Here is a 72,089-nt window from a genome sequence, read left to right on the forward strand (position 1 = left end):
CTTTAGAAAGCAAAAGGAATCAATTTTAATGCATTTTAACTTTGGTTACAATTATTTATGAAAAGATATAATGCATTTATGAATGCCCTAATAATACATGAAGGCTTTAAGTAAAGTGTTACCAAAAACATTCTCATTACTTTAAATTAAATCAACTTTTAGGCTATATAAAACCCTAAATTCAATTAACTTCAGCTCCCAATGCAACATTGTGTTGAAGTTGATGTTCTAAAATAACTAAAACTGTTATGATAGAGGTCCTACGTGAGCATTTTATTCAGCTGGCAAAATAATAATAATCATATTTCTATTGCGTTTTGCATCATAATAGTCCTATTGGGAAATTATTTTTGTTTTGTGTTGTGTTCTATTGGAATAATGTAAAATAACAGACATTCCATCAGTAACAGAATAACACAACCAACATTCCAATTGGAATTCTGTACAATTTATTTTTTAAATAATTGTTTCACTGTTTATTTAATCACCAGTTTGGGTTTAAGTGTTGTCGGAAACCTCTAATGATACAGAGGATAACCGTACAACTCCAGCGACTCACAAGCTTTCAGCTGAACATGTTCTCCTCTGGAACATCATGATTCAGAAACACTAATCGTGTCCCCCGATGTTCTGTCTGATGGGTAACGCCTGTCATTTCACTGTCGCCAACAGCTTTCTGTCTGAAACACCGGATCAAGAGGTCATAAACAATCATGAGACGTCTCATTTTAGACTTTCAGAATAAATCTTCAACTTCATTTTATCCTGTTGGGAATCATAATGGTCTGGTTCTAAATCATAACACAAATTACACACACACACACACACACACTTCTCATATGATATTTTTACTCAGTTCGTCACTTCTTTTCGTTTTGTGCCCTGCTGGAATACTGTAAAACAGATCCTAGGGTCATTCGCTTCCCAATTGCAACACAAATCCCAGCAGAATCCTGTACACAAACCTTTTTGACTAGAGATGAACTGGGAATACAATCAATCAGGAAGGTCAAAAACAAAACAAAACTTACATGATGCATACGTCTATCACGTTTACCTTCTCATATGTTCTTTTTGCTCAGTTGGCAGCTTCTTTTTGTTTTGTGCCCTGCTGGAATACTGTAAGAAAACCAGGATCCTTTAGGACAGATTCCAAACTATGACAAAAATTCCAATGGGAATCCTGTACACACAAACCTTTGGGATTTTGACATGGGATGAACCGAGAATACAATCAGTCAGTCAGAGAGGTCAAAAACAAAACAAAAACAAATGTTGCACATAATCCTTTCAGCACGTACACCTTCTCATAGGTTTGTCCTGTAGTTTATGCACAACTAAAGAGTGTCGGCTGTAAAAAGTACATTAGGCAACTATAAATAAACGTGCTAATTCCAAGTTCAGCGTGATTGTCAGTGCAAAACGGTTCCTCGTGTATAGCTCTCCTCTGTTATTTGCTGCTCTCTTCTCCAGGGAATATGTCATCGTATGCTGGAGGCATCTCGCTGTGAAGCGGGTACGAAAACGGGTACGAGTGATTAAGCTCCGGATTGGTGGGCGAAAAGCCCGGTAACTCCATGCACGGGTGACCCCTGCTCTGCACCTCTCCGTCCGCCTCGTCCAACGCGTGAAACACCCCCAGGTTGATGTAGGACACCGGCTGAAACTCCGTTACCGTGAAGTCTCGCTCCTCGTTGAGGATAATGCGCGCGCTCCGACGCTGCGTCCTGCGTCTCCGGCGAAACCGCGCCGCGTGGTAACGCTTAATAATAATCAGGTTCATCAGCCCTAGTAGGCACTCCAGAGTGTTAAGTACAGTGGAGACCACCAGACCCCGCTGGTACACCTTGAGCCCATCGCACGCCGGGTTTACATCCACAGAGTCCGCGCAATAGTGCGCGTATTTCCTCTCCACCAGGGACACCGTATCGCCATCCACCACCGCGCCCGAAAACGCAGTGAGAACCCCTAGAAGAAACACTAAAATCCCAAAGAGGAAAAAATTCGCACATCTGGGCTTCCCCCTGCAAAAGACCAGCGCAACTCCCATCAGAACCTGCCCGACAGCCACTAAAATGCCCGAGTAAAACGCGCCGGCCGCGGTGCCCAGATGGAAGTGCGCTCGCACCCTGGAGCCCAACGCGATGCATTTGAATCCCACGATCACCGCGCTCACGGCACACACGAAAAGCACACAGCTGGAGACGATAGTGCACAGTCCTTTGCCACTCAGCTTCATTATAATCCTCCTCTGCCTCCTTCATCCTCCTTTGTCCTCCTCGTCAGCTCCTCTGGAAGCGCTGTCGGTTGGTGACATGACTCGCCGGTGTTTGCGCTTCGCTTCTAGGATCTCCGACTCGCGCTTATTAATTATGGATATGCTCCTTCTGCGGTAATGGCCCCCTAAATCCAACCCAGAGGTGGTGGTCACCTTCATGACCCTGTCGCTCCATCCATCGAGACCCCGAAGGAGATGAAGCGCATCCCTCGCGTCTGATGCTGGAGAGAGAAGAGTCCTCCCTCTCCCTCTCTCCCTCTCCCTCTCTCTCTCCCTCTCTCTCTCTCCCTCTCTCTCTCTCCCTCTCTCTCATGCAGCACTGAGACTGAACATGTGCCGGAGGCTGGAGATCAGGGGAACGCGATCCGACCCCTACTGGTCTCACTTACCAACTACTGAATGTGTCACCCAGTGTTCTTCGTGTTGTCACGCTTATAAATTACCGTCTCAGTTTAAAAATAACAACAATAACCGCGTGTCATCATCATGAGGCGCTCTAAATATACAGTCAAACCAAAAATTATTCAGACACCAGATATCTTTTTTTTCTTCTTTTTTTTTCACTATAGTTCATTTATGTAAGTGACGATAGAAAAATAAAGTAAACTCTTGACATATTGTACGCAGAACTTCTTCATACACTGGACTTCCAGTAAAATGTATAAAAATTTGGGACCAAAAATTATTCAGACACTTTGAGCTGATCATGTTTTGCTAAAGTGTTTTTTCTTTAATTGCTAATGCACATTTTTAGTTGAAGGTGTTGAAGGTGTCTCAATAAATTTTGGTTTGACTGTATACTCATTGAAAATCTAGGATTTTTTTTCTTTTACATTTCAATTTCAATGTATTTACCTTCGCTTTGGATAAAAGCGTCTGCCAAATGCATAAATACAAAAGTAAATCGAGTTAAAAAGTTATGAACATTCTCAAATCAAACACGTACATTTTTCAATTTAACATTTCACTCAAATTGTTAAAAAATAATGTCAAATAAAAATGTTTAAAGGGTTTTGGACCGTAGTTAATGCACAAATCAGAATCAAAATTTTAAAATGCATAAAAGAAAAGTGTATATTTGAAGTGAGTTTATGCTTAAAACAAGAGGAAAACTTCTGCCAATGGGGTCAGGAAAATGATCTTAATTCAAAGAGAAACAAGTTTTTTTTTCGGACCCAATTGGCCACCCAATATAGTTTCAAGCATAAAAGTCATGATAATTATAATAATGATATCTAAAGTTATTTTGCTTCTCCAGTAAAACGTTTTATTTGTACTGGAAAACAAGACAGAAATACTGAGGAAGAAACACTTTTTTTTTTTTTTTTCAAGTTTAGATGGTTCAGCATCATAAGTTTGTCTTATTTTTAATCACCAGCTCAATAGTCCTGCAGTGTGATGGGGGATCTCACAACATGGGGAATTAGAACAATATCAATCTAGTCTTTCAAATCATTAGAGCTACATGCAAAATGATGATCAAATAATCAGCTAAATGCTGTTTAAACCAGTTTGAGAAGTTTTAGCACACCATGCAGTACATGTCTAATCGCTAAAAGTTTGCAAATAAAATGTGCACTTGATAAGAAATATCAAAAAATCTTTTTCATAATTCAGACATTTGAGTGTGTTTTCATGTGTGTTTCAATGACATCTCTAATGCACCTGTTTGCAAGATCGTCACAAATGCTGTGTTTTTCAGAGCAGGACCTTTTCGAATGGTTGTGTGTATCTTCAGCGTCAGTCACCTCTAAAAGAAAGTCTGATGTGCAGATGATTCATCTTTTACGGGCTCTTTAGAGCAGACGTGTCCCGCATGCGCAACCACACGCATCCTATTTTTGGGAGAGCCTTGTGTGTCGCAGCAAGTGATGTTGAAAGGTGTTTGATGGCAGTGGGTTTTCATCTGCACACACACACACACACACCCTAGAGACGGAGGCGCAGACGGAAAATTGACTCTTTGTCTCACAAATGAGCATGTTGCACCAAATCCGCATGAACACATCTAGAGTCATGCTTTTACATCATATGGAGCAGACAAACTCCTATCGGCACATGTCTCCACGAAGCCAAGAGTGAAATCAAATCACATTTATTTATATAGCACGTTTAAAAAGTGCTATACATGCAGCCCAGCACATATAATAAACATGTACAGTGCTGGAAAGTTTGGATTTTACAGCGGTTCGAGCACTTTGCAACTTGTTAAAATTGTAATGATGCTTTATGTAAATGAACGCAACCAGACAAATATAGTTATTCTTGGTTGCAGAAATCCGTCTGAATACGTATTAAAGGAATCCTTTTTTAAAGTCTTGATGTTGTTTTGGGGTCTAATAGGTTTTCTTGCTTGAATGTTAAAAAAACACCCTATTTTTTCACATATTCTCCATTGTTGCAGCTCCTTTCTTCCCAGTCTGTCAGTAACGCGTCCTGTACACCATCATAACTCACTGGGAAACTACACTCTAAAAAATGCTGGTTTGTTTCAACCCAAATTTGGGTCAAATATGGACAAACCCAAATGTTGGGTTAAAAAAATTACAGTTGAAAGTGGGTTAAAAATTTTTAAATTACATTTTTAACCCAACATTTGGGTTTGTCCATATTTGACCCAAATTTTGGGTTAAAACCACCCAGCGTTGTTTAGAGTGTACAATAGTGTGATACATTGTTGATTAAATCAAACGTCTAGTCTCGACTGTTCCCCAAAACTGCATTATTGCAAATCTGTTGTTCAACTATTAATGACGTCACGCAGCTGGTGGAGTAATAATACTTTTAATGAATCTGTTTGAGATCGAATTAATGCTAGATGTCTTGCTATAAATTATGGAAATGGCATCTGAGGACTAATTCTCATATTTCTCAGTTATTTCGCGTTATTTCCAGATTTAATCAGGCTCGTTCTTACACGTGCGCTTTAAATCTTTCGACAAACTAAAAGACGTGAATGAAAATTGCATATATTTGAAATAAAAGATATAGATTGTACTGAATTGCTAGGATTTATCTTGAGCAAAATAATTACCTGTAATGCCAGTCATAAATTAAAAACGGGGGAAACGCACCCCCGTTTAGTTCCTGTCTCTATGAAGCCCCTCCTTCTGAAAGCACACTGTGCTCTGATTGGTCGGCTGGATCAGTGTGCTGTGATTGGTCGAGCGCTTCGAGTGTGTTTGGAAAATGTCCCGCCCCTTCCCATAACCGCCAGTTTAACACACTACTAACTAACTCAACCAGGCCCCGCCCCTTTATTCTGCGCATGAATTATTATAATGAGGAATATTGTGACGTGTTCGTTCCCGGGAGAAACTCAAGACTACAATGGAGGCGTTTCAGGAGTTCAGAAACACTGACACTGATATAGAGAAGGACTCCCGCTGGAAGGATGAACATGGAAAAAAGCACAATATCTCCTCTTTAAAGAAAACTATGGTGTTGATAGTCGGAGCTAAAAGTTCTTACGAAGTGACGTGAAGTTGAGAAGTGAAATTAGCTCTGGTAATTTCAGGACTGGCTGATTCCCTCAAGCTCCCCGCCGAGAGGAGGGCTGTTTCTCGTTCCCTGGAGAAACCAGTTTATCAAGCCAATACATACACATTAGAACAGTGCAAATTATCCCCAAAAGCTCCAATCTAAACCATAGAACCGAACAATTATCTCTGTAGTGCTGGTAATCACCACAATTAAATGCTGTTCATGGGTGAGAGGCGTTCTCATGATTTCTGCACCTCATGCCGAGACCAAACACCACATTCAAGACTGTGAGGGATCATGAAAACGCTCCCGGTGCGATTCCCAAGACTCTGTATGTCGATGGTCTTTTAAACTAAAAAGAAAACACTGTTTTTATAGCAACTGCTCTGGATTTTTTTGTGTATGTTTCGTACACATCAGAAATAGATTGAATTTTGAAAAGCCAGACCTGAATGCGAGTTCACGGTGGATTATATGGCCATTGCAATATTTTATCTTTCAGATGTTTTTCAAAATATCTTTCATCAGTGTTTCACTGGTTGAGTTAGTTAGTAGTGTGTTAAATTGGCGGTTATGGTAAGGGGTGGGACACTCGAAGCGCTCGACCAATCACAGCACACTGATCCAGCCGACCAATCAGAGCACAGTGTGCTTTCAGAAGGAGGGGCTTCATAGAGACAGGAACTAAACAGAGCGTTACTGACAGACTGGGAAGAGAGGAGCCGCAACAATGGAGAATATGAGGAGAATAATCAACATTCAAGCAGGAAAACCTGTTCTAGTGGAGCCTGAAACTACATTTAGAGTTTATAAAAGGTCATAATTTGCCTCTTTAAAACTTTCCTGCAGGGTTTCTGAACATTAGTATTAAATTTACACAGGTGAATATTTGTACTGCTTTTTCATCAGTACCTTATTTCATTAAAAAAAGAGTGCACATTTTCTCAGAGATGCAAATATATATGCAAAAGAGGGAGAAGAGACATGAAAAGTGTCCAAACACTGAAAATATTTCCCTTATTTTTCATTTAATTTGAAATGAAAAACGCCCTAGTGGCATTTATATTAACTCCAATATTTAGCCAGTATTTAATATTGAACATAATGAAACATGCAGTAATCAGAAGTTGCCTTTTCAAATGCAATATCTGAACAATTTGTGGGATATTTTAATAGTTATTTTTGGTGAGCATGCACTTAACATCTGTGTAACACACACATGTGTAACACACAAATGATCAATATTCAAGCATGAAAACCTGTTCTAGCAGACATCAAGACTTTGTAAAAGTCTTTCAGAGAGTTGAAAGATTATGAATAAACTTTTTATTATCATTTTGCACATTGAAATGATTGACATGGCTCGCTACTAACCACTACCATCCCATCCGAGTAAAGCTTCAAAGGGCTGAAAGTTAAGAACAGGGTTATGTGTAAAGTACACTTCAAGCTTTTGGACAACTTGTGAGCAATATCAAAAAATATCTTATAGAATCAGTAAGCCATGGCTTTGTCAACATATTTCCTCTTCCCTTTGCCTGCCAATTGGCCTAAACAACAGACAAACCGGCTCAAACAAGTAGTTTTATCAGTTCTAACTTTTGTTTTCAAACATCATCAAACTCTTGTCAGTCTGACAAATACAACCCAAGGCCAAACAAAACAGAAAGAGACAATTAAATATAATACATCTTCAAAAGACTATAAAAGAAATGGAAATTATGAAATGCACCAATTGGCTACATTTTAAAATATATCAGTTGTTTTGTCTCAAGATGCACACCAGTACTGTCTGTTAGTAATTTACGTCTAAAGCACGTTTATAAAAGCTACTTAAATGTCCTAATTGAACTATAAATCTGAATCTTGGTTTAATCCAAGCCCTGTCTGTGAAACTATACCCTCATGTCATTCCAAACTATGAATTTTGTGCAACATAAAATGACTAATTTTGAAGAATTGTATTGTGGCATTGCACTGAGCTCTTCCACATTACAATGAAAGTGCACTGAGGCTTTCAGGCTTCAAAACAACTGCAAAAACACCACAAACACACCATAAAACCCTCATGACTAAGTCATCTGAAGTCAACAGGGTTGCGTAAAAAGCAGACCGAAATTTTAGGAATGCACAATATATATCGGCCACCAAATCGGTATCGGCCGATATATATTCACTTTTAATGTTATCGTTATCGGCCCGATAAGAAAATTTGGCCGATATCGTAAAGCCGATAATTAATGTGTTATTTCCTTCAGCTGAGACACTTCAGATGCGCACTGTTCGCCATGATGATTTTAAATTGCTTAAAATATGATTTAAATCCCTTGAAAAGGAAAAAAATATGTGCAGTCCGTAAACTAGGCTACATAATAGTATAATGAGAACATAATTGTGTGTTTGGGACAAGGCTTTTAATGGTGTGACTTTTTTTTTTGTAATCAGGCTCTCAAAAATTATTTAAAAATTTGGATTTAGATTTATCGGCCAAAATATCGGTTATCGGCTTTCAACTAAAGAATTATCGGTATCGGCCAACATTTTCACATCAGTGCTCAAGTTCAACCCTACAATGACCCGGTCACAGCAGCCAATGGTTCAATGGCTCAAAATTTCACCAAGCTATTATACAACTTGATAAGATTTGGAATATAACAGATGAGACATTTGCAAACTATTTTTATCACATCTGAATGGTGCTTTTTGCGTCAATTTTAAGCTGGATCACGTCAGTACCCATTTATTATAATTGCATGGGAAAGAGTGAACAGAACAATTCAAGTGTGCACTTCTCTTCTCCGGCACAGACGCTCACTGGCACATGGCAGAACCGGCAGATCTAAGAAATCCCAGGAGAAACAAACAGGAAGCCGGAGACACAGAAGTGCCAAATAACTAAACAACAACAGCGATCGCGCACTATTCAAAATCAGGATGAACCGGAACAGGACTCAAACTGGATGCATGCCTTAAAAGCAGAATTAAATGAAAAGACTACAGTGTCTGGTGGCGTGAGCACATAAGATGTTTTAGACATATTTAGGTTATGAAATACTGCACTAAAATATAAAAAAAGTTGATTTGCAAATACAAAAGTCTGCAGTAATGTTTCCCGAGCACTGCTAGGTGGATGCTAAAATCCTCAAAGTGGTTTTTACATTATATTTAATAATAATATAGCAGATGCTCCATCCAAATGAGGATCATCAAAAGCAATTTATCACATAAAGAGCCAAAAATTCTCACAGTACTTGCAACTTTTATAGCATGTTTTGATTTTGACCCGGCAAAAATGTTATAAGAATGTTCTAAAAAGTTATATTTCTGAATGTTCTCTGAACGTTCAAAACTTCATAAATTGTTTTTTCTTGGTTATGTGAACGATAAGGGGAAACGTCCATTTCATCATTTTGCAAACATAATGGGATTTTTACTTTTGAATATTCTCTGAATGTTCTGAAACAAGTAGTATCATTTAAAAAATAGTTAGGCAAACGTTTCAGTTAAAACCGTAGCATGATTTTTTTTGTGCTAACTTTTTTGACAACACTATTAAAGGGATACTCCACTTTTTTTGGAAATAGGCTCATTTTACAACTCCCCCAGAGTTAAACTGTTGAGTTTTACCGTTTTTGAATCCATTCAGCCGATCTCCGGTTCTGGCGGTACCACTTTTAGCATAGCTTAGCATACATCATTGAAGTGGACAAGACCATTAGCATTTCAAAAAAGAAAAATGACCAAAGAGTTTCGATATTTTTCCTATTTAAAACTTGACTCTTCTGTAGTTACATCGTGAATATCGATTCGTAAATATCGAAACTCTTTGGTCATTTTTTTTTTTAGAAATGCTAATGGTCTTGTCCACTTCAATGATGTATGCTAAGCTATGCTAAAAGTGGTACCGCCAGAACCGGAGATCGGCTGAATGGATTCAAAAACGGTAAAACTCAACAGTTTAACTCTGGGGGAGTTGTAAAATGAGCCTATTTCCAAAAAAAGTGGAGTATCCCTTTAAAGACCAGATAACAACAAACGTCACTGGAAGAATGTTTGTTCATAACTTTGTGAGAACTTTCCACAACGTTATAGCTAAAGTTGGAAGAGCGTTCGCTGGTAGATGATCAATTGTAAAATAACACAAACTCATAATTTGGAGATTCTTTCAAGATGAATTACAAACATGCAGGATGAATTACATGCCAATGTTTAATACTGTAAGAATCACTTACCCGAAGTATGATCAATAAAAACAGCAATGCTTTACTTAGCAAACACTCCTAATACTAGACGTAATCTTGTTTCTTACCATGACTCATCCAAAGCAATTATGTGCAGTTTATTAATAACAAATTCACTCTCTCAAAAGGAGCAGCAAAGACTCATTCCCTCCTTGATCTGACAGCGACAAGTCAACCAGAAGGTCAAGCCACAATGAAGGCAGAATGTGTTTTATATTGATTAACTGTTCGGACTAATTATATTACAGTGAATCGTGACAGAACTCACACAGGAGGAGGAGAAGAGACAACTCCACTTCCACATTAAACACGAATCAGAGATATTATATTCTGAATGCAAGACTTCGACTCTCCTCCAGGGTACGTGTTATGCGCCACTACCAGTAACAAACAGAAAATCAAAAATAATGACTGTTTTCAAACACTCAGACGAATCCTCCCACCCAAACTCAGGCCATTGTATGACCCAATGTTGGGCCACTCACACAAGGACATCTCTACTCCGTTTGAGGCAACGTGGCACAGATATTTGGATGAAAACACAAGTCACAAACGTATAGTTAGTTTGGCTTCTCAATATGGTCTATAATTTTAAATGACAGCGTGAAGGAGGGAGAAAAGGACTCACCAACACAGTCTTCAAAGTATAGGCCTAAGTATTATATAATCTGAACTTTTGAAAGTATTTCTTCAGACTATCATGGACAGGTGCAAAGATTTAAAAACCGCGACACTGATCGGAAGAAGTAACGCAACTTTTTAATAACACAAAACCAACTCATGAACCATTTTACACCCAAAGTGGTGATCTTAAAATCCATACAAAAATGAAAACTACTCACACTTTTGTTGTTCCAAACCCGAATGACTTTCTTTCTTTCTTTCTTTCTTTCTTTCTTTCTTTCTTTCTTTCTTTCTTTCTTTCTTTCTTTCTTTCTTTCTTTCTTTCTTTCTTTCTTTCTTTCTTTCTTTCTTTCTTTCTTCTGCGGAGCACAAAAGAAGACATCTTGAAGACTGTTGGGAATCAAACATTTGCGCCCATTGACTTCCATTTTAATATCTTCTTTAACATATCGTCATAAGAAGAGACATTTTAAGCAAGTTATTGTCTATTTCATGCACATTGGTGCCCATTAACTTCCAATGTATGGAAGTGGAAAAGCATCTTCCACTGGAGCATTACATTTTTTTAAACCAAAAGACTGATCTAAAGAAAATACCCTACGATGCAACATCAAGAACTTTTTAATGTCATAAAACATATAAAACCAACCCAAGGATCCTATACACTCAAAGCAGCAATCTTAAAGGGATGGTCCATGCAAAAATGGTGTTTGTTCCAAATCTATATGACTTTCTTTTTGTTTTTTGCAACACAATGATATTTTGAAGAACGTCAACAGTGGAGGCCATGACTTGCATTGCATGGACAAAAACATTTCTTAAAATATCTTCTTTACTGTTCCACAAAAGACAACAGGGTGAGTAAAAGACAGAATATTCATTTTAATGTGCTAGCCCTCACAAACACATTTTACATATGAGTTTACATGTGTTTCACGTGATCTCATTGGTTTCACATGGGAATTTTTCATGTTTCAGATGTGAGTTTACATTCACATGTTATCTCATGGGTTTCAAATGGAAAATTACATGTGTTCCACATTTGATCTCATGGGTTACACATGGAAATTTGACACGTTTCTCATGTGATCTCGTGTTTCACATGGGAATTTTACATGTGTTTCACATGTTCCAGAAGCACACATTTCCACACGTTTCACATGGGATCTTCCTATTTCACATGTGCAAAATCACATGTACATGTGGTCACGTTTGTTTTTGCACATGTGAAATTCGTGTGGATTGTCTTAAGGGCTTCACAGCTCAATCCTTAAACACATATTCATGTCACACCAACAATGTGGCCTCACGTCCTCCCATTTCAAACTAACTTTCATCTCCATCAGCAGGGCTTTAGATTCTATTAGTATTCTTTCCCTGAGCTGAACAACAGATAAAGGTTTACCTGCCCACCAACAGCTGCATTTGATGCTTGAGATCTCATTCATGCACACACAGACATGGCTTTATGATGAAGCAACTTTTACCCCAGTGTCGCTTAGCAACCATAATCTCCATTAAGTATCAAAGTTTAGCGTGAGGAGGACAAAGAAAAAACTGTGTAGTTGCTTGGTTTGCTTAGCACAAATATTTCATGGGGAGAAAAAGCAGATTTATGAAGCCTCGGAGTGTGTGAGGCTGGCATCAGGGCAGGTGATGAGATGTGTGACCTCTGGCGTCGATCTGTGTGTGTGTGTGTGTGTGTGTGTGTGTGTGTCGGGATTCAGGTCTCTAGCACAGGCTGCAATTAATAATGGATGGATGTTATTTACACACGGAAACGCACAAGGCATTTCCCCCAGACCTCCTCTGATGAGTTTCTGCCTCGTTTAGGATCATGTTCCTGCCGTTCCTTGCGGGAACTCTTTAAAGCTGGCTGAGATACGCCTCGCTTTCTCTCGTTCTCCATTCAGATGAATTCTGTTCTGCTGCAGTCTATTGCTGGATGGAGAGGTTATGGGCTTCACTTTATTTTGATGGTCCCTTTAACTCATTCTGTTGACCCTGCACCTATGTGAACTAACTCTCATTAGAGTATGAGTAGAGTATTAGTAGAGTATTCGTACAGTATGAGGTATTAGTAGAGTATGAGTAGAGTATGAGGTATTAGTAGAGTATTAGTAGAGAATGAGTAGAGTATGAGTAGAGTATTAGGTACTATGAGTAGAGTATTAGTAGAGTATGAGGTATTAGTAGAGTATGAGGTATTAGTAGAGTATAAGTAGAGTATGAGTAGAGTATGAGGTACTAGTAGAGTATTAGTAGAGTATGAGTAGAGTATGAGTAGAGTATTAGGTACTATGAGTAGAGTATGAGTAGAGTATGAGTAGAGTATTAGTAGAGTATGAGGTATTAGTAGAGTATTAGTAGAGAATGAGTAGAGTAGTAGGTACTATGAGTAGAGTATTAGTAGAGTATGAGGTATTAGTAGAGTATAAGTAGAGTATGAGTAGAGTATGAGGTATTAGTAGAGTATTAGTACAGTATGAGGTATTAGTAGAGTATGAGTAGAGTATTAGTAGAGTATGAGGTATTAGTAGAGTATTAGTAGAGAATGAGTAGAGTATGAGTAGAGTATTAGGTACTATGAGTAGAGTATTAGTAGAGTATGAGGTATTAGTAGAGTATTAGTAGAGTATGAGGTATTAGTAGAGTATAAGTAGAGTATGAGTAGAGTATGAGGTACTAGTAGAGTATTAGTAGACTATGAGTAGAGTATTAGTAGAGTATGAGGTATTAGTAGAGTATTCGTAGAGAATGAGTAGAGTAGTAGGTACTATGAGTAGAGTATTAGTAGAGTATGAGGTACTAGTAGAGTATGAGTAGAGTATGAGGTATTAGTAGAGTATGAGTAGAGTATGAGTAGAGTATGAGTAGAGTATTAGTAGAGTATGAGGTATTAGTAGAGTATGAGTAGAGTATGAGGTACTAGTAGAGTATTAGTAGAGTATGAGTAGAGTATGAGGTATTAGTAGAGTATGAGTAGAGTATGAGTAGAGTGTTAGTAGAGTATTAGTAGAGTATGAGGTATCAGTAGAGTATGAGGTACTAGTAGAGTATTAGTAGAGTATTAGTAGAGTATGAGGTACTAGTAGAGTATTAGTAGAGTATGAGGTATTAGTAGAGAATGAGGTATTAGTAGAGTATGAGTAGAGTATGAGTAGAATATGAGTAGAGTATTAGTAGCGTATGAATAGAGTATGATGTATTAGTAGAGTATGAGTAGAGATTTAGTAGAGTATGAGGTATTAGTAGAGTATGAATAGAGTATGAGTTGAGTATTAGTAGAGAATTAGGTTTGTGTTTGTTTGTGTGTCGTGACTGAGTTTCGCTGGCCAAATAGTTGGGCGTGGCCAAAGCCAGTTAAAGTACTTAATCTAGGCATTTGCTAATAGTTGTTAGAAGAACCATTAGAACAACAGGAGAGAACATCTGTCTGTGAGTGTTTACTTTCTCATTTTATTTTAGCGCGGCTCTTCGTTACTGTGTTTACCCTGGTAAAAACGCGGGTGTGTTTGTTTGTGTGTCGTGACTGAGTTTCGCTGGCCAAATAGTTGGGCGTGGTCTGCTGTATTCATTAACAGGGTATTAGGTGTGTATAAAACTGGTTAGTGCACCGCGGCAGCGGCTGCCCTCGTGTGAAGCCCTCATCGTGTGAAGACCAAAGAGTGTAAAGACCAGCGACTCTACCTGTGCGACTCCACCGAGCAAGGACACCGACAAAGCACTTGAGTATTAAATTCTTCTTGTTTATTTATTGTTGTTTCCTTTCTCTTCTACACACTTTTCTTTGAATCTTTCTGTTTGTAAGCTCCTTTTCACTATGTGTTTTCAAATCTCTACTATTACTAACATACGTAAATCAAACGTCACACGTCAGAGGCGGTGCAATCCTAACAATCTCCGTACCCTTCCGGTGTCTTCTAATACTTTATTCTCTTTTCCTATTGGTCTCTGGAACTGCCAGTCCGCTGTTAACAAAGCTGATTTCATTACATCTTTTTCAAGTCATTCAGGTCTCAGTCTATTGGCCCTCACTGAGACCTGGATCAGACCAGAGGACACTGTCACACCTGCTGCCCTCTCCACTAACTTCACTTTCTCACACACCCCCCGTCTGACCGGAAGGGGTGGTGGTACTGGTCTGCTCATCTCAAATGACTGGAAATTTTATCCTTTACCACCTCTATTTGACAACAGCTCATTTGAATCACATTCAATTACCATCACTAGTCCTATAAAAATCCATTTTGTAGTTGTATATCGTCCCCCAGGTCAACTTGGCAGTTTTTTGGAGGAGCTTGATCTGCTACTCTCATCCTTCCCTGAAGATGGTACTCCTCTTGTAATTCTTGGAGACTTCAACATCCACCTAGAAAAACCTCAGGCTGCTGATTTCCACACCCTGCTTGCATCATTCGACCTCAAACGAGTATCTACTGTGGCTACTCACAAATCAGGTAACCAATTGGACCTTATCTACACACGCTACTGCTCTACGGACAATACACTGGTCACTCCACTGCACACCTCAGATCACTTCCTCCTCACTCTCAACCTGCCTCAGAACACAACACACACTCCTCCACAGGTCACCTTTCGACGAAACCTACGCTCACTTTCACCCTCTCACCTATCCTCTTTGGTCTCATCCACACTTCCTCCACGTGATCAGCTCTCAACACTTGATACTAACAGTGCAACTGATACTCTTTTCTCCACTTTAACATCCTGCTTGGACAACTTCTGTCCCCTTTCTTCCAGGCCAGCCCGCGCCACACCCTCTGCCCCCTGGTTAACTGATATTCTTCGCGAACATCGTACTAAACTCAGGGGTGCAGAGAGGAAGTGGCGCAAATCGAAAGATTCGACAGACCTGGGTCTTTATCAATCCCTTCTCTGCTAATATCTCTACTGCTAAAATGGCTTACTATCACAACAAAATTTTCAATTCTTCTGACTCTCGCATGCTTTTCAAAACCTTCTCCTCTCTTCTTAACCCTCCTCCTCCTCCTCCTTCATCAACCCTAACAGCTGACAATTTTGCCACATTCTTCATAGAAAAAACAACCACCATCAGCGGCCAATTTACCAATCCACAAACTGACACACACATTTTACCAGCAAACGCACACATTCTACCCTCCTTCTCTCTACTTTCAGAGGCGGAAGTCTCTAAACTCCTACTTTCCAATCGCCCTACTACCTGTCCGCTTGATCCTATCCCCACTAATCTACTTCAAGCCATTTCTTCCTCAGTTGTACCCACACTCACGCACATCATAAACACCTCTCTTCACACTGGTACCTTTCCCACAGCTTTTAAGCAGGCTCGAGTAACCCCACTGCTTAAGAAACCCAATCTAAATCCAGCACATCTAACAAGTTACAGACCGGTATCTCTTCTTCCATTTGTCGCGAAAACACTTGAACGAGTTGTTTTCAACCAGATCTCCTCCTTTCTTACACAGAACAACCTCTTGGACGACAATCAGTCTGGTTTCAAAAGCGGACACTCAACTGAGACTGCCCTGCTCTCAGTAATTGAAGCTCTGAGACTGGCAAGAGCAGCTTCCAAATCCTCAGTCCTCATCCTGCTGGATCTGTCTGCTGCTTTTGACACAGTTAACCACCAGATCCTCCTGTCAATCCTAAAGATGAAGGGCATCTCGGGAACTGCACTCCAATGGTTCGAGTCTTACCTCTCAGTAGCAACTCTACCTCTCATTCCAGCCTGACGATCCGACGGTAGCTGCTCGTATCTCAGCCTGCCTGACAGACATTTCTGGCTGGATGAAGGACCACCACCTTCAACTAAACCTTGCGAAGACAGAGCTACTTGTGGTCCCGGCCAACCCAACACTTCATCACAACTTCTCCATTCAGCTAGGCTCGTCATCCATAACTCCATCAAGGTCAGCTAAGAACCTTGGGGTTGTAATTGATGATCAGTTGAAATTCACAGACCACATTGCTAGAACTGCCCGGTCCTGCAGATTTGCCTTGCACAACATTAGGAGGATCAGGCCCTTCCTTACAGAACATGCCACACAACTCCTTGTCCAAGCACTTGTTTTATCCAGACTGGACTATTGTAATGCTCTCCTGGCTGGTCTTCCAGCTTGCTCTGTCAAACCTCTACAATTGATCCAGAATGCTGCAGCCAGAGTAGTCTTCAATGAGCCGAAGAGAGCACACGTCACTCCTCTCCTCACACAATTGCACTGGTTGCCAGTTGCCGCTCGCATTAAATTCAAGGCACTGACGTTTGCCTACAGAACAACCACTGGCACTGCTCCCTCTTACCTAAACTCATTACTTCAGACTTATGTGCCATCCAGAAACCTGCGCTCTGCTAGCGAATGTCGTCTTGTGGTACCATCTCAAAGAGGCACAAAATCTCTTTCTCGGACCTTTACCATGGCTGTTCCCTGTTGGTGGAATGATCTGCCTACCTCAACCAGAGCTTCTGAGTCAGTAGTCACTTTCAAGAAACTGCTGAAGACATATCTTTTTCGGCAGCACTTGATTCAGTAGAATTAACACTTTCTCTTCTCTTCTATTCTATAAAAAAAAAAAAAAAAAACTGCACTAAAATTAAACTGAGAGGGGTTATAGCTAGGCATGTGCCGGTATCAAATTTTCATGCTGCGATTAATTGATTGAGCTTTTATCACGGTATACGGTATTATCACGATATTTTAATAGCACAAGAGAAACAGGTTAAAAAAATAAACAAACTTCAGTTTTGTCCACTTAGTAACTTTAATAACTTTTTAAATAACAAAAAGTACCTCAAACATTTAAATACAAATAAATATAAATAAAACAATACACAATACAAATGTATAAAGTTAGTAATTGTACTATCAAACAGAAAGTGCAAACTGCAAAATAACCACTTTTGTTATTTGTTTTTAAATAGAAAAAACACAACTATAAAGAATCAACAATAAACATTTTCAACCTGGTATCTCTTCTGGACTGGCATGTGTTAGTCCTCCAGATTGAAGTGCAAAAATGTGAGCATGTTCACTTTTTCTGGCTTGAGCTTTGAACGCTGAGGTGAGAGGATGTGTCCACTGGCACTAAATACCCTCTCTGAAGGAACACTTGTTGCAGGAATGCAGAGAAACTTCTCAGCCACGGTAGCAAGATGAGGTAGTTCTTCAGCATGCAAACTCCACCACTGCAATGGATCTGCCTCTGATTTTATTAGTGGCACAGAAACATACACTTTTATCTCAGCTTCAATCTTTGACTTAATGTTGCCTTCACCCTCCTGCTCCTCTGCTCTCTGCTGCCTTGTGGAGGTGATTTTGTTGAGCAGGGTGGCCAAGCTTTGTTGCTGTTTTTCAGGAGGGGGTGGGAGGTGGGGGGTGGGAGTTGTGCTGCTTTGCTCTGTCTGGGCAGCTCCCTCACTCAGTGTTGTCATCTCTGCCAGTTTTGAGGCTTCCTCAATGAAGCAGTTGACTGTGGCATCAAGGTCATCAGAAAAGCTTCCCTTAAACCGGGGATCAACAAAGCTTGTCAAGTCCATCACCTTCTTTGCATCGGCAGTGTACCTGGACTCAAGATCTGACTTCATTACCCTCTTCAGGTCTTTGGTGAGGGCACTGTCTTCATTTTTTACCTCAAGAATGTCTGAGATGATGTGACTTAGCACCGGCCTCAGGGCTGACAGACTTACTCTGCTCTCTGAAGCCAAAGCATCAGTAAAAGCACTGAGTGGTTGAAGGATTTGCAAGACTTGCTCAATGACTGCAATATCTGCATCCTTTGGCATCAAATGCCATGCCCCTCTCTCAGTTGCCAGTACAGCACAGACTGCCTGCTGTTGTTCAATAAACCTCTGCAGCATTTTCTGTGTCGATCCCCATCTAGTGACTACGTCATGGATGAGCGACCTCTGAGGGATGTTTAAGGCCTCTTGTTTATTTCTGAGCTCTCTTCTTCTCTTCCAACTTCTTGAAAATCCCTGCACCAAATGTCTACAGCTTCGGACAGCTGTGTCCACCCTCTGATTTTTCAGAGCTTTAGAAATGGCCAGATTCAAGTTGTGGCCAAAACACCCAAACCACTGACTGGGGAAGGTGGTGTCATTCTCGAATGCCTTTTTCATGTTTGTAGCATTATCAGTTGTAACACTGACAAGACGCTCTTTGTTGATGCCCCACTCCTGCAACATGTTATCAAAAAATTCCCTGATATTGTCAGCAGTGTGGTCTTCTGGAAAGAACTGCGTTTCCAGGCAGTTTGATTAAAGTTTCCATTTCTGTGAGGTAGTGGATGGTGAAGCTGATGTATGGATGTCCACTTCCTCCACTGCTGGTCCATAGGTCAGTTGTTGCTGCATACCATTTTCCCTGGGCTATACGCTTGCCAACATCCTCTTTTAGACTGTTGTACATTTTGGGTAATTCTGTCTTCGAGAAAAACTTCTGTGAGGGAACTTTGTAAAGTGGAACTGTCGTCTTCATCAGTTTCTGAAATCCTGGTTTTGCTACTGTGTAAATTGGTATCATGTCCTTAGCAATACAATATGCTATGGCATGGTTGATTTCCTTGGCCCGATGAGATGAGGGTCCATATGAAGCCTGACGCTGGAATGCCTCTTTGACTGTTGGCTGGACGATGGCTTCAGCTGAAGATGAACCAGCAGCACTGCTAGATGCATGGCCACTCTGTAAAATAGGGAAGAAAAATATTACTTCATACCTCTGAAAATGTCAATAAAAGATGCTGTTCAGACAGAGAATACAGGCAAAGTAATGCTAACTGAAAATTTGTTTTTTGTTTGTTAGATTAAATATATAATTTTAATTTTTGTAATTTTGTAATTAAATTAATATTAAATATTATAAACACATGATGATGAGCTTTCTTCCACTTTACAATAGTGTAATCAACACCATAATTACATAGCCAAATAACACATATAACATCTCTTGATATTTAAAGGGTCATACTGACAAATTACTAACCAACGACTTGTCAGTACGACAGTAGCACTGTAATTCAAGTTATTTTTTCTAAATAACAAAGCCAGTAGGTAAGCTAATATAGCTAGCTAAACATTTATAAACAAAAAGTTTAGTGCACTGTGTGGAAAATGTTTTTGTGTTGCGTTCCTTTTTAACTTTAATTTCAAATTAATTATTCTGCCAAACCTCCATTATTAATTACACAACTTACTTTTAGCTGATTATTGTATTTTTGTTGTTAATACAAGACGCAAACTTTAGCGTTGCTAGTGGAGTTCAGGCTAACTCTTAAACTACGTGGAAGCAAGCTACAAGCAGCAAATGGAAATAAGTTAACGTAATTTTGCCATCCTGTCTTTTCAAATAGTTTTTTTTTTTGTGGCATTCAACATGAGAAATAAAGTGTCTTACCTTTATCTCCCTGAATTGCACTGGATGGTTGTCGCGAAGATGAGCGAACATGTTAGACGTGTTCCCATGTTTCGCAGCCACTTTCCGTCCACACGTCTTACACAAAGGGAAACCGTCTTCGATCAGCAATCCCTCTGCATTTTTTTGGAACCCAAAATATTTCCAAACCTCTGACTTTACCCTTTTAGAAGGTGGATAAATCGTAGGCAGCATTCCCCCTTCCGCCATGCTTCTTCTCTATGTGAGAATTGTTTACATTAGACCTCAGTGCGCACTGCGCGCATGCACACAGTGCTTCTACACGTGGGCATTGTTTACAGAGTGCGTTCGCTCACGTGTTTTGCGCAGCATATACGCAGTGTTTTTTAAGCGGTTGATGGAAAATAAGCTGATGCGCGTTCTAGACATCTAAATTCGGATCTATTATTATTCACGGTATTTTGAAGTGCCCGCGATAACAATATCGTGCATATTCATTACTGCGATTTATCGCATTACCGAATACCGGCACATGTCTAGTTATAGCACTTACGTATTGTTGTCCTACTGTTAGTTTAACTGCTTCTATTGTTCTCATTTGTAAGTCGCTTTGGATAAAAGCGTCTGCTAAATGAATAAATGTAAATGTAATGAGTAGAGTATTAGTAGAGTATGAGGTATGAGTAGAGTATTAGTAGAGTATGAGGTATGAGTAGAGTATGAGGTATTAGTAGAGTATTAGTAGAGTATGAGTAGAGTATTAGTAGAGTATGAGTAGAATATGAGTAGAGTATTAGTAGAGTATGAGGTACTCTGAGTAGAGTATAAATAGAGTATTAGTAGAGTATGAGGTACTAGTAGAGTATTAGTAGAGTATGAGTAGAGTATGAGGTATTAGTAGAGTATGAGTAGAGTATTAGTAGAGTGTTAGGTATTAGTAGAGTATGAATAGAGTATGAGTAGAGTATTAGTAGAGTATTAGGTACTATGAGTAGAGTATTAGTAGAGTATGAGGTATGAGTAGAGTATTAGTAGAGTATGAGGTATGAGTAGAGTATTAGTAGAGTATGAGTAGAGTATGAGGTATTAGTAGAGTATTAGTAGAGTATGAGGTATGAGTAGAGTATTAGTAGAGTATGAGGTATGAGTAGAGTATTAGTAGAGTATGAGTAGAGTATGAGTAGAATATGAGTAGAGTATTAGTAGAGTATTAGGTACTATGAGTAGAGTATAAGTAGAGTATTAGTAGAGTATGAGGTACTAGTAGAGTATTAGTAGAGTTTGAGGTATGAGTAGAGTATGAGGTACTAGTAGAGTTTGAGGTATGAGTAGAGTATGAGTAGAGTATTAGTAGAGTATTAGGTACTATGAGTAGAGTATAAGTAGAGTGTTAGTAGAGTATGAGGTACTAGTAGAGTATTAGTAGAGTTTGAGGTATGAGTAGAGTATGAGTAGAGTATTAGTAGAGTATGGGGTATTAGTAGAGTATGAGTAGAGTAAAGTTTTAGTAGAGTATGGGGTATTAGTAGAACATGAGTAGAGTATTAGTAGAGTATGAGGTATTAGTAGAGTATTAGTCGACTGGTAGGGTTAGAATAAGTTGACATGTAGTTGCAAAGTTACTTATAGTCAGTATTTTCTATTGGAGGACCATCACAATAAAGAGTTAGCAGATATTAATCAGACCATCTATTAATACTCTAGTGAGAGTTAGTTGACATGTAGTTGCAAAGTTACTTATAGTCAACAGAAAGGTACCATCAACTTAAAGTGTTACCAGGTTATGAAACAGACCATTAAAAAATCCAGTTGTCACCTCACACAAATGGCTGTAAAATCCTGTCAATGCGTACTTGCAAATTGAGGATTTACAGTTTGGGATTGGTATTAGAACCACTGGGGTCTGAAGAGACACGATTAATGTGGATTTGTTCTTATTTAAAGTTCTGCGGTCGCGTGTCAGCTTCTCATAAAGGCTGTGTGGGAATTATAGGGTGATATATTTGATCTCATTCCATCCAGCTTTGTTGAAACAAGGTTTTCGTCTGCTGTAATGGACGCTTGTTTATCAGAAACAGCCAAATGACTGGAGTGAGAAGATACAATCTAGGTATTCATTTCTGTGCTTAACGGGTTAGTTCACTCAAAAATGAAAATTCATTAGTCATCAACTATGTTGTCCCAATCCTGTAAGACTGTCGTTCATCTTTGGAACACAAATAAAGATTTCATCAAATAGATCTGAGCGATTTCTGTCCCTCCATTGACAGTCAACGCAACTACCACTTTGCCACTTCAAAAAATTCAAAAAGAGATCGTAAAACCAATCTAAATGAACATTTTTCTGAAGAGACTTGATCGCTTTATATGATGAACAGATTTAATTTAGGCTTTTATTCACATATAAACATTGAAATAGAAGCTCAACCGAACCTGACGCGAGTGAACAAACTTCTTACTAAAGCTCAAACACGCTGAAGAAACAAGATAATAATTAAAGCTGCAAGTAGCATTTAGCGGGGTTCAAGCATTTAAGGACTTTAAGCACATACGCATTAAAGACATTACGTTTTATTTAGCAAGCATTTAACCACTGACATAATAGATGAAAAAGACCATTTACAGCCAATACAGGCAATTTATCATAGGAAATACACTCACCGGCCACTTTATTAGGTACCCCATGCTAGTAACGGGTTGGACCCCCTTTTGCCTTCAGAACTGCCTCAATTCTTCGTGGCATAGATTCAACAAGGTGCTGGAAGCATTCCTCAGGGAGTTTGGTCCATATTGACATGATGGCATCACACAGTTGCCGCAGATTTGTCGGCTGCACATCCATGATGCGAATCTCCCGTTCCACCACATCCCAAAGATGCTCTATTGGGTTGAGATCTGGTGACTGTGGAGGCCATTTTAGTACAGTGAACTCATTGTCATGTTCAAGAAACCAATTTGAAATGATTAGAGCTTTGTGACATGGTGGAAGTAGCCATCAGAGGATGGGTACATGGTGGCCATAAAGGGATGGACATGGTCAGAAACAATGCTCAGGTAGGCCGTGGCATTTAAACGATGCCCAATTGGCACTAAGGGGCCTAAAGTGTGCCAGGAAAACATCCCCCACACCATTACACCACCACCACCAGCCTGCACAGTGGTAACAAGGCATGATGGTTCCATGTTCTCATTCTGTTTACGCCAAATTCTGACTCTAACATCTGAATGTCTCAACAGAAATCGAGACTCATCAGACCAGGCAACATTTTTCCAGTCTTCAACTGTTCAATTTTGGTGAGCTCTTGCAAATTGTAGCCTCTTTTTCCTATTTGTAGTGGAGATGAGTGGTACCCGGTGGAGTCTTCTGCTGTTGTAGCCCATCCGCCTCAAGGTTGTGCGTGTTGTGGCTTCACAAATGCTTTGCTGCATACCTCGGTTGTAATGAGTGGTTATTTCAGTCACTGTTGCCCTTCTATCAGCTCGAACCAGTCTGGCCATTCTCCTCTGACCTCTGGCATCAACAAGGCATTTCCGCCCACAGAACTGCCGCTCACTGGATGTTTTTTCTTTTTCGGACCATTCTCTGTAAACCCTAGAGATGGTTGTGCGTGAAAATCCCAGTAGATTAGCAGTTTCTGAAATACTCAGACCAGCCCTTCTGGCACCAACAATCATGCCACGTTCAAAGTCACTCAAATCACCTTTCTTCCCCATACTGATGCTCGGTTTGAACTGCAGGAGATTGTCTTGACCATGTCTACATGCCTAAATGCACTGAGTTGCCGCCATGTGATTGGCTGCTTAGAAATTAAGTGTTAACGAGCAGTTGGACAGGTGTACCTAATAAAGTGGCCGGTGAGTGTATATGGTTTTCAAAGCTTTTTAACAGTTATAGCGCCACCTATGGTCCGATCTCCATGAAACTTTGCATTCTTCTTCAGCATTTTTGTGAAGTTCTGAGTGTTCCTTTAGGATTTATAGGCTTTTGAGTGTATTTTTTTGGAGATATACATTTTGTCCGTCTTGAGCCAAGGATCACAGTGGTGTAAAAACCTTGATCTAAGTCAAACGGTCGAGGAGTTATGAGCAATATAGTACTTTTGGTTGCTGTAGCGCCACCTATGGGCCAATCGGGGTCATACTCTGATAGGTTCTCCCCAAATTGAGGCCTACCATCTGGCCAGGTTTCAAGTCTCCAGCACTTACGGTTTGGTCTGCACGATCAGTTTTACCAATCCTTACAATTAGGTTTCAGCACTTGAACCCCTAATAATCTCGATTAATTGAACAGAGTGTGATCAAAGCCTTGAAAAAGAAAAGAAAACAGAATAGAAAAAGGCAGAACAACATCCACACCTGTAAAGCGAGTAGAAATTCCCAGAGGCCAAATCTCCCAGACACCCACTGCTGTTAATAGCTTCTGCCGTCACTCGCCTCTGACATCTTGTCAAACACCCAAAATCATCCAGCCGTGTCTAAACTTCATTTCGTCCAAGTTTGCCTGAGTGAGTTTGCAGCAAAGTTCACAGTAGAGTTACCTTTCCGCAAGCTCCCGTCGCGGGCTCGTCCTGCTCTGTATTCTGCAGATCTCTCGGCCTGATTCGGGAGGCATTGTTTTCTTCTCGCTGACAGTCGATGTCCAGCATCTGGAAATGAGACACAATCCTCTTTTCTCACACTATAGTGCATCTCAATTACACACTCACTTGGCAAAGAAGAGCTAACTTGACTGCTCTTTTCCTTTCATAGAGATTTGCAGTGAAATGTTTTCCAGTATTGGAAGCAAATCTCTGTTTTTGTGACCTTGATTCAATGCAGCATTAAATGAAACATCAACAGAAAACTAATGTGTGCGTACTTAAACTCACTCCAACAGTTCTGAAATAGTAATGCACAAACACATCAAACCAAAGACTAAACTGAACTTAACTCAAATACATACATGAAGGAAATTGATTGTAGTTTATTAAAGGTAGGATAGGTCATTTGTTTTATAAACACTTTTTGTTATACTGGTTGAAACGTCTTCACATCCTGATAGCAATCGATAAAAGAAGTGGTCGAAAAGTGGGATTTCAAAACTAGCTTGCTAATGCTAGTCGCTCTGAAATTGCCTACCTTACCTTTAAAAGCTTTAAAGTTAAACTTTGAGATGCAACATGGAGATTTGCACTCAAAAGTGTTCAACCCCAAATTTAAACACTAACAAGATTAAATTTAGGAGAACATATTCAACTTCAATCAAACTTCCAGTTCATTAGCATACAAGCCTTCATAAATAGCTAAGCAAATGGTGGTACCATGGTAAAACCATGTTTTTCAGGACATGCAACATGGTGATACTATAGTTTTCTTTCAAGTACCTCAGTACCATGGTACCGCTAAAACTTTGTTATAAGGTGCAATAGACACATACCTGGAAAACATGTTTTTTAAAGATGCAATTCCCATTAGATAATAGAATTCTGCAGGAATTATGTCATTTTGATGATGTAAAAAGTCACTCGTCACTTTCACAGCATCGCTGTGCTTATAAACGTGCTCTTGCAAACTCTTCACATTCAAACTTTAAGGGAAAATGTTTTGAAATAAACACTGAAAGAGTTGTTAAAGCTTAAAAGGTACAATAAGGTTTTTGTAATAAAATATCCAAAAATCTCTTCCACAGTGTGATATATTTTCCTGCCGTTATGTACTTACAATATTCCAAAAGTTCCCAAAGATTTTTAATTTCAGGGAAAATACAATTTTAAATAATGGCTCGTCCCTTGTAACTTGTCGCCTGTTGATGACGTAATATCCTGGTTTCCGCTCGTACGGCCAATAGTAACCATGGCGACAGACCACGCTCACGCTGTTGTTGTTTGTTCAAACATTATGGATAATGGCAAGCAGAATGTGGGACAAAAGGAGAACTAAAACGAGGATCAATATCAGCGTGGCGTTTTTGAGACGCCGAGAGCTTTACAGAGACGCTGCTCTTGCATGTAACGTTACTTTATTAGACAGGTGAGCAAATGTACATAAAACTAATCAATGTTATATAGCTCAACGTGATGAAATGTTAGAATATGATCAGTGTGTTATTTTAATGTTGATCTAGCTCACTACTAGTCTCATATAGCAAACAAACTAACACATAGAACAACATTATAACTTTCAACACTCAAATGCAGTTTAGTGTGATAGAGTAGAGCAAGTGAAACAGCGCTGCGTTTCCTCACAAGCTTTATTCGTCTCATAAACTGACCTGAGTGAGGAGTAATTCAGCACTTGCGGGTAAGTTAGTTCGCTAGAATGAAATGTCCTCATTGCTTTATATCCGCGGGACTCGCGTGTGGCGCTGAGATCTGTCTCTCATTAGCAATCACGCTTCATTCCACAGATAAAAACATAAATGTATCCACTCATCCATAAACATTATTAGATCCATCGGCATGACGACAACTTCCATAATTCCGCTTATGCGTCATAAACGCCTTTGTTATTGTAAGAGGTTAGCGACCCCTAGCGGCGAAAACAATGACATATTGTAGCTTTAATGGTGGTGATGCTGAAGTCATGTGACCGTGGTGTAGTTCATTTATAGCCAACGTTTAGCTTTTATCTTCTGCCGGTTGTATTTAGGCTTCAAAAATTCATATGTTTTGGATTGGCTGGGAATTGTGTTCGAAATTTACACAATGGAGAGTTTAACAATGAATCTTCGGCTACAGTCCGAGAAATCTGTCAAGCTATGGGGAAAATGGATAGACTGCATTCTCCCACTAAGACCAGACCTAGTATAGAAATTATGAATATTTTTATAATAAAAGTAGGGAAATCTTAAGTATTATTGAATAAATAGAGATACGAAGGATATAAGGAATGAAAGAAGTAATGGTAGGAATAAAAATAAAAGAAATACCCATATTGGGAATGAGAGTACTTCTGGAGTAAAATGTATCATCCTCAAGTGTTTTCTTTTGTATAGTAAAAAAAAAACAAGTAGTCAAAACTGATCAGATCTGGTACCAAAACTACCGGCAGAGTAATAAACATATAGCTTATTGAATTACAAAAAAGAAGCTGTAATGCTGTGTTGGCTGACATTGCCTTGCAACGTACATACTATATTGTTACTACAATTGATGTCTTTGTCCATTTTTTTTTTCTCTTACAATTTTGGATACTACTATTATGGATGTAATATCGGTTTCACAAAATGTTGCTGTTTTTTTTTTCTTTCAGCCAATATACCCAATTGTTGAATGTCTTTACTAAGATTTCAGGTAGCAACCAATATAATTTATATAAGGTAGCATGTTATAATTACTCTAATAAAAACTTAAATATTAAAAAGTTCATACGTTTTGTTCATTTGTGAAGATTATCATGATGAACAAAATGTGTAGGAATCATAAACTCTTGTTGATCTCAGAAATTGAATGCAATAATTCAAAAGCCAATGGAAAAATCCTATTGGGATTTTGTCGAGATGCCGACTCCAAAAAAACCCGTCATCATCGAGTTGTGCTGATTCAATACTGTAATGTTTTAATGCTACAGAGAGACGGTCTCATCGCCGTAAACACTCCAGGTCCCACAACAGGGCTCTTCATCAGACGAGTGCCCTTGAACGAGGATCATTACACTGTTGTGCTTTAGGGAAGCTGTCCTGATCTGACCCGGTCTCGGATGGAGTCAGGGTTGGGAAGAGTAAATACAGCATGTGCTTAATAACAAAGAAAAAGACTCATTATAGCAAATTATAGCTTCAGTTCATGAAGTAGAAATACCCGTCACTGGAGGCCATAAAGGACAGGCTTTCTCATACCGTAGCGATCTAATTATATTTAATATAGTTATAGTTAGTCATAGTGCCTTAACAGCAAAGCTCTTGACCACAATGTGTGTTAACCCTCTGGGGTCCTTCATTTCAGAGTCACACTCAGGACCTTCGGGTCCAAATGGGCCGGAAGGGTGGGATTAATATTTATTAAAAAAAAAATCTTTTTTTTTTTTTACTTGTTTTTTATAATATTTTTTCTTTTCTTTTTTGGTGTTTTGAGATAATTTCAAAAATAAAAATGATTTATAATTAATATTAATGCAATAATTATGATGACCCATTTTTTCCCCATTGAATATAATAGAAATGTAAAAAAAAAAAAAAAAATTTTTTAAAGCTGTAGAGTCAAGCCTAGGCCTCATGAAAGCAATTTTTGAAATGAGATGGATGCCATCTGGTGGACAAACTGAGGATTTTAAAAATTCAAAACCCATATGTAATCTGAATTTATTAATGTGTGTGTGTATAAAAGTGTGTTTGTGTGTGTGTGTGGATGTGTCTGTTTTGCACTCTTGATGTTTTATAGATTCACCCCTTCACTGTTGTGTGCTTTTTTTCTGGATCGTGGCTGATTTGTAGATTGTACGCACAAAATAACTCTGTATTTTCACATTTTTGCCAATTTCCCATTCATTTCCTATGCGGGTCCATTTGGACCCGAAGACCCTGAGTGTGACTATTTTTTTTACAACCACTTAGACTATTCAAATCCTGTCCCCAATTTTTTTGGGAGTTCATATACCAAGTACCAACAAAGTCACCAAATTTCAGACCATTCCGATAAAGCTATGATTGAAAAAAAATTTTTTATTTAAATGCTTCGGGTCCATTTGGGCCGAAGGACCCCAGAGGGTTAAACCTTTTTAAAAAGTATGTTTTAGGAATGATTAGGATTTTTCTGTGATCTTGATATTAAAACATGAACAGGTATTTTACATGCACTATAAGTAGGCTTTACAATCAGTCATGCAAATGCTGTAAGGAACGTTTGATGAATGATTCTTGGTGAAAACAAATGACTTTAGGTCTGTGCAAATTGCTGTCAGGTTGAACACCTTTATGAATCGTTCAATTATTGGACAACGGTAATGACTTGTGCCCAGTGCCACTGGTTTCTCTTCGCATGTACACTGCTTAATCGTGTCAACCTTTCAGTCTTTCCTTGATAAAATCACAGTGTTTAAGGCTAAGGTTAAAGTTGTAGTCAGCCAATTAAACATAACCAGTGTTAGACACTCAAGCGCACCGTTAAAAAGTTTGCGGTCAGTAGGGTTTTTAAAAGACATTTCTTTTGCTAATAATAATGTTTGTTTGTTTTTTCAGGATTTTTTGCTGCATAGAAAGTTCAAAAGAACAGCATTTATTTGAAATCGAAATCTATTAACATTAACATATATAATCTTGCTGACCCCAAACTTATGTGTAGGGTTAATTTTCCACAAGCTTAGGCGTTATGTTAGTTGTCCATCTGCTAAAAAATATTGAAATCTGTCCATAAATCAAACACTAAAGGCAAACATGAAAACAAGTCTTCTTGTTACAAGACACTTTCAGATCCTCATTTCAACCAGGAAATGCAAAAATGCAAGACAAAAACAATTCTAGTCATTCAGATTTAGCATTAATCATTATTATTTCTGAACATAAAAAATGCATGTACAGTCAGTCCGAGCAGAGTTTGGTAACACAGACCAGAAGATGCTTTGGCAAGAGAAGCTCTGACCACACCTGAAGCATGTCAGTAAGGTATTTGCTTTGATAGACCTCTGAAAAGATAAATGCTAGTCTAAAACATGAGTATGAATCGCTGTCAAACTCCCAGTGTTCACTTCATTCACTGCAAGGTGAGTGTACAGCTCACTCTGAGAGCGTTTAAGCTTATGGCTACTTAGAGTTTAACGCCGTTCTGACTTGCAAGCACTGCTGTTAAAGCCTGGCTGTGCACACACACACACACACACACACACACACACACACACACTCATACACAGATAAAGAGTCTATCATGTCTCAGGGTTTCTTCCTCCTCCTCTCAGCATGTGTCCGGGTGTGTGTTTCTCCTCAGGGGTCGATGGGCTCACCGTCGAGATGCTGGGACGAGGGAGGAGGCGGGGCTAAAGAGGAGGGGGCGGAGTCACCCGAGCCATACGTGTTCTGGAGAGATCGGGACACGTAATCCCAGTATTCCCTTCGAATGGTGTCCTTCTCCTCGGCCAGGAACTTACAAAGCTAAAACACACAAACAAAATCAAGGCTCTTTAACAACGACGGAGACCGTAGAGATGCATCAGGACACACGAGCTGTCAATCAAAAATTCAAATTTTGAATATTCTTCTAAAAAAAAAAAAACTGCACATTTGAATGCAAAAACCGAATTTTTGTTGTGTCAAGAGGCGCGAGACATGATGACGTAATGACGCGGTGTGTTTTTGTTAGCTTATCCAATACAGAGCGGTGCGCATGCTTTGTTAATTTGAGAAATGGCGGGAAAAGGCTTCATGCTTGTGCAATGACATACTTGACCAAACCATCGGTCAGATCTGAGTGTGTTTATCAGCGGAAAACATTGTCAACAGAAAGAGCTCAGCGTGTGTGTGAGAGTGTGTTGGAAACACTGTCAACAGAAAGCGCTCAGATCAATCGGAATCGTGTTTTCTCAGGTTACTGATGCACTTACAGTTTTATGCACTATTGTAACCTAATTTTCCTTGCATGCGCATTAAGGAAATACTATTTTATTTAAGAACAATTGTTCCGAAAGTTAATGCTCTTTAAAAAGTTAATGTCATTTCATTTCAATAAAACATGCGATGCTTGATTTGCTTGTTGCGCTCGCTTGCGCCCTCTTGTGGGCATAGGAGACCATACTGTACTTTTTTAAAGTATTCCCTTTAGAAATCGAATATAATTAGAATTTGGCTGATATTTAAGCCAAGTCCCCTTTATTTATACAGCCCTTTTTACAATACAGATTGTTTCAAAGCAGCTTTACAGAGATAACCAGAAAATAATGCAACAGTGTTTGTTGAAAATAGCGTCACGGTCCAGCTTAAAGGGTTAGTTCACCCAAAAATGAAAATTAGGCCTATGTCATTAATGACTCTCCCTCGTGTCGTCCCAAGCCCGTCAGACCTCCGTTCATCTTTAGAACACAGTTTAAGATATTTTAGATTTAGTCCGAGAGCTTTCTGTCCCTCCATTGTAAATGTGTGTACGGTATACTGTCCTTGTCCAGAAAGGGAATAAAGACATCATCAAAGTAGTCCATGTGACATCAGTGGGTTAGTTAGAGTGTGTTGAAGCATCGAAAATACATTTTGGTCCAAAAATAACAAAAACTAGGACTTTATTCAGCATTGTATTGTCTTGCGGTTCTGTTGTGGATCCGCGTTCAGTGCCGCCGCTGACGTGTGTCTGGTGTGTGTGTCTGGTGTGTGTGTGTATTCGGGTTCAAATAAATATGGCTGGGCAAAAAAATGCAAGTCTTCCTCTGTGTGGAAATCCTTAGACATGTTTGCGAAGATTGTTTCGTTTCCAGCGTGCGTCTCCCTCAGACTGTAAACGAAGCTCGGGCGCACCAGACACACACACACACACACACCAGACACACGTCAGCAGCGTCTTACGTCAGCGGCGGCACTGAACGCGGATCCACAACAGAACCAGAATACACACACACACCAGACACACACACACACACACACACCAGACACACGTCAGCGGCGGCACTGAACGCGGATCCACAACAGAACCGGAAGACAATACAATGCTGAATAAAGTCCTAGTTTTTGTTATTTTTGGACCAAAATGTATTTTCGATGCTTCAACACACTCTAACTAACCCACTGATGTCACATGGACTACTTTGATGATGTCTTTATTTCCTTTCTGGACAAGGACAGTATACCGTACACACATTTACAATGGAGGGACAGAAAGCTCTCGGACTAAATCTAAAATATCTTAAACTGTGTCCCGAAGATGAACGGAGGTCTGACGGGCTTGGGATGACATGATGGAGAGTCATTAATGACATAATTTTCATTTTTGGGTGAACTAACCCTTTAAGAGAGCTCACCGATGTTCAAGATGTCTGACGAGAAGATTCAAGACAAATGGATTTTAAACGCCAAGACATTGCGTGAACACTGTACATATTTCAAACGGTGTAAAACTACAGGGGAGTAAAGTCTAAATGCAGCTCTGGCATTTCCCCATGTAACGAGCGTCAGCGTGCGAGAACCGACGGCTCCCTCTGAGCTGCAGTAAAAGCCAGTTCAGACTTTATGAAAGGAAATCTGCTGCTTATGCTCATCAATATTCTGCACTTCACAGTCTCACGGAAAGGTCAGCGGTCTGAGTTCTCAAGCTCGACCTGATGAGGAATTCTCTAGAAACATGAGCAGAATCCTTTCTAGAATTGTGAAGCTTCCACTATAGAACCCCTCAGAACCATTTTAGAACTATTCTGAAGGGTTCCATTATAGAAACCATCACGAATATTCTATAACAATCTGAGGGTTCCACTATAGAACCCCTCAGAACCATTTTAGAACTATTCTGAAGGGTTCCATTATAGAAACCATCACGAATATTCTATAACAATCTGAGGGTTCCACTATAGAACCCCTCAGAACTATTTTAGAACTATTCTGAAGGGTTCCATTATACAGGTGAAACTCGAAAAATGAGAATATGGTGCAAAAGTTCATTTATTTCAGTAATTCAACTTAAAAGCTGAAACTAATATATTATATAGACTCATTACATGCAAAGTGAGATATTTCAAGCCTTTATTTGTTATAATTGTGATGATTATGGATTACAGCTTATGAAAACCCCAAAGTCAAAATTAGAATATTGTGAAAAGGTTTTCATAAGCTGTAATCCATAATCATCAAAATTATAACAAATAAAGGCTTGAAATATCTCACTTTGCATGTAATGAGTCTATATAATATATTAGTTTCACCTTTTAAGTTGAATTACTGAAATAAATGAACTTTTGCACGATATTTGCACGAGTTTAACCTGTAGAAACCATCACGGATATTCTATAACACGATGAGGGAACCAATGTGAGAAAAATGTCACATCACTAATATTTTATAACTATGTGTGAGGGTTCCACTATTGAACCCCTCAGAACCATTCTAGAACAGTTCTGAGAGTTCCACTATAGAAAGCATCACAAATATTCTATAACTGTGTGATGGTTCCACAGAAGAACCCCTCAGAATAATTTAAGACCTGTTGTAAGGGTTCCACTGTAGAAACCATCACAAATATTTTAGAACAGTTTGAGGTTGCCACAGTAGAAACCTTAAGAACCATTTTAGAATTATTGTAAAGTTTCACTGGAGAAACCATCACAAATAGTCTAGAACCATGTGAAGTTTCCACTATAGAACCCATCAGAACCATTCTATAACCGTTCTGAGAGTTCCACTGTAGAAACAATCACAAATAGTCTAGAACCATGTGAGGTCTCACTATAGAACCCCTCAGAACCAATAGTAGAACTATTCTAAGGGTTCCACTGTAGAAACATCACAAACATTCTAGAACAGAGTGACGTTTCCACATTAGAACCCATCAGAACCAATAGTAGAACTATTCTAAGGGTTCCACTGTAGAAACATCACAAACATTCTAGAACTATGTGAGGGTTCCACAAAAGAACTATTCTAGAACAGTTTAAGGGTTTCATCAAATAATCGTTTAGAACCATTCTAATGTTAGAGTTCAAATGTCCAATTCTTTACAATTATGAAAAATCCTTTAGAATAGATTCTGTTCTGATCCAATCTAGAACTAAATGTGTTCCAAAATAAAATTGGTTCTAGAATGACGTGAGGACTCCGAGAATACAGTTCCAGAACTATGCAATTCACTTAAAAAAAAAAAAAAAATTGTGTCTCAGCACAAAACTACACATTTCATATCCGTGGACATTTGTCCTCTGAACGCTTTCATATTCCTCATCTCGGATGCGTGTGAGGGTGACGGAACCTGAAAGGTTGAACCAGTTTTTTTTTAAACACACACACACACACATGCACATGGCCTCAATTTCAAAACAGAAAATCATTTTCAACTCCATCATGATCATCATTGTGGCTCAGGATGAGAAACGCACAGAAAAGAAATCTCATTAACCTCCACACACACACACAACATCCGCACGTTTGCCGAGGAAAACACAAGGCCTGTCACGGAGAGATCCTCGGGAGACGAATAACACTTTCGGTTCTGATTTTCCCTTCTTCACGGAGAGCCAAGCTCTCTGTTGTGCGGAGGCAGCCATGTATATGCGTTTAGTTTGATATGAAACCATAGATCAATAATTAATTAACATCTATTAAAGTTGTGTTGAGTTAATATTTAAAGACAAGTGCTTTCAGCTAAAAACAGAATTTCAAAAGTCTCTAATTACCCAAATCACTGGACGTGGATTATGTCTATTGTTTTGTACGAAACTGAAATATTCAACAGATTCTATAAAATATAGATATCCGTGAGTGAACCTGAACGCTACAAGAGATGAAATATAATTACTACACCAACGGATAAAACCACGTATTCTTTATGAAAACGCTTTACATGGAACACGGGCTAATTAATATTAATATTTATGATGAAAAACTCAGCATTTGATAGTGTCATACATCATAAATCGCTCCTAAACTGAGTTGTAATGTTGCATACGAGGCATATTATGTACGTTTTGCAAAGTTTTACAACAGCAGTTTTGCATCAGTTACACGCTTTAAAGATTATTCAACCATTTAAAACAATAAATATGGTGCTATTTACTGTAAGGCAGTGTGTATGTAAACTTCACAGAAAGCACGTTTAGATGCACAGTAATATCAGCATTTGGTTATATTCTGAATATGCATGCGTGAAGTAAATGCATTTAATAACACAGATGGCATATGACTGTATACAAGAGGGAAAAATAGCATTTGATTACTTGTCTACTGGTATATTCAAACCTATGAAGACTATCTTATTTTTTTTTTTAAAAAGAACGTGGCCCCGCCCATGACACAATTTTCACAGCGAAAGCAAAATCCTGACACGAGAGCAAAGAAAAGCGGTTTGAGAGAAACACTTTTTTTTTTTTAGAGAAAATGTTTTCACACTGATAGCAAAAAATATATATTTGAGATTTTTTTCAAAGTATTTTGAGAGATTTTTTTCTCAGAAATAATTTTAACAATTTCTAATTTATATTTTTTTATGTTCTACGAGAAAATACTTTCTCTCAAAACTTTTTTTAGTCTCAAATATTATTATTTGCTATTGGTATGAAAACTTTTTCTCTCAAACATTCTTTTTTCTCATGAAATGCTTTTTTGCTATCAGTGTGATAACTTTTTCTCTCAAACTTTTTTTTTTCTCTCAGATCATTTATTTTCTCGCATGTAATAAAGAAACATTTCTAGCTCCATAAAATACAACTTACAAAGTTTTTAATTATGTATATTACATACTAAATTTATAATGCCTATTATTGTTAAATAAATATTTTATAGGTGAAACTCGAAAAATTAGAATATTGTGCAAAATTAATTTATTTCAGTAATTCAACTTAAAAGGTGAAACTAATATATTATATAGACTCATTACATGCAAAGTGAGATATTTCAAGCCTTTATTTGTTATAATTGTGATGATTATGGATTACAGCTTATGAAAACCCCAAAGTCAAAATTAGAATATTGTGAAAAGGTTTTCATAAGCTGTAATCCATAATCATCAAAATTATAACAAATAAAGGCTTGAAATATCTCACTCTGCATGTAATGAGTCTATATAATATATTAGTTTCACCTTTTAAGTTGAACTACTGAAATAAAAGAACTTTTACACAATATTCTAATTTTTCGAGTTTCACCTGTATATTATAATTTTGGCATACTTTGTATAGAGAAAAGGTCTGATGGGGGTTTATCAGACGGGCTGCAGTGTTAACTTTGCATGAAAAGATTGTATTAGTGCTTTTTCAGAAAAATAAATTACATTTAATATGTTTTATTTAAATAAGTCAAGCACTTTTCAAGTACCGTATTTTCCGCACTATAAGGCGCACCGGATTATAAGGCGCACCTTCAATGAATGACCTATTTTAGAACATTTTTCATATATAGGGCGCACCGGATTATAAGGCGCATGAGATACTGCAGTCAAACGTTTGACTGGGTTTGCGTTATGCATCCACTAGATGTGCTAAAGGGAATGTAGCGAGTGCGCGGCGCCGGAGGCGAGGCGTTTATTAGTAAGCGTGAGCGCGCTGGGGCGGGCACGTAACTTACATTCGCAGCCTGACTCATATGAGTATTCATGTGTGGCGGCTCGCTGACAGCAACAGCTGGCTGTTTTGAATGAGACGACCCGGTTACTGTGAACTAGAGATGCGCGGTTGGCGGTTACAGCCGCGGACTCGGATCGGGCGGATGACGGGTTCGGGCGGGTGGCGGGCGGTTGAACCAGACAAATGAAAAAATATACATTGTTAAATATTGTCTATGCAGAGACTGCTTGTTATCAGAGATAGCAACGCCGGCGAAGGAGGTAGGCTACGTGACAAACTCAAAAAAAGGAGAATTAAAAACAAAGGAAATGGAAGGTCAGAAAAGTGACGCCTGGAATAAGTTGTGCGCTCTCTTGATATGCGCCCGTTCGATATTGTTTCTGGTAAAGGATTCCACCAAGTGGCCCAGACGTTGATTGACATTGGAGCTAAGTTCGGTGCTGTTGACGCTGGACGAGCCTGTTCTGAAGACTCCCGTTCATTTTGAATGCACGGGAAGAGAGCGGAGAGCGCGTCTTTTTCAGGCACAGTGCAATTCATTTTATACCATCAACAGGCCTAACAATCATATAATAAACTATAGAGCCTCGATATTAAAGAAACGCCGAAGTCACTCCTAGGCTTTTTCGTTGGTGCGCCAGCAGCTATGTCTACAAAAGACAGATGAAATCTAATATTAATAATTGATCCATGTCGGCATACACAGCCTAATATTTTTTATAATGAAAAATAGCCTACACAATCAAGATAGACTATTTAGTTTTTAGCCTATTTATTAAATCCAGGAAATTGGTTAATGAAACATGGATTAAAATGAAGATACAATTAATACAAAACGAAATTCGCTTTAAAGAAAGGCTTTGTGCTTTATTGAGGCCTCTGTGAAAGTTTGAAAGTCTTTTAGTGCCGCTTTCTGAGTGTTAGCGTCCGTAATGGAGAACTGTCACGCCCCATACAATAGCAGCAGCATGTTGAAATTATGTGCCAAAATGCGTTTTCTATTTGGCCACAATGAAAATATTGTACAGTAGCCTATCAGATAAGGTCAGGTTTGTCGAAGTGTGTTTAATTTAGGCTATTTTTTATTTTTGTCCCTGCGCGCCGATCGGAGACAGAGTTCACTGCTGATATTCTGAGAGCTTTCTAGTCTCGCGGCTGTCATCATCAGCAGCGCCTTGTATCGCCCAATCAGCAGATGGCAAGCGGATGCGGTTTTGAAAATTGGTCAAAAACGTTGGTGCGGATGGATGGCGCATGGATGGATGATGAGTTTTGTGATGCGGTTGCGGATGAAATAATAGCCCATCCGCGCATCTCTAGTGTGAACGGGGAGCGCTTTATGAACATTATGTGCCGCACGAGCAGCGCCGGGGACAGTGTGTCTGTTCGTAAGAGTGAGCGCTCGTGAGCGGGCACGTGACTTACACACACACCTGAACTGGCCGTGTGACAGAGCGGGCATAAGATGGACGCGAGTTCGCAGGCGAATTTAATAACGCGGAGCGTAATTAACCAATTGATCCATATATAAGGCGCTCCGGATTATAAGGCGCACTGTCGTTTTTTGAGAAAATTGCAGGCTTTTAAGTGCGCCTTAGTGCGGAAAATACAGTACCTTTTTGTAAAATATGGCTGTTTTCAAGGGTTTTCAAGGACTTAAATTTCAAAAAGTCAAATTTAAGCAACTAGTACGAACGTATGAATGATTAGGAAACATAGAAAACTTGCTTTTTACAGACTCAAAATATGAGTGTAAAAAAAGTCAACAAACTGAAAAAATAATAATAATAATTAGGCAATGTAATATTGTTAAAATGGATTTCCTAAAATTGGTATCGGAAAAAAGTATCGTTCAGGAACCGGTATCGAAAATTTTGTTACGATAAGGATCTGAATGGTAAAATGATGTTCATGTAAACATGGCCCTTGTTTTCAGCGTGTGTGAAGTCCCAGCTCACCTCCAAGGCCTTGTTGAGCGTCTCTCGCTGGTCGTGGCTGGAGCTGTTGGTCTCCAGAGTGTCTTCGTAGAGGTCCACCAGGAAGGCGGAGAGATATGGAGAACTGCACGAGTCCTGAAGCTCGGTCACTTGCTCCAGAAGTCCAGGATACGAGGACAAACCACCATCCTGTAGGATCCTGAGTCACAGAGCACACACACACATGATCTACACATCTTTTGTCTGTTTTATTATTTATATACAATATCACTGCAAAAAATGCTTTTCTTACTTAGTATCTTAGTCTTGTTTCCAGTCCAAATATCAAAAGATTCTTAAATCAAGATGCATTTACTAGATGCCAAAATTCAAAATCAAGTGAGTTGTTGCTTAAAAAAACAAGCAAAATGATCTGCCAATGGGGTCAGAAAAATAAAGTTAATTCACACAGAAACAAGATTATTTTTCTGACCCCATTGGCAGATCATTTTGCTTGTTTTAAGTAACAACTCACTTCATTTTGATTAATTCCCCCAGAAAACAAGACATAATATATTACGTCGTTTTACTACTTTAGTAAATGCATCTTGATTTAAGAAATGTTTGATATTTGGACTGGAAACAAGACAAAAATACTAAGTTTTGCAGTGTATATGTTGATGCTTTGACAACATTGTGATACACAGTCATGCTAATAAAGCTAATTTGAAATTGAAAATTGAATTGAGATAAACACTGTACACGTCTAAATAAATAAGCAATGTAATTATTTATTTCAAAGTATGAGCAACAGCAATAGTGATGCTTGCCTTGGCAAACACTGGATCTATTAATGATCCATGTTATGTTTTTGTCCATATATTCGTATTAACATTCATTCAGGCTCTTCAGTGCAAACTGTGTTTGTCTTCTCCTGTTACTGGTGAGCATCTGCCATCTGCTGGGATATGTTTGAAATGTACTGTATGTTTGAAAGAGAAATCAGATCTTAATCAGATGTTTGTGTCTGTTTGCAGCTCTCACCCTTTTAAATAGTTCCAAGCGCTCTCGTTGTGAGGAGCTTTCTTTATTTGTTTCAGTGTGTACCTAAAGAGAGATAGAGAGAGACACTTTAACACTATTAAATCATATAAAAACAATAAACATACACTTTACTCCAGACATTTAGCAAAGATTCATTCATCATCCTTATCAAAGCACAACATTTCTTTATAATTCCATACATTTTCAAATTCCTCTATATTCTTCATTGTTTTAGAAAATATGAGAGAGAGGGGGGGCATTGAATTGGTAATTGGTCATTTTTACTTTCCAGTAACAAATAATAGTCTTTAAATATGAATTATAAAAAAAATTTATAATAATAATTAATAATCTCGAACAATCAGCAAAACAAAATTTTAAAAACACAAAATAAAACACAACAATCAAAATTTAACAACAAAAAAACAAAATAAAATAATATTAAAACAACTTAAATAGATATGCAATTACCGCATATAATCTTTCAGGTCTGACAATAACTTACAACAACATACAACAATCATTTAAATTACAATTCCATTCCTAAGTATAGGTCTTTTCATTTCTGTATTTGGTCTAATAATTCGGCCTAATAATAACAATTTGGCATTGAATTGGTAATTGGTCATTTTTACTTTCCAGTAACAAATAATAGTCTTTAAATATGAATTCTAAAAAAATTTTTATAATAATAATTTTTTTATTTATCTCGAACAATCAGCAAAACAATTTTAAAACCACAAAATACAACACAACAATCAAAATTTAACAACAAAAAAACAAAACAAAATAAATAAAATAATATTAAAACAACTTAAATAGATATGCAATTACCGCATATAATCTTTCAGGTCTTACAATAACTTACAACAATATACAACAATACCTTTAAATTACAATTCCATTCCTAAGTATAGGTTTTTAATTTCTGTATTTCTGTATTTGGTCCAATGATGATTTCTTTAATCTATTTTTGAATTGAATGACATTTTAAAAGCAGGTGTTTGGTATTTGGGAGAATCAAGCATTGTCAGATTTATAGAATTAATTTTATTCTTTTAATGGCAAACTTTTATGTTCATAAATGTAAATTCTCCTGTAAAAAAACTTATTTTACTTCATTCAGGAAAGAAATTGAGCTTTATATTGATTCACTCCGATTTTCTATGAAGCAAAAAGCAATTAAAACATTGAAAATTTGTAATTGCTTTAATATCTTCATATAAATTAGCAATAGCCCCCTAGTGTGAAAGTCTTTGTTATATCTATATTGTATGTCAATATATACACAAGTGTTTGTACAAACTTTGTTGATAAAAAAATAAAAAAATTAAAAGCAGGTGCAATCACACATTCACATGTTGCAGTTTTTGTTTTGAGAGGAACCACACTTGTGTTCGTCAAACAAGCAGCTTTAAGTTATTCATAATGCAGCGCAGCGACACTAATGATCCATTTTATATGATATAAATCTTCATGAAAGGGCATTATAAAGCGTTAACGAAGATATAGAGTAAGACATCTCCTTTTGAAATCAAGACAAAATAAGTGTGAACTTCTAATTATTGTAATTTTTTAGATGCATCAAGTTATTGAATAATCACTCTTAAATCTGCTTAAAGCAAAACTCTAAAGGTCTAAGAAAAACATGACTAAAAAAATTAATAAAAAAATGAGTTGTGACCATTGGTAGTTTTACACACAATTTTTTTTAAGTTATCAGACAAGAAGCTTTAAGAGATTTATGCGAGCGGCGCAACGACTCTGATCCGTGATCATGAAGATATACATTTTTGCATTGTAAAAACAGGAAAATGGTAGTGCTGCAAACATGACATCCAATCAAATCACCTCATCTTGTGTGGTCAAAACTCACTGCATCCACACATATGATAGTCTTCTGCCTTAGCAAATCACGCTGCATTACTGCTGTTCTCGACAATGCACCTTTGTAAAAGCTAGCTGGGTTTTAGCTCTTACAGGGTTCCCACAGGTTTCTTCAAGTTAAATTCAAGTCTTTTTAAGACCATTTATATAAAAAATTAATACCTATTTCACGTCCCGACCAGCAAAGAAAAACAAAATCCTTGAACTTGTGTTCATTTATTTTTCAAATGTGGAATGGGTAAAAGATGATAAGCAAAGCAGGTGTGAAAAATAAAAACATTTCAGTAGGCCACAAGAAAGTTGTGTTTTAACATTAGCTAGCTACTTATTCCATGCTGGGAATACGGGGAACTGAGAGACCCCTGAACAATAAACATCGAAAATCATAATAATCGTGGTTGACAAATGAAACTTTTGTGGAAAAATACAATACGGAGAAGTTACATACAGCACAATCTTTAAGACCCAGACATCAAAATTCAAGATTTTTTTTAAGGTATTATTTCCAAATTAATAAACTCAATGCTTTTAAGGCTTTTTAAGACCCCGCGGGAACCCTGACTTACAGCATTAAGAACAAATATAGACACAGGCTGTGCTTAGAGATCGATTTAAGACTCAAACTCCCCTCCATACAAAAACACACCCTGTATGAGTTCTTGTTTTTAATGTCAATAATACGAGCAAGAACGACCGATCATCCACACGGTTCCAAATGTGACATTGATTTTACACAACAGTTCAACAAACAATTTTTTTTTTACATTTTAAACAGTATTGTTTGCTCTATTTCACAACAAAACAGTTTCAATGAAAGCCACAGCAGAACTTGTGCATCTCCATAATTAAGTGAAAGAATCTGTGGCTTTGAACGAATCAGGAGTCAATGATTCAATGACTCGTTCATAAATACAGTCGGCCACTTGATTGGTTACTGAATGAATGTATGAATGACTCACTCATTAAAGGAGTAGTCATTTAAACGAAACGATCGCTCATTTAAAAAAAAAATAACAACGTTTAAGTTTTATAAGCTCATCGAAATGAACAAATCTTTTTCCGAGTCATTTGATTCATTTAACGACCGAAATGAACGAATTGACTCCGAAAAAGATTCGTTCATTTTGATGAACGAGTTCGAACAGGAGAGTCACACAGAACAGAGCAAGGCGGGCATGTGAGCTTATAAAACTTAAACTTTGTTATTTCTTTTTTAAATGACCGATCGTTTCGCTTGATAAGACCCTTATTCATCGTCTGGTGTCGTTTAAAGCCCTTTGAACAGTTTGCACTGAAACTGTCTTTTGGACCTTGAACCGTTTGGTGCCCAGTAAAGTCCATTATATGGAGAAAAATCCTGGAATGTTTTCATCAAAAACCTTAATTTCTTTTCGACTGAAGAAAGAAAGACATGGACATCTTGGATGACATGGGGGTGAGTAAATTATCAGCAAAAGTTTTTTTAAAAAGTGAACTAATCCTTTAAAACACTGACTTGCCGCATCATACAGTTGGTTTTAGTTTACTATTTAAAAGCTTCATCATTTAATATATCTCTATTGAACATTTTTTTTTATTAAAAACCATTGTAATTGCATTCATGCCACCTGTGAACAGCATTAAACTGTGTGTAAATACATTTAAATCCAGCTTGTGCCACTGCAGTGCAAAGATGGCTTATGTTTCATTTGATTAAAATTATTGATTTAATTTAATCTATTGCTTTATTTATTGTATTAATAATTACATTAATGGTATTTTGACCCAAAACATGACACATAGGGGTAGAAAAACTCAATAATAACGTTATAATACATATTTAATGACAATGTTTCTACTTGTTTGCTTGTTTTTAAACATTTAAATGGTAGTTGTCATAAAAAATGATGGATTTATTTAAACATACCTTCTGATGTTCACTCATGTTTATTTAGTGCTGTAACTAGTAGTAAAGCGGAAGAGATGATCGTTCACGTGCCGCTTTGCTTGATCTGAGGCACATTAAAGAGCCACAAAACGCTATTTATTGTTTGAATTTAGTAAAACAACTGAGCTAAGAAGCAACAAAGCACATTGTAAAATAAGCTTATTGTGATTTATTGGATGGAAGCGCTACAAAATTGTTCATTCATCAATTTAAGAATCGATATCGGTTGTTAAAAACGAAAATCGATTAAAATAGAGAAATCAATATTGTTAACCCAGCCCTAGTATGTAGTGAGGAAATATACAGATTTCCTTTTGAACTAAGGACAAAATCAGCTTAAACTTTTCATTATTGCAATTTTTTCGAAGTTGATGAATAATCTCTCAAAACTTTGAAAGCCTGAGAACCAAAACAAAAATGAATTGTGATCATTGGTATTTTTGCATAAGAATTTTAATCTTTGAGCAAAAAAGGCTCTGGTTGGGATTTGTCAATGAATGAGACTCACTGCACTTCTCTGTCGAGGATGGCAGGGTCGGAGTATCCGCTGGTGTGACTGATGACGAAGTGTCTCTGATTCCAGGCCGAGTTATTCCTCACGTCCTCCTCTAACAGTTCCTCCACATACTCCAGCTCTCCATCCCACAGCTTATACTCCTGTGACACACACACTCACAACATGAACATGTGAAAAGTACTGACTTCGGTACCAAGTCGATTCTGAAATTTGAAAAATGTGACTCTTTGAGCGGAATCATAAACACCTCTGATTGGCCATTGTGTTCACGAGCTCATCAGATATGTCTGTGATTGGCTCATAGAATGTAAAAAAAGATGGACGCCGCCCCTTCGCTCTCCTCCATTGGTCAGAAGTGAAGGCGCCAGTGTCCCGATATGGCGCTGACATCTTGAACTTGAGTCTGCGCAGAAGCGATCTCGGCACCAGACCTGCGCAGTCGTGAGCCGGAAGTAAAGCCGAGAAATCAAGGCCCCGCCCCCACTCTCCAGAATCAATCGCAAGCACACGCTCCGGCACTTCTTAAAAATTAATTATAGAAATTTAGATATTAAATTTAAAGCTCCAATCTCCTCAGTCCTCCGAAGATCCCGAAAAAAAGTCAGTTGGTGCTTCAGTGACTACTTCGCTCAGAGAACCTGTCAATCACAGCTGTCAATCATGACGTCACACCAAATAACTAACTAAAAACAAACTTATTTTAAAAACAAACACTTGAAATTACATCAGCGTGATAAAAACTACAGTAAATGACAGAAACCGTCTTTGGAAAAACGATATTTGAAGTGTAATTTAATTGTTTAGTTGGTCTCACGTGCCGTTGAATAACACGGGGAGGCGGGGCTTATGAGCTGTACTGGGACCGGCCACCGGGGGGCGATCGAGACGCTCTGGCTTCACTTCTCAGGGCTTGAGCGGCACGCTTGGATTGGCTACAATGATCAACGCAACAGTTTGAGAGTACACAGAAGTGTTTGAAAGTTGTTTTTTTTAAACGGGAGCGGGAGCTTTTGAAAGCACAAGCAGAACCGATCCGCTGGTAGACGCCTGCTTTCAAACGCTCCCGTGTGTCTCTGTGTAAGCGCTCGCAGAAGAGCGTCATTGATGTATATTTACAATACGTTTTTGAAGCGCTGATCATTGTAGCCAATCACAGACATACTTGATGAGCTTGTGAACACAATAGCCAATCACAGACATACTTGATGAGCTTGTGAACACAATAGCCAATCAGAGGTGTTTATGAATCCTGCTCAACAGCGCTCTCATTTTTTCAATTTCAGTATTGACTTGGTAACGAAGTCTGTACTTTTGACAACACTACATGCAGATCAGCGAACCGTTGACACGGCACACGAGGCTGTGAATCTGCACCTGGATGACCCACTGTCTGTGTTGCCACGCGTGGTAATTCTTCGCATCTTGACTGAGAATTTCTGCTACAAACTGCAGCTCATCCGATGTGTCGTTCAGCCACTCCACCACCATCCGCCTGTGATGCCTGCACAAAATGTTTAACAAATAATCATTATTTCACTTTGTTGCGGCTCCTCTCTTCCCAGTCTGTCAGTAACGCTGTTTACTTCCTGTCTCTATGAAGCCCCTCCTTCTGAAAAGCACACTGTGCTCTGATTGGTTGGCTGAATCAGTGTGTTGTGATTGGTCGAGCGCTTCGAGTGTGTTTGGGAAAGTCCCGCCCCTTCCCATAACCGCCAGTTTAACACACTACTAACTAACTCAACCAGGGCCCGCCCCTTTATTCTGCGCATGAATTATTATAATGAGGAATATTGTGACGTGTTCGTTCCCGGGAGAAACTCAAGACTACAATGGAGGCGTTTCAGGAGTTCAGAAACACTGACACTGATATAGAGAAGAACCCATGATCAAACTGCAACATCACACACTAAAGAAAAATCTGTAAAAAATAAAATACATTACAGTGTCATACAGCATGTATGACAGATTATGGAAATTACAAAACCAATGAAAAAAAACAGTAAAAATGTAACATTAGTTATGCTTATAATTATTAGTGGTGTTTCACTATATTTGCCAAACTGCATGTGAACGCACTGGCTGAGGTGGACTTACCAAACCTGGTAGTTCTTGGGCTGATCTTCTATGATGGCCGTGATATACCTCATCTCTTCTCTCAGGTCTTTATCTAGAGCCTGCAGTAAAACTCTTCTGTAGTGCCTACACACAACACACACAGTTTAACACACGACTCAAGTGTCTTGAACATGCTTTCTAGCTTTTTGCAGACAAAAGCAAGCAGGAGGTTAAAATCTGCAACACAGTGCACACTGGGAAATGTACGGAAGCGTATTGCATTCACTTGAGGAAAAAAATCTACTCTGTTTTTCTGAATTAACGAGTTAATTATCTCAGAATTATGAGTAACTCATTAATTCATAAAAACAGAGTGAAAAAAATGTTTTTCAAGAAAAAATGTATCTCATAATTCTGATATTAACTCGTTAATTCAGAAAAACAGAGTAGATTTTTTTTCCTCAAGTGAATGCAATACGCTTCCGTAGAAACAGGTGTTATAAGAAATAGTGTAAGTGTTATAAATACAGAAATAAACACTTTTATTGAGCAAAGATTAAACTGATTAAAAGACATTTATATTGTTGCAAATGATTTTATTACAAATAAGTGCTGTTTTTTTTTTACTTTCTATTCATCAAAGAATCCTGAAAAATTAAATGCATGACGGTTTCCACACAATTATGAAGCAGCACGACTTTTTTCAACACTGATAATAATCATAAATGTTTCTTGAGCATCAGATCCTCATATTAGAGTGATTTCTGAAGGATCATGTGAGACTGAAGAGTGGAGTAATGATGCTGAAAATGCAGCTTTGATCACAGGAATAAATTACATTTTACAATATATTCACATAGAAAACAGATGTTTTACATTATAATAATATTTCAGAATTTTTACAGTATTTTTGATCAAATAAATGCAGCCTTGATGAGCAGAAGAGACATTTTTGAACGGTATTGTATCAGGTTTGCCCTTAAAAGCTCACTGGGCTGTGACATATTTCACATTTACATGTTAATTTAAATATCCGTGGTCTCACCACACTGTGTAATTGGCGGCGTTGAGCTCGATGGCTTCAGCCGTCAGTGCAAACGCTCGGTCACTTTTCTCGTCGTTCTTCAGGAGCGCTCTGAACATGTCGAACACGTCTGTGACTGCAGATGACAAGACAAACCGTTAACATTTCATGTGCCTTAAAGTCCCCCTGTGGTGAAAATCCAGCTTTTAATGTTGTTTATTATGTCTATGTGGTGTTTTTAATATGCAAACCATATGTAAATTCATAAGTCGACAGCATTGCTGAGTATTTCCTCCTTAAAACTGCAGTGAACCAAAGACAGTCTCAAAAACACGGTTTGAAATCGCTGGTGTTTCTGACGTCACAAACGACCTTGTAACCAATCAGATCAACGTGTGATCGTCAACCAGTGGATCTCTGAGCTGAGGGAGTGAGTGGAGGCGGGGCTCATTTGCATATTCATAGAACTCCGCATACTAAACGAGGAAAGGGTGTCGAGTTACATTCAAGATATTTTAAGACATGAAGACATTTTTTCGCAAGGAAAAAAGCGTTTACCGTATTTTCCGGACTATAAGTCGCTCCGGAGTATAAGTCGCATCAGCCCAAAAATGCGTCATGACGAGGAAAAAAACATATATAAGTCGCACTGGACTATAAGTCGCATTTATTTAGAAATTTATTTAACAAAATCCAAGACCAAGAAAAAGTTATTTAAACAGACTTTAATTCATTAAAACAGAAGGCATTTAAGTTATTCAGCTACACACAATAGCACAAAGAACAACAGGCTGAATATGTGTCTGTTGATGTGTTACGTTAACAACATACCGGTTAGCTACACAATAGCATAAAGAACATACCTGAGAGGCTGAATAGGATAAAATAAAATAACATAACAAGACAGCGAGTCCAACAGTTATCGGTAAAGCAATTTCACCAAGCTCCCGCGATCTTATTCCACATCACTGAACCCGTTGAATTCTTCATCCTCCGTGTCGCTTCTGAACAACTCGGCTATTTCCGGAGGAAGATGAAAACTAGCTGTAGTCTAGAGCGCATAGAGCGCTCTCTCGTGGCTGTAGACGGTAATGTCACCCCCAATTTCGCCAAATGATGCATTCACGTCATACCACAAATACATCAAAAACTCGCAAATAATAATCTGGGGCCGTCAGCGATCCTGTGACGAGTAAATCTTGGTAATTTTTATATATAAGTCGCACCTGACTATAAGTCGCAGGACCAGGCAAGGTATGAAAAAAAGTGCGACTTATAGTCCGGAAAATACGGTAAATATGTCATTTTGATGATCAAAGATGAGTTTTAAGGGATAAAATTAATGACTACAGGGAGACTTTAACTAAACCAACAACTAACAGCATACAGTGAGCTAGTCATTATCAGAAAATTAACTCTGACAGCATGATCGGGACTTGAAATTGGATAATTACGGCTCACATTACCAAATTCATTGCATGACTACTTAAATAAATAAATGGAAATGAAAAAGAACAATTGGGATTATTCAATAATGTGAGAAGAAAACGAGTGATACGAGAGACATGAAAGAAACGGGACAGTGATAATGTGTGAAAGAGAGCAAATGTCATTGAATAAAAGGCACTTACATTTCTCTGAATAAGCAATCTTCACCACAGGGTTTGGCCCATCATCCTGAGGAACCGGTTCCAGATCGGCCCACTCCTTTCTGTCCCTAAAAGAACAAAACAAGCACATTAAATGAGTTCATACACTTGGTAGTAAAAGAGCCCAGTCATTTCACTTCATCAAGACTTCATCAAATGGACAATACCTTGAATGTGATATGACTCGATATGACATTTTGAATCAGCAGCAGTGTTGGGGAAGTTACTTTTAAAAAGTAGTGTTTTCTCGTTACTCGTTACTTCTTAAAAAAGTAATCCGTTACTTTACTTAGTTACCCCCTTTGGAAAGTAACTTTTTATGTTACTCGTTACTTTTACGTTACTTTTATGTTGCTTGACTTTGGGCAGAACCCAATATCTGTTCCTAAATGTGTAGGCCTACATAAAATTCTACTATGAACTCTACTTATTGAAAAACTAGAAAAAAAACTAGAAAAAAAAGAGAGATTTTGAGATAGAAAAAAAATATATTTATTTAAATAAGATTTGAAAAACCTGTATAAACTGAACACCAAAGCACAATATTAACTATTGAGCGGTGGTGACGCGTTCATGAAAAATGTCACAAAGAACCGGCAAAAGAAATGATTATGAATATCGAATATCAAATATAGCAAGGAGACATTTCAATTGTTTATTAATAAACAAGTGTTTTCTTTGTCAGTCAGTGTCGGCTGCAAAGATAAAGTTGACGATGCTGACTCGCGATCTTCACAGTAGTGAACGCGCCAGAGAGAAATGCACATTTCATATGGATTACATAAGCAGAGAGTCTGTTTTCTCTCGTTTTGAATAGTTTTGTTTTAAAGAACACATTTCAAGCTTTCTATATATTTCTCAGATCTTTGAGGCAAGTAGCTTGCGCTAAGTTTCGGTTCATTTATGAGACGAGCTCAGTCCACGCGCCGACACGGAGCTCCTGAGAAGTCCTGATTATATTGCCTGCTATATTTACTGCTTATTTATTAAAGACAATTGGTTGATGAAACATTGATTAAAATTAAGATACAATTAATACAAAACGAAATTCACTTTAAAGAAAGGCTTTCTACAAAAACAAACTTAATGAAGTGGTCAAAATCATGCTTACCCACTCCATTTGTCTCCCGATTGCGCATCTTATGCTCTTACTCATGCTTTTCACTTTTCATATAGCCTAATCAACATTGATGAAATTAAAAAATAAATTATTTTATTTAAACATAAATATGAAACTAAATCGTTGTCTTTAATGACTAGGCTACAACACGCAGTCTATACAGAGAAATTTAATATCGGAGCGGGATTTGAGCGAACCCCGTCTATACTGTAAGCATGTGGGGGTAGAGGTACGATTTTCGAGCAATCATCGAATATTATTTTGCTTGATATGCCAATCCTTAATATTTGGTGTTTTAAATGCCTGTTTGAGGTCTCTGTGAAAGATTTAAAGCAGTCTTTTAGTGCCGCTTTCAGAGCGGTCAAGTCCGAAGAACTGTTACGTCCATAACATTGTTTCTTTCCTCATAAATGCGAACACGAAAAATTCAATACAATTAATATTTTATGTTCTGTGGAGAGCCAACCCTTCTTCATCCGGTGGGAGTATTACTTTTGGTTTGCGCAGTGTAATTCACAGAATTGATTGCTCTGCTACCAGCCTCTGTCACGTACCATGTGGAGCTTGTGACTATTGCAAGCGCGCAGCTGAGGAGACAGTGTTGCTGTCAAATTTGTCCATGGGGAAAAGTAACGTTGTGCGGAATTGAAAAAGGAACTACGTTTCGTTACCAAATTTTCAGTAGTAACGCGTTACACTACTTTTTACCCGAAAAAGTAGTTACGTTACTGTAACGCGTTACTTTGTAACGCGTTACACACAACACTGATCAGCAGGCATCAATAATAATATAAATGAAATAATAATATCAATGTTCTCATGTAGATTAAAGTCGCCATATAATCAAAATTGCCAAATCTTTGTTTTTATGAAATATTGCAGTGTTTAGGCTATTATAAATGATTAATTGGTGCACATTATTATTCTTTATTTATTCATTGATTATTATCTTGCAGCATCTCTTCTCTTCTCTGATGATGTGGGCGGGGTTATAACCTGTCACTCACATGAGATCAGCCAATAGCAAACCACAACCAATTCCCCACAGACAAAATCAAGCCCCGCCCACATTTGTTCTTGTTCCAGAAGCGCTTCACTCGGATATACGTCATAATAGAGAGGAACAAACTTGTGCAATTTCGGTTTCATGCTGACTTTAAGGCTCTTTTAGTCCTGCCTTTTTATTTTGATTCAGTTTTGATTAAATATCATAATCCTCTTCAGCAAGTTTTATTCAGAATCAGGCAGAAATAAAGATAAGTGACAGAGAACATCAGTAAAACAGCTAAAGGGGTCAGAGTGTCAATAGAATGAATCAATCAAGAAAACGGTTCATTTGAATCTCTTCATTCTCACAAACTTGTATTCGGTTCATTTGAATCCCTCAGAAAATGGGGGATATCGAACAAACTTCTTTAGGCTTAATCTTAAGGAAAATCTTGTGTGACTCACTCAGAATCAATTAAACTAACCACAGAAAACATCTACTGTAAATCAGGATTAAACAGACTCTAATAATAGTCCTGATCTGGATTAAACAGACTCATTCGGCCAAGGATTACAACTACAGTCAGGGACTCTTTTCAGATCATGTGAATCACTCAGAAAATGAGAAATTAACTCTCATAATGAGTTATTTTAGTGGTTGCAAACTGATAACTTGGGATATATAAAACTTGCTCAGGGGATTTGATAAAACTTTAACTCAGATCTTTTTAAAGCGCTCCTGATTCAGTTCATGTGAAAAACACATTTAACGTTAGCACTAACTAATACAGCTCTCTGTACACTGATGTGCATTGATTGCATGTAACGAACCGTGTCATCTAAAAGCTGACGTCCAACACAATAAAGAGGAGAATGAGTAGATTAAACATCTGTAATTAAAGTGATTAGCCGCACACTCTCATTCAGAGTTATCATGCTAAGCTAGCTGCTAGCCTGCTAAGCTCACCTGTAGAAGATATAACCTCCTTTAACAGGCTCCTCGTACTCCATCTCTGCCTCGTCCACAGTGTTCTCCTCTTCCACTTCGTCCTCCTCCAAACTCTCCGCCACGGAGTTGGGCATTTCTTCAACAGAAGACATTGCAGAAAACTGCACCTTGCTAATGCTAACTGTGCAGACTGAGGGGAGATGACAGAAGCGTGAAGGCAGAGACACGCCAGATCGAGACGCTTTCAAAATAAAAGTCTGATCTAGAACGCTTTCAAAATAAAAGCCTGATCTAGAACGCTTTCAAAATAAAAGCCTGAGTGAGAACGCTTTCAAAATAAAAGCCTGATCAAGACAACTTTCAAAATAAAAGCCTGATCAAGACAACTTTCAAAATAAAAGCCTGATCTAGAACGCTTTCAAAATAAAAGCCTGAGTGAGAACGCTTTCAAAGTAAAAGCCTGATCAAGACAACTTTCAAAATAAAAGACTGATCTAGAACACTTTCAAAACAAAAGCCTGAGTGAGAACGCTTTCAAAGTAAAAGCCTGATCAAGACAACTTTCAAAATAAAAGCCTGATCTAGAACACTTTCAAAACAAAAGCCTGAGTGAGAACGCTTTCAAAATAAAAGCCTGATCAATACAACTTTCAAAATAAAAGCCTGATCTAGAATGCTTTCAAAATAAAAGCCTGAGTGAGAACGCTTTCAAAATAAAAGCCTGATCAAGACAACTTTCAAAATAAAAGCCTGATCTAGAACGCTTTCAAAATAAAAGCCTAAGTGAGAACGCTTTCAAAATAAAAGCCTGATCTAGAACGCTTTCAAAATAAAAGACTGATAGAGACGCTATCAAAATAGAAGTCCGGCCCATTTCCATCACAAAGGAAATAAAAAAAACATGCTTTTGTAAATCATAAATGACATTAAAAAAGTCATCATTATGACACATTAAGTCATATTTATAAGATGAAGTCAAAGTTATAACTTTATCTAATAATTGTGATTTGTGACGGTCAAAATTACAACTTCGAATGTAATAATTTCACCTTTTTGTGTCATAAATTTAACTTTTCAATGTCATATTTATGACTTAGCTTGAAAAAATTCCGACTCATCTAACAACTTCGACTTTTTATCTTATAGTTATGACTTAGTGTGTCAATTTAACTTTTTTTTTTTAAGTGAAATATTTTTAAAAAATATATATATTTTTTTTATAACATTGTTTTTAATAGAAAACATTTTAAATAATATAATAAATATCTAATACAACTATATTAACATATAACATGAAAATGGAATACAAATAAGTTCATATAAATATTTTGATAACATCGAACTCAAAGTAACAAATGCTCATCACTGGTCCATTTTATCTACATCATTTCTATTTATAAACAAACATGCATATTCAGTAGGGCTCATGAGAGTGCTTGAAAATAATTCAAATAAAGTGGTTATATTTTAATGCAATTTAATTTCATATATAGGTGTAGCCTAGGGTTTTTCTGCATCAAAGTATATAAAAAAAAAGCAATTAAACCATTCTGGATGTTTAATTTTTTTTTTATTCATAATAATTGACACTAGTTTCTGTTAGTAAACACCATCAAAAACAGTTAAAGATACAAAATACATATTCCTACAAAGACGTGAGATATTTAGCTAAATCACAGAGCACCAGTTAAGGCCTTTTAACAGAAAGTGCCGTTGTTTGAGAATGTTGTGTAGAGCTGAGGAATTACTGTTTGCCATTGCCATTGATGGGCATTTTCTTGAAGTCGTCAGACTCCAGCAGGGCTTTGACTTTGGGCCGGGCTGAAGTCTTATCCACGAAGCTCTTGAGCGCTGGGAAGGAGTCCAGACAGGTGGAGGAAAGGACTTTAAGATTCAGCAGAAGGTCGAACAGGTTGTAGTCCGCAAATGAGATCTGTGAGGAAGAGACATGAAACATTGGTGATGGGTAGAATTTAACAAGTACTAAAATGAGTTAGTATTTCTACTGGAAGCCTCACCTGATCACCGACCAGGAAGCCAGATTTGTTTTTGGCCAGAATGGCTTCAAATGGTTTGAGATGGTTGGCCAGATCTTTGATGAACGCTTCTTTACCAGTCTCCTACACGAAATAATACACACGTCTAGGGTCATATTGCTGACAAAACATTCATATTTATCATGCATTTGCTCTAAAAATGTCTCAAAGGGTGATTCTTTTTAATTTACAGTACTCACGTATTCCTGGTAGATCAGCTTAATATATTTTAGGCGCAGATCCTCAACGCTGTCGTTCATCATGTCGATAAGAGAAGCCTCGCAGTCGTTTTTTCCATATGCACCTGAATGTGTGAGAGGATACATACAGTAGTATGCATTACGCAATAAAGATTGAATACAGTAGTATGCATGTTTAAATCAGCGAGAGGCGTCCAGTTATCATCTTAATGCATAAAGTGTAAATTTTGTGACGGTCGTAATTTTGACCGTCACAATTATTAGATAAAAAGTTATAACTTTGACTTCATCTTATAAATATGACTTGTGTCAAAATGATGACTTTTTAATGTCATTTATGATTTACAAAAGCATTTTTTTATTTTATTTCCTATGTGACGGAAATGGGCCAGACTTCTATTTTGATAGCGTCTCTATCAGTCTTTTATTTTGAAAGCGTTCTCACTCAGGCTTTTATTTTGAAAGTGTTCTAGATCATGCTTTTAAAAATTAAAATAAATCATGGCTGATAAAACTTTTGGTTCATTGCATTGCATTTTGGGATAGAGTAGGATCCTCGGTTTGTAGATTTCACAAAATGTTTTTCCAAATTTCCCTTTCTAACATTTTTATAGTAAACTTAAGTAAGCTTGATTTGACTCTGATGCATTAAAATGGTGAAATGTCTGTCATTATTAATGTCTGAAATGTCTGTCATGTCTGTCTGCTACGGATGTTTTTAAAAAAGAGCTGAAAACGTATCTTTTTAGAAAAGCGTATTTTTAAGTATTTTTATGTGTTTTTAAGTGTCTGCGTATTGATTTTTATCTTATTGTTTTGTTTTGTTTCTATTTTATTTTATTTTTATTTTTATTTTCTTGTAAGCACTATGAGATTTGATGTCAAATGTATAGTGCATTATAAATAAAATTCATCATCATCATTATTTACTCGCTCTCATGTGTTTCTTTTTTCTGTTGAATATAAAGGAAGATATTTTGAAGAATGTTGGTAAATAAGCAGTTGCTGGTCCCAATTGACTTCCATAGTATAGAAATTAATCGGTGTAAAGTCAATGGGGACCAGCAAGCAACTGTTTGAGTACCAACATTCTCAACAGAAAAAATAAAGGAATACAAGTTTAGAGAGAAAATAATGACAGAATGTACATTTCTGGGTAAACTGCTAAACTTTTTTCTTTTTACCATGTTTGCGACCCAAATGCCTCAGCATGGTATTGGACTGATACAGGACCAGGTCCCCATCCTGGAATTTAGGCAACTGTCCAAAGAGCTAAAACGAATCAAGCAAGAAATGATCAATATGCAGACCAGGCAATTCAGCTCAAGCTACATGCATGGATTATTTACATTTATACAATTAAAATAGCAATCCTATATAAAAATAAAGACACTCACACAGCTGGCTTTTATATCCCCCTTCATCCAATCGTCAAAGGTCACCAGGTTCTCCTTCAGTTGCTGCCCATAGTCGGCCAGCATCATCTTCAAGGCTCCACATCTGCCTGCAAACGCACATGACACTATAGTACAATCCTCTTAGTGTGCAATCACATGCCTCAAAGCACATAGGAAGAATATTAGACAAAATGATACCACAAACACTACTTTAGACTGTGGATACAGATTACATTCAATCATTCATGAGGAGCTGTGTTGCAATTTGCCAATTTATGTGCGGAGCATGTAGGCGGAAGTTCACCGACATTCATTCCTCATTCCCAATCTAGGGCAAACGCCTTCACACAGTGGACAATAAGAGCTGGCCGGATGCCAAAGATTATGAATGGAGCAGAGAGTGCATTTATGCATCGTCTAGTAAAATAACAAGCTATATTATAATGTGCATTTTAAAGTTGCATGCAAATTCAGTCATCTACTAAAATATGATTTATATAAGAGTTGCATATGGCTTGTGTTGCAAAGTTTGAAAGTTGCACTTTTGCTCGCAGCTAGACACGCATCATGTGACAACAGCTTTCATACAAACCTTTGACCGCGAAGTATGTGAGTGTGTAGGGAGCCACTGTAAAACAACAGAGTAAAACAGTTAGAGATGAAGTTGCATAACACACGAAAGCAGCCGAAAGGAAGTAATCAGATGGAATGTAAAGCAGCGATTGTAAAGATAGACGTGCACACTGGTTGGGTTACTACTGTTGTTTACTGAATTGCATACTAGCAATGCCCCATGCACAACGCCATTGTTTTTTTTTTTTGTCTCAATGCATGAGCATTACGTAACATTTGCCTCCATTCATTTTGGTAACATTTGCGCACATATTTTTGTACATGCGATGAAAAAGTCAAAGCAAATGCTTGAAAACAAGATTAGCACACGGGCCTATTGCTGTAACGTTACTAAAAACCTATGCAGCTCAGTCTGGATATGCGTGCATTGATTTACTCAAGTAGATCTATTTAAATATCTGCTCGTTATGTAATATCAGCTTGAGCTCTATGGATATCTTCAGACACACTGCTGACAGTGACGACGCCGTCAATCATGCCATTATTAGTGCAAGTAAAGTAATGCATTCGACACTAATGCATGGTTTCACAGTGCGCACTTAAAGCAGAAAGCTAAAGTGCATGTGACAGTCATGAAGTACTTACTCGTGTAGTAGATCTCGTGCGGGTTGAAGACTTGTGCACGCGCTGTTCCTGAAGTGAAGTGAAGTGCGCGCGACTCGAGGCTCCTTTTATAAACCCTCCTTCAGTTTGTGTCGAGTCACGCTCGCGCCCGGTTAGCACGCAAAGTGTGTTTTAGCTGCATTTATTATGACAACACTAATAAAAGTGTATGAGTGATTGATTTCCAGTGGGTCACTCATGTTTTAGTAGGCTACCGGTCATTTTAAAAATGAATATGCTTACGTTTGATGTTTAATTACAGCAGACTTTTTTTGCTCTGGCTAAACTCGAGCACATGAACTTTATTAAATATAACTTTTTATAAGGATAATGCTTAAAGAAAATGGTAGGACTAAAGGGAGGGATTAATAGTTAGCTTGCATGTCAACTCAAAAAACTATCAACTATGTCAACTATCTTAACAGCTTTTAATATCATAATGTCTGTAATCCTATCATCACACAAAATATCAAATATCAATATCAAATCAACTTATAACTCCAAACATTACATTAATTTACTGTAGCTGAATCACTGTAGCATTGTAGTTACTTGACTTTTCCTCTAGTTTGGGATTGAATCTGGTTTAATATGGTTTGGTATGCATGTCTTTATCATAGTTTCATATGCCAAAACAAAGAAAGAAAATGAAAGCCAACACAGTTCAGGTCAGATAAGGTCATTTTCACCCAGTTTGCATGCCAAGTATTATGGTCTGGTCTCCATCATCCTGGCCAAACAGCAGCAGGAAAAGAGAGGGAGGAAAGGAGAGAGAGAGAGATAGCAGTTTATTGCTTGCATTGAGAAAAGACTATCAGCGCTTCTGTTCATGATTTATCTCAGAGGAGCTTGTTACTCGTCACACCTGGGATTACTAACCTGATGAAAACAACCCAGGGTTTGGCATTACAGAGTCTGAAGCAGTTTAGTCTGATGGGTCCAAATATATTTTGCAAGCAGTAAATGTCAAATGCAATGTCCTATATGTTTAAAGTCATCATAAACTATTAAATATGAAATATTGGAATGCAGTATATAAATGATTCATTCGTGCACATCATTATTATTTTAATAATCTTGAATGAGAATAAGTTCCTCTCGCAGCATCTCTTCTCTTCTCTGATGATGTGGGCGGGGCTATAACATGTCACTCACATGAGACCAGCCAATAGCAAACCACAACCATCCAATCAAATCCCCACAGACACAATCAAGCCCCGCCCACATTTGTTCTTGTTCCAGAAGCGTTTCACTCAGATATACGTCATAGGGAAGAAAAGATGACCGCAACTTCTGTTTCATGTTGACTTTAAGAATTAAGAATCCATTAAAAAATCTGCAAGAGACTGTCAAACTTAATACTACATGTCTCAGTTAACTGACAGAAATGGGCTTGTCTGGCCTCATCTGTCAGTCGTTGGGATTGTGTTTGCAGTGGTATCATCAGAACTGGTTCCTCCTGTTCAGTCCTCATTGTGGAGGTGAAACAGTCAGTCGGGTAAAAGTGCAGAATCACCATTACCAAGTTTAAAGGCTACCGTATAAATGCATAAAGCACACAATATAAATGTGTTTACATTGCTGTACAGTATACTGTCACCTGTCGGTGTAACATTAACTGGATGCAGGCCTTTTAGTTGATCGTGTAGGTCTTCAGAGAAAGAGTTCAGACATGATTATTTGAGGAGCTGATAGCGTGCAGATGAAATATACAGCATTAAATGCCACATAATCTGAACAAAATGCATTAGGGAAAGTGTGTGCAATGGCATAAGTGTGAGTTGTGAGTTGCATGCACTTTTATCTTAACCGTAAACCTTTTAAATTCACCTGATCATAACTGTGTGTTTTAATAGGGCGCAAGGTCTTCATGCATGATATTTTGCTTTTAATGTCAAGGTAAGTATAGTATAATGTCATTATTTCCCTTGGCAATGAAAGCAGTGGTTATGCAGCAACATTTATTGTGGAGAATTAACTTGTTATTTTAGTATTTGGTCTAGTATTGTGCGGTATTCATTATAAATGATTTATCCGTGCACATCATTATTGTTTTAATAATCTTGAATGAGAATATCTTCCTCTCGCAGCATCTCTTCTCTTCTCTGATGATGTGGGCGGGGCTATAACCTGTCACTCACATGAGACCAGCCAATAGCAAACCACAACCATCCAATCAATTCCCCACAGACACAATCAAGCCCCGCCCACATTTGTTCTTGTTCCAGAAGCGTTTCACTCAGACACAATAGGGAAGAAAATTAAATTAAGGATCCATTTATAAATGCATATCTGTAGACCAATAGTGATAATAAGAGTGGACTCATCCTCATATGATTATCCATGTGTGCATGAAAAAAATGGACTTTTCCAAATTAAAATCTAAACAATCCTTCAAGCACAATTTGCACCATTTCCTGAAAATGACCCTCATATTCTGCATTAGGGATGATATTCTGTATGTCAAACATGTGCAATGCTTGTTTATGTTTGTATTTGTGGTCTTTAAATGAATTATTAGCTAAGAGATAAAGCCTCCTAGCTAATAATTCATGTAAAGACCACAAATACAAACATAAACAGGCATTTTAAGCAATTATAATTCCACATGTCTGTGATTTCTGATTCTCGTTTGGCCTTTGACAAGCAAAGAACGATAGAAAACGTGGAAAAACTCCCGAAACATGTTTCATGGATCTCAGAAAGGAAAGACAAATGTTCATATTTCACTTTACTATAGGCTATTCATTGCGAAATAATCGGACAAATCAATAACATGTAGATATAAATACAGCTGCATCACGTATTGCATTAAATATGATCCAAAGAAAAGAAGGACGTTTTGGCAATTTTATATCTATTATGATTATGAACAGTTTTAACTTTAATGTGATCTGAGCACTTGGCATTGTTCCCAAACTCTTACAGGGTCGCAAAGTCACACTCATTTTTTTACAACATCCCAGAGCGTTGCAAAGATACAGTCTCACTTCCTGTTCGGTGTCTTGAATGGAGCGCAGACTTCAGTTTGGTCTCTTTTGAAAGAAGAAACTCGTCAGATTATTCCTGGAGTGAAAAAAAGTATAAAATGTACACTTGAAAAAAGTTATAAAATTTTATTGTAATGAAAAAAGCACAAAAATAAATATATTTTTTTTTTACATGAAATATACTGTATATATTTTCAAAACAAGTTGTGCTCCAAATTTGAGGTTGATTGATACATAGATATCCATAATAAAGGCTAGATGTCTCGTCCGCGCTGCTGGCCAATGGAGGTCGCCGTCCGCACTGGCGGCCATCTTGCCACAGGCAGCTCGCTCACTCTAACATTGTGTTTTAATGGCGCATGTACTTTTTAAATAACCATAACTTGCTCAATTTCTACCGATTTTCAAACGGTTTGGTTTGTTATAAACGTCAGAGATGTAGTTATGACACTGTATACTTATGAATAATAAGTGTATAAATAAATAATCATCCAGAATTATAGCCACGTTAATAACGTTTGTAAGAAACCAAACCGTTTGTAAATCCGTCAAGATTTCACCGAGATAAGAGTATTTGTGTTGGTGCTGATCACTCATCTTACATCAGGCACCACAGAGCCCGCCAGAAAGCTTGCCTGTGACAAGATGGCCGCCGGTGATGACGATAGAGACTCCGCCGTAACACATCTAGCCTTTATTATGGATATCTATGGATTGATAGTCCTGTCTCAAAAAAGTAGCTTTTGTTAGGCTGCAGTACCAAACGCTCCCACTAGATGAAATTCTGCGAAAAAATTAAATGAAAAAATGAAACATTAAATTATGTTTTGACCGCTAACAATACAAGTGTGACTGTTTTTCAGGACCATTGAACCTTTTCGTTCATGTCCATTTTTTTGCGTGTTCGCACAGCAAGTGCCCGTTTTATACCATTCAGATGAAGTAAAAAATAGATAAATAAATAAAAATAAGAAAAATAAATAAATTGACGAACAGCACAAGAGGGTTAAAAATAAGATGGATAAAATAAATGTTTAATTTAGGTGGTTATAGGCTATAGCCTATATATATTCCTGGGCCTAAGTTATGGAGAACTATACGTCAGCCATGCAAAAGCTGCGATACCTTTAACCTTTATCAACCCTTTCCTTTGTTCACTGTGACTTGCATGTTTCCACAGCGAAAGGAAGGACCAATGCAAACAATTATATCTGAATGTAAATCGCCTCAGTGTTTGCGGCTGCGTTTGCAGTGATTATCCAAGAACTGGTTCTTCCAGTCACTCGAAGTGCAGAATCACTCTCACACACCATATAAACGCCATGGCAAACATACAACTACCGTAAGTGTGTTTGCATTCGCCAGATGACTTGTCCTGAAATGACTGGATCAACATTGAAGTTATTCCTGTACATGCAAGATACCATGAAAGTAGTCTCCATGTCCAGCTTCTGGTTTAAGTCATTGATATTCTCAAGAAAGATTCAACAACATGACAAGTCATGACATGACAACACTAACAAAAGGACAGACCTTTAGCCTGCATAGAAGTTTTCTCTTTTTAAGGGCACAATAGACCATCCTTGCTGTCTAGAGGCAAATACTACTGTAAAGGGACAGTCATAATTTACTCACCCTCATGTTGTTACCTGTATTAATTTATTTCTTGTGCTGAACACAAAAGAAGATATTTTGAAGAATGTCAGTTACCAAAACCAGTTTGGTTTCTGAAAACAATCCAGAATAGAATTAGCACGAAATCCATAGTGAGATAGATATTCTTCTGATTGACCTACAAACTGAACATATACTGTATGTTCATGCATCAAAGGGTTAATAGAGTTTCTCAAATTGTCACAATCACAAACAACAGTCATACCTATTAATTTATCAATGCCAGGTTCTAAGTTGCATAAAGGGTGCAATGAACGTCTCAACAATTTTATTCACGCTCTCGTCTTGTTGAGTAAAGACTGTCTTGTCATGTATAGAGAAGTTGGTTTCGGCTCACACATGCATTCAGACCGCAAAATATAGATGTGAACCCATGCAAGGTTTCTTTCTTTCTTGTTACTGTCCACAGCCGGTCACATGCTTAGTCACATGCATTAGGCATCTGACCTAATGCATGCTTAGGTCAGATGACCAAACACACTCCGGACTATCGTGTGTCGCGTTATTTATTAGTAATGTGATATTTACGTGAATGAAAGTGGAGGAATCATTTTTTTAAAACCATTGAATAGCATTAGGCTACCTCATATGAATATCAGAACTCTGTATTTCTTCCAAACCCACACAAATCCAACAATATATTTCCCAAGGCTGAGCTGCTCAAAGTTCACTGTCACAATAAAGCGACAACGAAAAGCTTTCTGTGCAAGCATGAAGATAATAGAGTCACACTAAAGTACAGTAAACACTGAATTTTCAGACAATGCTGGGGCTAGTTGTCACAGTGTTACTCCAGTAGGTGAGTTCATTTAAAAATGTCCAACAATTTGTACCTAAATATTTCATGAACATCACGGAAAGGGAACCGATGTTAAACAAGGGCTGTAACATTAGTCTGGGTATTGAATGGTGTTTTGCAATCTGAACTCAGTGCTTTATGCGACGTCTTTGTGATGCCACAAAAGAAAAAAAGGATGGGGGAACTTGTATATATTTGAACGCCGGTTAGGTGTGTCCTGAAGTAGCCTATTTAATGGAGACAAAACACAATATAAACAAATCAAATAAATGACCTGATGTCCTGTAGAATGGGTAACACTTTCATCAGCCTCTTTAGGACTTGCTGGTGTCAGTTGAATTATGTTACAGGATTTATTTCGATGAAAAAAAAAAAGCATTGTCAGAAGTGGGATTCGAACCCACGCCTCCAGGGGAGACTACGACCTGAACGTAGCGCCTTAGACCGCTCGGCCATCCTGACACACGAACTCCAGTGCCGCTGTTCACAACACAACACCTACATTCATAATAAAAGTCCCTGGGTTTATTTTAACATGCTTAAAAAATAAAGTATGGTATAAAGTTGCGCTTAAAAAAGTTATTCGAATAAAATTAATTGACCTAGCTTAAATAAAAATAGCATACATTTGACATTAATTTTAACATGCTTTAAAAATAAAGTATGGAATAAAGTTGCCAAAACATCTTTGATTTCCGAAATGAAAACAGGCGACATTTCCTAGTTCAGCTGTAAAAATAAAATTGAAGTCTTATTTTAAATTTACTATCTATTAATTAAAAAACGGGGAGAATAGGCCTACATGTTTTGGTTTCACGTCTTTGTTTTTTTATTATTTATTATTGTGGGTTTCGTGATATTGTAATAATTTTATTGTGATGTTTTAATGCAATTCACCAAAAAATCACACTATAAAAATAGTAAATAGTAACCACTGCAAATAGCAAAACTATAAAAAAAATATTATAACAAAATAGTGACTTTAAAAAACACATTACAGAAATAAAACAATAAATTCGAAAACATATAGCCTAAGTAAAACGGTATTTAACAAATATGTTTAATTCATTGGTTTTGCTAGTCTCTCACTCTGCAGTGGAATGGAAACATAATGCAAACCAGCTTGAAACCAGTTAAAGGCAGGGTAAGCAATTTCGGACAGGCTAGTAATAGCAAGCTAGCTTTGAAAGCATAAGTTCCCAGTGTCTCCAAAGCCACGGCTCCTTCAAAACACATAGGCCGAATCCGAAATCACCCCCTATACCCTCAAATAGGGCGTTATTTAAGGGGACAGACATTTCTATTGGTGTCCGAAACCATAGTGGACATTATTGGACTGCAATAACAAGCGTACAACCGATGTACACTCAACGGCTGTCTGAATTCACTCACTCCTTTTCATTCACTCCTTCAAGTATGAACGTAGGGAATAGGGAATGAGGGTTTAGGGGGTGATTTCGGATTCAGCCATAGAGTTTGCAAAGCGTCACGAGAGACGGCGTTAAATTACCTCACACCTAATATTTAAATCACTTCTATAATTGAGTGCTATCAGGATGTGAAGAGAGTTTCAACCAGAATAACAAAAGGTGTTTATGAAAAAAATGTCCTACCCTACCTTTTGGTTTCAGGTTTCGAGTCCAAAATTTACACCTGTGAGTATAAAGGCAGGGTGTGTTTAACTTTTAATTGTCTGACGAAGAGCCTATGTGCTCGAAACGTTACCACCTGTGTGTGAGTCTATTACATTTTTCACATTTTTGGAGGTGTGCCGACTTGGCCGACTTTGGAGGTGTGCCCCCCCCCCCCCCTTTGTTTTTTTTTTAACAAAGCACAGATGTAATTACTGGAGTAAATGAGCTAGTTTATGACACACAGTGTTTGTGGGCCGAGGTTCATGGTCAGCCCTCCTCTATTATCTGTCAAATGCCTTTCGATAAATGTGATTTATCAACCATGAGAAAGGTGACACCATGCAAGTAAATATTACTCACTGAACTTTGTGTTTTCAGGGGATCGATTGGTCCAGCTGCATGTTAGTCTATTATTGACATCAATTTTTTTTTTTAAATAATAGTATCATGCATGCTTCATTTCAGGATCTGATTATGCCAAAATGATATTTCATAGCTTGAGAATGTTGTGTTGAAATGAACACGGTTTCCTCAAATTGCACGGCTCTTTAGTCATCACTGCATATGGCAACTTAGACTTGTATTGTCCGCAGACCCATTGCGTAATATTTAATGTCACAACTGAACCATGGGACATCATGAATAACATCTCCAGAATGATCATCTGTAACTCCTGAGGGTCACAACATGATCATGTGACTCGAGAAACAGACATACAAACGTTTTAGAGGAAGACTGCGGTGCCAAAAAATGGGAAAACATTTGATATCAAAAGAAAGAAATATCAGGAAATGAGGTCATCTTCCACCTCAGGGTTCATTTAAAGATAAATAAAGTTACTGTATTCAGTTTTATAATGTGTAGACATCAAAGCAGTCATAAGAACACCAACTAAAGGGTTAGTACACCCCAAAATGTAAATTCTGTCAGGAACTTGAACATTCGCTCGAGTTCAAATTTTTCAACTTTCAGACATTCGCGGCAAACGCGTCGCCCAATTGCGTCTATTCGCGTCGTTGCATTGACTTTGTATGTAATCTACTCGCGCAAATAATTAAATTCGCGTTCGGTGTGAACACACCATTAGTCTGGCAGCGCCGCCGCTAGCTTAGCTTAGCATAATGAATGGAATCTATGTTGCCAGGTAGCATGTCGTGAGTAAAAGTGATAAAAAATAAAAATAGTTACTTCTTGTGGCCTGCTTATTCACAACGAGTACAAATAGCAATGCAGATTAAGACTAGGTGATTTCCTAGGCAGAGATTGATGTGGGACTATATGAGGGGGAAGCACAGGCGAAGCACTGCTACTTGGGCGCAGAGATATCACGCAACACTTGAAAAAGCTTCCCACAAAGAACCGGTGTTCTGACGATTTGTGCTGCCTTGTCGAAAAATGCTACCGTAACGCGAATCGATCACAGAATGCCCACATAGCAAAATTCAGTTGAATCAACGTTGAAATATGGTTTGGCAGAAATGTTGAAACTACGTTGAAGCCTAACATTGATCCGATGTTGAAAGTGTCCCCTCTACTTTTGTGTTGAATCAACATCGGATTTTCAACCATACTGACATTTAATCAATGGTGATTCAACCATCATCTAAATGAGAATCTACATTTAAATTTCAGTTGATTTTATGTTGAAATAATGTTACTGAATCAATATTTGTTCAACCATTATCTAAAAGGTATAAAATTAATTTATATGCATTAATATATAATATATATATATATATATATATATATATTAAAATGAGTGATGGGCATTGTATCTTGCAGAACAATCAACATCAACCTCCATTGAAAATACACTCTATTTAGCAGTAGGCCTAAGACTGCCACCAACAATAGGACTAACCGTATAATAACAACAGACACATTTTGGATTCATTTAGTTATATGGATAAAAACATTTATTAGATATTTTTAAGATTTTTTTTCTTTTTTTTTTAATGCAACAAACAAAACATGAAGAACAAGGGGGTGATGCTATGTGTGTGAGTGGGCTTGTATGTGTGCAGGGCCATAGCACATCTGAAGAGGACACTGTGGGAGAGAAGCAGAGACAACATGTCAGCACTCACGATGAAACATTTTGCAGAGCAACTTATGCAACAGCTATTTAGTAATATTAGGAATATCAAATTCACTTACATCTAATTTTTCTTTACGCCTCCTGCACGCCAAGGGGCGTAACGTAGCCAGTTCTTCACGATGTCACTGAAGGCCTGCTGTGTGAGCTTCCTGTCACACTGCCGAGAAGCAACTGAAAGACATGAATCCAAAATGGTTGTTTAAGGAATGATAAGATACTCATTGCATCAGTTGGGTTGAAATAACTTGTTGCCAGCTGAAAACAGCACAAGGAATATTAAGTTAAACTCACCAAACATGCAGTCTTGCAGGCAAGTGTCCCTAAATGGCAGCTTGGCCTCACTGTGTTTGTACGCTTTCCCTGCCCAACTAAATTTACAGGCCAGGCCGTTTGTTAAAGTTGCTGCCAGCATCCTCCTGATCATGCAGGTCGAGCTGGTGCCTCCCACCATGGCCAAGCAGACAATCTATTGAGATGTGAGGAAAAATGGATTCAAGTACAATTCCAGTTTGCCTGTTGATGTAACTCAATTGGAACACTGGTGTTAAAGGTCCGACCATGCAGAACATGGATAAAAAACAGTGAAATGTTAAAATGTTGAAAATGTAGAAATGTTGGGAAATCCATTACAGGAACATGAATCTCCATGAGCTAGGGGAAGCTGTAACATCTGTCTTTGCATGTTTAATAACATCTAGAGGACATAAGCTTTCAGAAAATGTAAGTTTTGAGTGGTATATTGGATTTCCCTAAATAGTAGAGACCAAAATGTAAAGTCTTTCTACTTGATTCACAAGGCGAATCTCGATAATGACCGGCGTTCTATACATTATCCCTTACTTAACATTCTGATCAATGTTCAGCATGGTCAGACCTTTCAAAAACAATTGGTTTTGTTGGATTATGGGGTAGGGGGTGGGGTGCGCAGTAAGGCCCAACAGCACCTGGTAAGGCCCCGCCTAATATGCAGAATGTCTCATTATGCAGCTCAGTTTATCAAACAAATTACCATCTTTTGTCGGACTGCCTCTGTTTTTAAGAGGGCTTCGGCCTCATTAAAGTCCTCCTCGTTTGTGATAGGCAGCTGGACGGGAAACGGCTCTCGGCTTGTGGCTGGTCCACTAGCTGGGGTTCTACCCTCGGCCATTTCCCCCATGATGAACTGCACATCTCGTGAAAGTTCCTTCACCACCACTAGCACTTCGGCAAGCATCCCTGTCATCTTTTGGATGGCGAGGTCTTAAACAAGGGTAAAAACAAATTGTCATGAGATAAAAATGTGCAAAATACTTCTGTGGTTACATAGCACAACATTTTCTAATAGACTTGCCTTTCAAAAGCTGCCCATTTTCACCTTGTGGGGCACGAAATGGGGTGTGCATGGTCCCATACGGTGATATACTGGCACCTGCAAAACAAAGATATTAATTTATATATTGGGACCATCAACAAAACTTTGAGAGGGCAGATTGTGTTGTCAGCTACCAAAGGACGTCATTTTATGTCATGCTATGTCAACCCTCCTTCTGTGGGACCTGCAGCCTCTGGTATGGCCCAGCGCCGCCGGCGGATGCTGCCATCATTTCTGACACACACAATAAGGAATGCAAAAGTCAGTGAATTAAATTATTTTACAAAAGACACATACAGAGGCTTATATGACTACTGGCCATTATTTGAGAGCTTACCATGGTGAAATTGTGCTGATGCATTTGATGCACTGGCACCTGCAAACATATCTGCAAAAGGGACAAAACAGTTGTGTGAAACATGATTAGTTTTTGCACAACTCTCAACCTAAAAGCATGATCTAATTCTACAATACATTCAATTCAATGGTGTTTAGAGCCACCTGGGTTGTATGTTACAAAGAGGTAGGGTCAGTTACAGGGCAGAAATACATGTGACCTACCATTTCTTGCCAGTTGTGACCAGGATTCTGGAACTCTGACATTAGGCGGGCGTTTCTTCACCTCGCCAGATGGCTCATCAGAGTCAGAATCCATATACAGTGGATTTGGCCTGAATAAAAATAAACACATCAGTCCATTTTATATCAAGCCAAAGTCAAGATAAAATAATGCTGCTGTGACCTCCTTACTATTAATTATTATAAATAATAATAGATAACTAGTTAAATTGTGAGGGGACAGAAGTAACTTCCAGTGAACATCACTTACTTTGATTTCCTTTTCTCCCGTTCTTCTTTTTCCTCCTCTGACTCAATCTCAGTGGTTGCACACAATGTGGTGTTGTACTTGTGTTCTCCTCGCCTGGCTTCTTCATATGTTTCTGGAGAATGCAGAGGAAAACAACACCATTTTCCCATAGTTTTCCTTAAAACTCAAGTCACTAGTACTAGTTTCCGGTCAGCAAGCCCATTTTTCATTTCTGTCACAAGGCACTTAACCCCTCACTGCTCCCCAAGCGCCGCTGTTGTTGCAGGCAGCTCACTGCGCCAGGGTTAGTGTGTGCTTCACCTCACTGTGTGTTCACTGTGTGCTGAGTGTGTTTCACTAATTCACGGATTGGGATAAATGCAGAGACCAAATTTCCCTCACTGGATCAAAAGAGTATATATACTTATACTTATTCTTACTTATACAACTGTCATATATCTAGAAAACATCATATAGATACATTTTGGCTGTAGCAAAACCTATACATCTTATACCATACCTTAATGTATGTATATTATGTATGACAGAAATGAAAAATGGGCAACTTTCAAGAGTAAATTGTAGTGTGTATGTTTAGTGTGTAGTTTTCCCATTAATTTGCATATGGGTTGCACAGATCATACTCACGACATGTAATTAGTTGGCGGACATCGCTGTAGGTGATCCATGTACTATCTGGCTCCATCCTTTGTTGCAAAGCCTTTGCAAGTGGAATTTTTTTGGGTGGCCATAGCAGTGTGTTATCTCTCAGCCAGCTCTGCAGAACTATGGCCGTCCCACCATTAGGGAATTGTACTACTGAGTACAGCACCTGATCCATCTTTAAAGAAAAAAATAATAAATACCCTACTCCATGTCCTCTAACAACTGAAAGGGAACTAAATTAACTCAACTAAATGGAACTAGTTCCCCCCCCCCCCCCCCCCCCCTGAGAACCCCTACTAATACATCATCCCATGATGAAGCAGTGGTATTGCTATGCCACCATCTCCATCAGGAAAAAAAAGACATTTTCGCTTGATACAGCTTAGTTTGCCTATCCCTGCGTTTTCTTCAAGTCTACTGACCTTGTGTGTTCCAATGTACGTTGAATCACAGGGGTACATATAGTATGGCTGTTTGTTTCTGAATCTTCTGTACATTACATATACATCTTTATCTGACTTCAGAATATTCACCACTAACGCAAAGCAATCTGCCACTTCAATACAATTGTCTCCCACCTTTGTTGATAAAGTGAACTGATTAGTGGAAACCTTCTTGTACTGTTGAGAGGATGTGAACTGGTGGGGCAAAGGACCATCAGTGTGGATTTTGTGTAATATTTGTTCATTTTTGGGATTTGGTGCTTCAATATATGTAATTTCCGATAACCTTTTAACTATTTGCTGTAGAGGCTGGTGTGGTTTGCGCACAAGTCGCATAATTTGTCCCAGATAGTTTTCAAAGGGGAATCCTGAAATGCTATCAAGAGAGCCAAAGTGCTTGTATTCCTCAGCCAAATGAATGTGCTGGTGTACATTGTAAACAATTTCATCTGTTCCGTATAACTGCCCATAGTGCTGAACAAAAGACACCATTAACCTCTCTGCAAAAGATAGCATTTCCTCAGAAATACCTGGGGAAAGCAGCAAATACATGGCAACGGAAAACAACATAAAGTTGTCATATTTGTCACTTGGAACACAGTCCTTCAAAACAATTGGGCCCCAATAAAGCATAAATGAACGGAACTCAGTGGCTTTCCACCGATCCAGTTCAGCTAGTGCCCTTGGTTTTCTATTAAATTCACAGGGCATGTGGGAGCGCAGCTTGAGGAGTTTCTCAGAAATTGTCCCTACAGTGTGTGACGGAAGCCTTGTTGTCTTCTTCCCCTTTAACCACATATTCAAAAGTTTTCGAGTTACCCCGAGACAGCTGAGATGCATGTAGTCTATTGGAAACATTGACACCATATTAACCACCTCAGATAAAGGACTGGTTCCAATGTGGTGCTCCTCATCAACCCTATCCTTGAAACTGTCGTCTGTCCTTAGCCTCACTTTGGTTTCTGGATATGTCATTTTGTTTCGCCATACTCCCTCTTGAAAACACTTGTCACATCCTGCATACCCATTATGTGACTTAATCTGTTTAACGAAGGCTCTGGCTGGAGCATCACAAATAAAAGAGGAAACCAGAACTTCAAACTGCTTGTCAAGATAGATAATGCCATTACTCAGAACATTCTTAAGATCTCCAACAAATTGTTCAAGGTACTGAGAAAGACTCTTTGGCTTGCCTTCACCACAAAAGATACCAACAAGAAAAGGGGACTTAGTGTAGTCACATTTCAGACAACCAAGTATGGGCCAGAACTGAAGCTTTGAACTTTTGAATAAAGGTAGACCATCCACATTGAATTGTAAAACAAGAGTAGTCAGAGTTGCTGGTAAACTCAAACATTGCAACCGTGAAAGTACTCCCTGTACTATCCCAAAATGATAGTATTCTCCGCCTTCTATTTTAGTGGTAGGCACACTTGCTTGTGTTCCAAGTAATGTTCTTGCATCTTTGGGAAGGGTGGGGTGAAACACCCTTAAGATGGAGAGCAAAGAGGACAGTGCAACAAGAGACACAGAATAGGATGTGGCCCAATATTTTAAGCTTGTTTTTAAGAAGTCTTCATTAGGCTCATCATCATCACTGCCAGGGCCACTGTCACTGTCACTTTCAGGTTCTATTTCGTCAGCCACTGGTTCACAATCTAAATCTGAATCTATCTGTGCAGTGCACAAGTCGATATGTTCCTGCAGATCACTGTTGACTAGTGGTCTGTTTAGTGAGAAGTCAGAAGTTGTTGGGAAACCATCTAACTGGCACTCCGAAGAGATTGTGATAGGATTTGTGGTTTCAAAACTGGAATTAGCAGCTGATAAATTATATTCAAACAGAATATCCTGCTCTGTGTCCCTCACTAATTTTTTGACTTTGCGTCTTTTAGCTTTACAAGATGCCCTATAAGAAGACATTATGCAGATGCTGTCACCAGAGTACAAACCTTTGTATTTAATTGGTAGCAATAAATGTGACTCTGCTTGTCTTGGATCCTGAAAAGGAGAAGAGATAAAATCAATGTGCTGTAAACAACTGTTGCATTAAAGCTGTTTCTGCTAAGTAGATTAAGTAAAAATTTGAGGCACTGATGAAGCACAAAGCCTCCTAGAAGTATGTGCGGCCATATTGTCATACAGATTTAAATCAAGCAGGCAATACCTATACTTCCAGTACTTATAAGCTCCATTCACTTCGGATGCAGCCTAAATAGTAAGTACGGGAAGTATGGGTATTGGAACACAGGGATAGACTATATGACAGCAGCACCCTTAATGGACTTCATAACTTTGTTAGTATCAGGTAAATATCACTAAACCCACACTGTTTAGACCCGTCATTTTCACGTCTAATTTCATAACCCCCTCCACACACACACACACACACACACACACACACACACACACACACACACACACACACACACACACACACACACACACACACACACACCCCACAAACTTAAACATTACCACTCAATAAGGGTTTATAAGACAAAAGCAAGCATTGCAATTACCGCTCCGGGGCCCCCTAGTGGCAAGGGCCTGGGGCTACTGCTCCTTTTCCCAATGCCTCATTAATGTCTGGCTGCGGCCTGTGGGACATGGACATCCATATCCAAGTGCTTTTATGTTTGTATTCGCAAATGAGGCATAAAGTTCTTAACTATGCACTAATTTGCATACACGTATTTCAAGGAAAGAAAGGATAAGGAGGATGGATGGATGCAGGTCTAATAATAATAATGGTAAGGGTGGCATATGTCAGACCATGTTGGATCTCATCCTGAGGGTATATGCTTTCAGAAAAGATATGGCTATGATAAGGTATGATATGGTATCTTATTATGATGATGATTATCATTAGCTGTAGTATTAGTATTATTAATATTAGATAGATAGATAGATAGATAGAGATAGATAGATAGATAGATATCTACTATTAATAATACTAATACTACGGCTAATGATAATCATCATCATAATAACCAGATACTAGTATAAATACTACTAATACTAGTAAATTGTATGATTATGATAGGCCTACTACTAATAAAATTGATAACATTATCAATTATCATTATTATTGTTATTATTATTATTATTATTGGCCTATTTTTGTCACTCTGGGGAAGACGAGTTGAGTTTGAGGTCTGTGGGAATGCCTGTTACTCAGCAGCTGATAGCTGTTGTTTACAGCCAATCAAATTTGCTATGTTGAAACTTGTAGCCTTGTCATGACCCGGAAGAATTTAATTTCCTATCAACCTGCATCATCATCAACGAATCACTCTCTGAGACAACTCGGTAGGTACAATTTGAACGGTTGCGGTAAGTTAGTTTATGGGCGCATACTAGGGGTGGAACGGTACACAGAAGTCACGGTTCGGTTCATACCTCGGTTCAGACGTCACGGTTCGGTACGATTTCGGTACAATGGAATAGCAAAACAAAAATGCAGAAGGCTTTTTTATAAATGTCTTAAGCCTTGTATTTTTATTAATAAAGGCATAGAACCAGTTTAT

General features: G+C 38.1%; 3 protein-coding genes across 4 annotated transcripts; all 3 read right to left on the reverse strand.

Moving 5' to 3' along the window:
- Positions 1-874: 874 nt before the first annotated feature.
- Positions 875-2,544, reverse strand: LOC130077976 (transmembrane protein 271-like). The gene has a single exon (XM_056243414.1). It carries the CDS (start codon positions 2,237-2,239, stop codon positions 1,451-1,453), a length of 789 nt encoding a protein of 262 aa, XP_056099389.1. The 5' UTR covers positions 2,240-2,544; the 3' UTR covers positions 875-1,450.
- Positions 2,545-29,456: 26,912 nt separating this feature from the next.
- Positions 29,457-51,442, reverse strand: fnta (farnesyltransferase, CAAX box, alpha). The gene is made up of 9 exons (XM_056243413.1): positions 51,246-51,442; positions 48,154-48,239; positions 46,544-46,658; positions 45,538-45,642; positions 44,818-44,944; positions 43,435-43,583; positions 39,113-39,175; positions 38,111-38,288; positions 29,457-30,060 (listed from the first exon to the last, which is right to left on the reverse strand). The coding sequence occupies exons 1-9, from the start codon at positions 51,377-51,379 to the stop codon at positions 29,893-29,895; spliced, it is 1,125 nt and encodes a 374-aa protein (XP_056099388.1). The 5' UTR covers positions 51,380-51,442; the 3' UTR covers positions 29,457-29,892.
- A 1,333-nt stretch (positions 51,443-52,775) lies between these two features.
- gstp1.2 (glutathione S-transferase pi 1.2) lies at positions 52,776-56,178 on the reverse strand. Of its 2 annotated transcripts, none has more exons than XM_056243417.1 (7): positions 56,079-56,178; positions 55,453-55,488; positions 54,861-54,967; positions 54,648-54,735; positions 53,464-53,567; positions 53,246-53,347; positions 52,776-53,160 (listed from the first exon to the last, which is right to left on the reverse strand). In XM_056243417.1, coding segments are annotated over exons 1-7 (627 nt in total). In that variant the 5' UTR covers positions 56,080-56,178; the 3' UTR covers positions 52,776-52,971. The 2 variants fall into 2 exon arrangements, with proteins under 2 accessions (XP_056099392.1, XP_056099390.1); XM_056243415.1 differs by having other exon boundaries at positions 56,075-56,112.
- Between the last annotated feature and the right edge of the window lie 15,911 nt (positions 56,179-72,089).

Source organism: Rhinichthys klamathensis, unplaced genomic scaffold (genome assembly GCF_029890125.1).
Source record: "Rhinichthys klamathensis goyatoka isolate OS25496 unplaced genomic scaffold, OSU_Roscu_1.1 h1tg000794l_1, whole genome shotgun sequence".
NCBI classification, from domain to species: Eukaryota; Metazoa; Chordata; class Actinopteri; order Cypriniformes; family Leuciscidae; genus Rhinichthys; species Rhinichthys klamathensis.

Bases quoted from the DNA above. Each gene is read 5' to 3' on its own strand.
- gstp1.2 (XM_056243417.1), bottom strand. The intron at 54,968-55,452 runs GTTTGTATGAAA...GTGCGTTTGCAG, and splicing joins CACATACTTCGCGGTCAAAG to GCAGATGTGGAGCCTTGAAG. The intron at 53,161-53,245 runs GTGAGGCTTCCA...TCTTCCTCACAG, and splicing joins GCTTCCTGGTCGGTGATCAG to ATCTCATTTGCGGACTACAA.
- LOC130077976 (XM_056243414.1), bottom strand. From the start codon at position 2,239: ATGAAGCTGAGTGGCAAAGGACTGTGCACTATCGTCTCCAGCTGTGTG.
- fnta (XM_056243413.1), bottom strand. From the start codon at position 51,379: ATGTCTTCTGTTGAAGAAATGCCCAACTCCGTGGCGGAGAGTTTGGAG. The intron at 44,945-45,537 runs GTAAGTCCACCT...CATTTTGTGCAG, and splicing joins CCCAAGAACTACCAGGTTTG to GCATCACAGGCGGATGGTGG. The intron at 39,176-43,434 runs GTGAGTCTCATT...ATCTCTCTTTAG, and splicing joins ATCCTCGACAGAGAAGTGCA to GTACACACTGAAACAAATAA.